The 72,089-nt window shown below is 43.8% G+C and overlaps 1 protein-coding gene across 1 annotated transcript; it reads right to left on the bottom strand.

The window, feature by feature from the left end:
* Positions 1 to 17,464: 17,464 nt before the first annotated feature.
* mgrn1b (mahogunin, ring finger 1b) lies at positions 17,465 to 59,280 on the bottom strand. The gene is made up of 16 exons (XM_056287494.1): positions 58,939 to 59,280; positions 56,429 to 56,547; positions 56,144 to 56,232; positions 55,908 to 56,054; positions 38,006 to 38,123; positions 37,681 to 37,747; positions 37,369 to 37,412; positions 37,226 to 37,273; positions 36,115 to 36,183; positions 35,830 to 35,989; positions 35,587 to 35,696; positions 34,696 to 34,910; positions 20,688 to 20,799; positions 20,550 to 20,595; positions 20,200 to 20,304; positions 17,465 to 19,347 (listed from the first exon to the last, which is right to left on the bottom strand). The coding sequence occupies exons 1-16, from the start codon at positions 59,024 to 59,026 to the stop codon at positions 19,235 to 19,237; spliced, it is 1,650 nt and encodes a 549-aa protein (XP_056143469.1). The 5' UTR covers positions 59,027 to 59,280; the 3' UTR covers positions 17,465 to 19,234.
* Between the last annotated feature and the right edge of the window lie 12,809 nt (positions 59,281 to 72,089).

The raw sequence follows: 72,089 nt of genomic DNA on the forward strand, positions 1-72,089 counted from the left end.
ATGTCCTCGATGCACATGTGTTTTGGCACATGCACTGAACAAATAAGGATGTGCGCTACATGCCTGGGTGTGAGGATGAGTGATGGGGTCATGGGCTGAGACGTGTCGACGCACGTGTTTTTCAGGAGACCAAGGGCATGTGAGCTCAAGGTAACTTCACCCGCTGATGGAGATTTGGGTGGCATGTTGTCAGGCGGATTGCATGCCTCAAAGAGGTTTAGCAAAGACTAATTAAATGAGAAAGGACTCACTTTGGATGACCTGATGTAAACTTGCTAATGCTGTCTTGTTCCACAAACAACCCAATATTGGTTAGCTGATTCCACTTTAATCAGCTAGTTTATTCATGGAAGGATGTTTCTAGAAGGGTATTTTCCTCATGTTTTGCCATATAGCATAGGGTGAATTTTATTTAGTGTAGTAAGGCATCACAACCATAATAATGTCGACCCTCTTTGGGTCAGTTGTGAAAATCAAAGCATTAAAAAACAGCATCAATAATAATAATAATAATAACAACAACAACAACAACAATAATGATAATAATAATAATAATAATAATAATAAAATAAACTTTATTATAATATCACACCTTTCTGAACAGCGTTACAATGTGCCTTACACAACAGGATAAAATAATGCACATAGTCAAGATAAAACAATATATTAAAAATATAAGACATAATGCCAAATCCGCTCCACAAAACAAGATAAAACATGGTCAGGATAAAGTCACAAGAGCATAATTAAAATGAAGCGAATTAGAGCTGATAAAACAAGAATTATGATAAAAACAATTAAAATAAGATTATGAAAGAAAAATACAAAATATAAAGGATTAAAAATGTAAAATTACAAAAAGTATAAGCTATAAACAATATGAAAAATAAACAAAAAATGGGCAACAATTGATTTACTATAAAAAAGCCTTCCTGTAAAATTAAGTTTTATGAAGTGATTCAAAAGAAGGCAGTGTGTTTGCTAGTCTAATGTCCTCAGGTAGGGAGTTCCACAGCTGTGGGGCTCATACAGAAAAGTAACGAGGCTGGCTGAGGGAACAGTTAAAAAGAACCTGCCTGAGGCCCATGGGGTGTGAGTAAATCAGTGAGTGAGGCCATGTAGGGCTTTAAAAGTAATCAGTAAAAGTTTAAAATCAATGCTATACCTAACAGGTAGCCAGTGAAGCATTGCAAGAATGGGAGCGATGTGTTCATGGCTCTTGAAATTTGTTAACAGTCTGGCAGCTGAGTTTTGGATGAGCTGGAGGCAGGAGATAGACTTTTGACTGAGCCCTGAATACTGTGAGTTACAATAATCCAGATGTGATGAAATTAATATGGATGACTTTTTCAAGGTCTGTTTGAGATAGAAAATGTTTAACTTTCGCGATGTTCCTAATTTGGAGAAACCAAGACTGTACTACCTTGGTGATTTAAGGGTCAAAACAGAGCTTGGAGTAAAAAAAAAAAAGACACCCGAATTGCAGGCAGAGTGCTTAACATTGGAGGACAGCTTCCCTAAACTCTTTTCCAGGTCGCCAGTTAGGGGGCCAAATAAAAGGAGCTCAGATTTGGACTCACTGAGCTAGAGGAAGTTTTGTGACATCCAGAGGTGGACACCCTGGCTTCAGAAAGTAAAAGCCTATGTGTTCTAGCCATTTATGTAAAAAGTTGATTTCATGGTGATTACCTGGCTGAAGATTTGTGCTAATTAAATTCAGCTGGTGTAGTGTATGGGTGGAACAAGTACGTGGCAGGGCTTTTACTTTCTGAAGCAGGGTTTTTCACCTCTGGTGACATCCAGCACTTAATATCAGAGAGACAAGCCATAACACGAGAACGATCGTGTGTGACATTACCAGTAAGTGGGACATAAAGCTGGGTGTTGTCTGCATAACAGTGAACATTATTATGATGATGGATGATCTGGCCCAGGGAGAGCATGTAAATGGAAAATAATAATGGACCAAGAATTGACTCCTGGGGGACACCACCTGCGAGGGGGGCTGGGGATGAGGAGAATTCTCCCATTATAAGCAGAGGAGGCTCTGCCAGACAGGTAGGCTTGGAACCAGGCAATAGCAGTATCCTTAATGCCAACATAGTTTTCCAGGCGATTTAAAAGGATGTCGTGGTTGGCCTTATCAAAAGCGGAACTCAGGTCAATTAGAATTAAAATTGAGCAAACACCAGGGTCAGCGGTGAGCAATAACTCGTTGGTAACTTTAATAAGAGCTGTTTCTGTGCTGTGGTGGGTACGGAATCCTGATTGAAATTACTCAAAAATACTACAACTATTTATGTTTGTGATTAGTTGAAGAGCAATAGACTTTTCTAAGATTTTAGATAAAAAAGGTAGATTTGAAATTGGTCAAAAATTGCTTAAAAATAAGCAGGTCAATTAGTAGGCTTCTTCGGGAGAGGTTGGACTATTGTGACTAATACTCAAGAGCAAGATGTAAGTCCTAAGAGTCAACAAAGACCACGTCATTTAATGTTTTGGGCACCCGGGTGGCGTGGCAATCTATTCCGTTGCCTACCAACACGGGGATCGTCGGGCCGTGTCTGCGGGTGGGGTAATTAACTAAGTACAATGGGGGGACGTTTTAAAAAAAAAGTCATTTAATCTTTTTTTACATCAAAATTATCCTTTTTCAAAAGAACCCTTGACCTGTTTTTCAGTTGTAATTTTCTCTCTATTACCATCAACAGAAAAAACGTCCAAATATTCATATTTAAAAGCTTCGACCACTTCAAATATGCCCTTGAGCTCAAACGGCTCTGAATTACAGTTTTTTAGGATTATTGTTCTATCTCATTCTGTTTCCATGGACGATGCGCACTTTACGAGCCTTTATGGCTGTCCAGTCATGACGTCACCAGGACAGCTTACCAATCACAAGTAGGAGAACGTCCCCACCCCTGCTCATGAGCACGTCGGATAACGAAGAAGTGAGAACATAAATTAGTGCTATGAGTTGAAGTGACCCTCTGACCCGCGACTCCCTCGCTACTTTCCAGCTGGCGGTGGAAATGCCCGGAAGATGTGGCGGCTTTCGTTGCCGGTAATCACTCCCGAGTGCTCTCGATGAAAGCCATCCTAAATGGGCAGGCAACTGCAGAGTTTTTGTGAACTTATTCAATTTAGTTCTAGCAAGGGCGGGCGTTGCTAAACATCGGAACACAAAGAGACATCAATAGCTCTGATAACGACTCCAAAGAGGCTAAATATCTGAGTTTCATCACCAGCCAGTCAGACTAGCTTGGTCTAGCCAGAAAGGCACGAACTGAGGAAGCCTCTTGGATGAGAGGCGAAACGTCTTCACGGATATATAACCAAGACCAGTTGCACTTGATTCAACTCCTTTGGATAACCATGACCTGGATGAATGAGAACATTCACAGACTTCTAGCAAGGTGCGTAAACAGTCAGCAAATGGAAAGTGGATTTCACCCCGGCTGCCTGTGAACAGAGAATCCACTGGCAGCAGATTAAAGCGTCTGGTTTGATGCATAAGCTTACCCACTGACCTCACTAGAAAAAAGTGTCATAGACGCTAATCTAATTTACTTTATACGTGTCGGTCACAAGCACTTTAAAAAAAACACACATGCACGCGCGCACACACACACACACACACACACACTTTCTCATTGCTCTAGAATCTTAAAAGCAAGCTGGAAGCTGTCAAACTAATCGTACTAGCGTTAGATTTTAGACTGAATTGTACCTGCAGGCTCCTCTAACAGGTGGTCAGTGAGAAAGTCCCCATCCCACGTCTTTACTTCTCATGCAGGCTGAAGTCATTTCAGATGGAGGAGAGCTGTCCAGGAAGAATTAAAGTGGGGATAATGTGATTCATCGAAATTTTGTCAATTTGTGAAAGAATATGATCTGAAATGCAAGTCACGGTTGCTACGTAAGTGTTTGGCACACACCTCTCATGTGCAAAAGTGAACAAAATATGTTTGATTCCGGCATCCGGGTAGCATTGCGGTCTATTCAACGAGATTATAGCGTATAGATTATGACTAGTTGATGACCTAATTGATGATGACTAATGACTATTGCAAACTGTTCTCTTCTCTCACATGTCTTTTCTCTCTCTCTGAGCGACGTCTTCTCCTTTCTCTTTTTCTGTGTGTGAATGGTGTCACGTGAGTCTCCCTTGTGTGCACATGCAGTCGGTTCTCCTCCCAGGTCTCCGTGGTGATGGTGGTCGCCACTTGGACGCTGCCTGCCGGTCCCCTTCATCACATTTTCTTTTCATAAAGCCATATATATATATTACATGGTGATGCTGGTCGCGTGGCTTGGGTCCTGGACTGTTCCGATGGCGTCTGGACACTGCTTGGCATCCTGCTCATCATATTCTTCATATATTTTTTATAAGTCCATTATAATTGTGTTATCCTCTTTCAGTGTTGTATTGTGTAAATTGTGTAAACACATCTATTGCACGCTGTCCGTCTTGGGAGAGAGATCCCTCCTCTGTTGCTCTCCCTGAGGTTTCCTCCTATTTTTTTCTCCCTGTTAAAGGGTGTTTTTTTAGGGAGTTGTTCCTTATCTGATGAGAGGGTCTAAGGACGTGATGTTGTGTTGCTGTTAAGCCCACTGAGGCAAATTTGTAATTTGTAATATTGGGCTTGTGGAGTTAGAAAACAACGAGACAGGAGACGTGAGAGTAGACGTAGTCGAGGTAGTTTACTAGCTCCAACTTTGCATGTCATACGTTCGACAACGACACTGAACTGACTGTGAACCGGAAGCGGAAGTGCATTATCTGACCCCCTCGCCTCTTCCCTTAAAGGTACACCATCCTCTTAGGTGAATGTCTCGATATATAGATGTGGGTCACCACACAGGCCCCCCCAGAATTCACCTAAACAAAACAATGCAAAACAGCAAAAGTGCAAGTCATGAACATAAAAATAGACTCTACAACAGAACAGTCAATGACATAGTGCAAAGTCACGGGGAAAACAGGTGACGAGTCGGAGGGCGGACCCTGCGGCCATAACGGCTGCGCTTCACAGGAGGGGAAACAGATGGGGCCGAAACCCGGGCCATAGGCGGGGCCGAAGCAGGAACAGAGGCAGGTGCCGGGGCCGACCTAGGAGGGCGCCCCCGCCGCGGGGGTAGGGCCAATTGCATTGGCTCCCCAATGTCCAAGTGAGCGGGCTTGAGACGGTCTATAGCGACCCGCTCCGGCCTGCCCCCCATGTCCACCACAAAGTTCTTATCCCCCGCCTCCAGGACGCGGAAGGGCCCGTCGTATGGGGGCTGCAGCGGGGACCGATGGCTGTCGTGCCTAATGAAGACGTACCTCGCCGATGGCAGATCCTTGGGGACGTAGGACCGGGGGAGGCAGTGTTGAGACATCGGAACGGGAGCGAAGGTACCGGCAGCGCTCCGGGACGCACTGAGGTGAGAGGCGGCCGACCAGGGAGCCGTAGCATCCGGAAGAAACTCCCCCGGAACCCGCAGGGGCTGGCCATACACCAGCTCAGCGGAGGAGGTCTGGAGGTCTTCCTTCGGGGCCGAACGCAGGCCGAGCATGACCCACGGGAGCCGGTCCATCCAGTCGCAGCCAGTGATGCTTGCCCGCAGAGCGGCTTTCATGTCCCGATGGAACCGCTCACAAAGTCCGTTGCTCTGCGGGTTGTACGCCGTAGTGCGGTGGATCTTCATCCCCAGGTGCTCAGCGACCGCCGTCCAGAGCTCCGAGGTAAACTGGGAGCCCCGGTCGCTCGTGATGTCACCAGGCGTGCTGAAACGGGCCACCCAGCAGCCGATGAACGCCCGCGCTACCTCTGCTGCCGTCGTGGAGGACAAGGGAATAGCCTCTGGCCACCTGGTGGCCCTGTCCACAATAGTGAGGAGGAACGTATAACCACGGGAGGGGGGCAGGGGACCCACCAGGTCAACATTGACGTGGTCAAACCGCCTCTCTGGAACCACAAACGGCGCCAAAGGGGCCTTGGTATGGCGGTGCACCTTGGCGCATTGGCACGCCACACACGAGTCGGCCCAGGCTCTAACATCCTTACGGAGCCCAGGCCAAACGAACTTGACGCTCACCAGCTTGGTCGAGGCCTTCACTCCCGGGTGGGAAAGGCCATGGACGGTGTCGAAAACTCGGCGCCGCCAGGAAGTAGGCACCAGGGGGCGCGGTTGACCGGTGGAGATGTCACAGAGGAGGGTGGTGTTGGCCGAGTCGAACGTCACTTCCTCCAGCCGTAGCGCCGTAGGGGTCGACCGGTAGTCTTGAACGGTCGCGTCCTTGGCTTGGTCCGCTGCCATAGCGGCGTAGTCGAGTCCCAAGTGAACGGCGTTAACAACTGCCCGTGAAAGGCAGTCGGCGACGAAGTTATCCTTGCCCGACACGTGTTGTATGTCCGTGGTAAACTCGGAAACCGCCGCGAGATGGCGCTGCTGACGCCCAGACCACGGTTCTGAGGTTTTGGCCATACAGAACGTCAGCGGTTTGTGGTCCACGAAAGCGGTGAACTGTCGGCCCTCCAATAGGAACCTAAAGTGTCTGGTTGCGAGGAAGAGACCCAGTAGTTCCCTATCAAAGGTGCTGTATTTGCGCTCGCTCTCACGGAGTTGTTTACTGAAGAACGCCAACGGCTGCCAGCCCCCCTCCACCCACTGCTCACACACGGCCCCCACGGCGTAGTCGGAGGCATCCGTTGTAAGGGCTATGGGGGCGGCAGGCGACGGGTGAGCTAGCAGCGCAGCGTTGGCCAGCACGGTCTTGGCGGCCACAAAAGCCTCGTCCATCCCCGAAGACCAGTCCAGCTCGTCCTTAGACTTCTTACCCCGCAGGGCCTCATACAGGGGACGCATGATGTGGGCGGCACGGGGCAGGAAACGGTTATAAAAGTTCACCATGCCCAGGAATTCCTGCAGCGACTGTACAGTGCGGGGGCGGGGGAACATGGTGACAGCCTCAACCCTGGCAGGGAGGGGAACGGCCCCCTGTGGAGTGATGTGGTGCCCGAGGAAGGTGATGGACGACTCCCCGAACTGACACTTAGCTGGGTTGATGATGAGGCCGTGTTCGCTGAGCCTGTCGAACAGCTGTGTGAGGTGCGTCATGTGTTCCTCCGCCGACGCGCTGGCCACGAGGATGTCGTCTAAGTACACAAACAAAAATGGCATGTCGCGGAGCACAGAATCCATAAGGCGCTGAAACGTCTGCGCCGCCCCTTTAAGGCCGAAAGGCATACGTAAAAACTCAAAGAGCCCAAAGGGTGTGATGACAGCCGTTTTTGGGACATCCAGTGGGTGGACCGGCACTTGGTGATACCCCCGCACTAAGTCGATTTTGGAATAGATGGCAGCGCCCGCCAGGTGGGTAGAGAAATCTTGTATGTGCGGTATGGGGTACCGGTCGGGGGTCGTGGCATTGTTTAGGCGACGGTAGTCCCCGCACGGGCGCCAACCCCCGTCGGCCTTAGTAACCATGTGAAGAGGGGAAGCCCACGAGCTGTCAGAACGGCGGACAATGCCGAGGCGCTCCATAGTCGAAAACTCCTCCCTGGCTATTGCGAGCTTGGCCGAGTCGAGGCGTCGGGCCCGGGCGTAAACTGGGGGGCCCACTGTGGTGATATGATGTTCCACGCCGTGCTTGGCCACCGCCGAGGAGAAGGTGGGTGTGGTGAGCTCGGGGAAATTTGCGAGCAGGCGTTGGTATGGATCCCCGGTGGAGAGTGTGTTAGCGAGGCACAGCGCTCCAGCGCCCCCAAGCGTGCAGGGGTATGACGCAAAAGAGACGGCATCAATCACGCGACAGTTTTTAACATCCACCAGCAGGTTGAAAGCACAGAGGAAATCCGCACCTAGGAGCGGGGTGGATACAGCAGCCATCACAAAGTCCCAGCCGAAACGTCGGCCGCCAAAACACACGTCCACATGTCTGATACCGTACGTCCGAATGGACGTGCCGTTGGCGGCGTCCATCTGGGGGCCGTGACTGTCGGTCATCGTGTCCACAGCTTGTGCTGGTAGTATGCTGCGTTGAGCGCCAGAGTCAACCAGCAGCCGTCGGCCCGACAAGGAGTCTCTGATGAACAACAGCTTGCAGTCACGGCCGGCGCCCATAGCCGTTAACGAGCGCCGGCCTTGGCGTTTCCCTGAACCCTGTAATTGCAGGGTTTGCGACACTGTTTTGCTTTTGCCCCAAACCTGGCATGGTAATAACAGAGCCCGTCGTCAGGTTGGCGGCGGGCTGTCACCGCAGCCGCGGTGTCCATATAGTCGTACACAGGTGGTGGTGGGGTGGTCTGGTGGGGTAGCAGGGCATGCACAAACTGTTGCCGGTTGGCCAGGAAAACCCTGTCTGCTTCAGCAGCCAGAGAACGGTAGTCCTTGGAGGCGGCGAGAGGAGAACTGGCCAGTGCTGTGCGTACAGGTGCGGGGAGCTGCCTCAGAAAAATGTGTGTGAAAAGAAAGGCCGGATCAGCCGAACCCAGCACAGACAGCATTTTTTCCATTAACTCAGACGGTTTGCCGTCGCCGAGGCCATTCGGGGACAGTAAACGGTCTGCCTTCTCCAGCTCCGACAGTTCAAATAGTTTCAGGAGGAATGTCTTTATAGCATCGTACTTGCCAGCAGCTGGCGGAGCTTCCAACAGCGTCATTGCTCGCGCCGTTGTCGATGCGTCTAACGCCGCCACTACGTGGAAGTACTGCGTTGCATCCTGCGTTATCCCTCTCAGCTGGAACTGGGCTTCCACATGTTGAAACCACGGCCGTGGATTATGCTGCCAAAAGTCGGGTAGCTTCACAGTAGCGGTGTAAATGCTAGCGTTAGCAATAGCCATGTTGTTAGCACCGGCGTCGTCGTTGTCAGACTCGTATTAGTAGTTCGATCACGTCGGGGTCACCAATGTGGAGTTAGAAAACAACGAGACAGGAGACGTGAGAGTAGACGTAGTCGAGGTAGTTTACTAGCTCCAACTTTGCATGTCATACGTTCGACAACGACACTGAACTGACTGTGAACCGGAAGCGGAAGTGCATTATCTGACCCCCTCCCCTCTTCCCTTAAAGGTACACCGTCCTCTTAGGTGAATGTCTCGATATATAGATGTGGGTCACCACAGGCTATACAAATAAAATTGACTTGACTATTCTGTTGCCTACACGGGGATCGGCGGTTCGAATCCCCGTGTTACCTCCGGCTTGGTCGGGCGTCCCAACAGACACAATTGGCCGTGGGAAGCCAGATGTGGTTATGTGTCCTGGTAACTGCACTAGCGCCTCCTCTGATCGGTCGCGGCAACTGTTGGGGGGGGCTGGGGAGAATAGCGTGATCCTCCCACGCGCTACACCTACCTGGCGAAACACCTGTGTCAGGTAAAAAGAAGCGGCTGGCGACGCCACATGTATTGAAGGAGGCTTGTGGTACTCTGTAGCCCTCCCCGGATTGGCAGAGGGGGTGGACGGTGTTAAAGTGTGTTGTTTCCTTCTACTAATGATACTTTACAACTCGTTTCAACCCCACTGGACTATAAACTTTAATAATAACTTCGGCACGTAAGGTTATGCATCATGCTCAGTCCGTTATTCCAGGTGCAACAACATAAACGACCCCTGTATAAACAAGGAACTAAACAAAGGTTCCTAACAATAGTTCCTATTGTTACAGACGCCAACTGGGATGACTCCCAGAAGTGGGGTAATTGGCCAAGTACGATTGGGAAGAAGGAAAAAAAAGGGGGGGTATATAGAGCTCATCTCAACTCATCTTTAGCCGCTTTTTCCGGGGTCGGGTCGCGGTGGCAGCAAGCTAAGTAGGGCACTCCAGACGTCCCTCTCCCCAGCAACGCCCTCCGGCTCCTCCTGGGGGATCCCAAGGCGTTCCCAGGCCAGAATGGACATGTAGTCCCTCCAGTGAGTTCTGGGTCTACTCCGGGGTCTCCTCCCAGTTGGCCGTGTCCGGTAAACCTCCAAAGGAAGGGGACCAGGAGGCATCGTGATCAGATGCCCGAACCATCTCCACTGGCTCCTTTCGATGCGAAGGATCAGCGGCTCTACTCCAAGCTCCCTCCGGATGTCTGACCTCCTCACCCTATCTCTAAGGCTGAGCCCAGACACCCTACGGAGGAAACTCATTCAGCCGCTTGTATCCACGATCTCACCCTTTCGGTCACTACCCAAAGCTCATGGCCATAGGTGAGGGTTGGAACGAAGATTGACTGGTAAATTGAGAGCTTTGCCTTCTGGCTCAGCTCCCGGGCCTCTTTACCATAACGGTCCAGTACAACGACCGCATTACTGCTGATGCTGCATCAATCTGCCTGTGAATCTCCCGCTCCATCCTACCCTCACTCGTGAACAAGACCCCGAGATACTTGAACTCCTTCACTTGAGGCAACAACTCATCCCCAACACGGAGGGAGCAATCCGCCATTTCCGGTAGAGAACCATGGCCTCAGTCTTGGAGGTGCTGACTCTCATCCTGGCCATTTCACACTCAGCTGCAAACCGCCCCAGTGCGCGCCGGAGGTCACGTTCTGATGAGCCAACAAAACCATGTATAACAACAAAACTTTGTATAACCAAAGTGAGAGCTGTGTCCGCATTCTTGGCATGAAGTCAAACACGTTTTCGGTGGGTGTCGGACTCCACCAAGGTTGTCCCTTGTCTCCGATTCTGTTTGTGATATTCATGGACAGGATCTCAAGGCGCAGCCAAGGTGAGGAGTGTGTCCATTTTGGGAACCTCAGAATTGCATCTCTGCTCTTCGCAGATGATGTGGAATATATATAGCGGGTTTTTTTTCAGAAACCGTCAATGGTGTAGTGCTCAACTAATGAGGAGCAGAATATCAACACGGATACAGGAAAGAAAAAAAAGTTTTAATACACAGCAGTACAGGCCTGTTTCGTGCATCTCTCACTCATCAGCTGCTAATGTGGTTAAACAAAGAATCATACAGTTTACGTTGCCCAGCGTCACGCCACTTATTTCGGTTGGACAGCAACCAATCAGATGAGGAAACATTTAAACTATATCAACCAATGGGGTAGGTACTTATGATGCACAGCAACCAATGGAGGGGTAGAAAACATTACAACCAATGGGTTAAGGGACGGGCTTGTTTTGAAAAGCATTTAGGGGCCAGGGCACTGTTGAAATGGCGCACATTAAACATATAACAAGGTAATTTATGTGAATTATATAGAGGGATTGTGTTGGGGCACAATTGGAAGGACTGGCAGTTGAAATATATATATATACACTACCGTTCAAAAGTTTGGGATCACATTGAAATGTCCATATTTTTGAAGGAAAAGCACTGTACTTTTCAATGAAGATAACTTTAAACTAGTCTTAACTTAAAGAAATACACTCTATACATTGCTAATGTGGTAAATGACTATTCTAGCTGCAAATGTCTGGTTTTTGGTGCAATATCTACATAGGTGTATAGAGGCCCATTTCAAGCAACTATCACTCCAGTGTTCTAATGGTACAATGTGTTTGCTCATTGGCTCAGAAGGCTAATTGATGATTAGAAAACCCTTGTGCAATCATGTTCACACATCTGAAAACAGTTTAGCTCGTTACAGAAGCTACAAAACTGACCTTCCTTTGAGCAGAGATTGAGTTTCTGGAGCATCACATTTGTGGGGTCAATTAAACGCTCAAAATGGCCAGAAAAAGAGAACTTTCATCTGAAACTCGACAGTCTATTCTTGTTCTTAGAAATGAAGGCTATTCCATGCGAGAAATTGCTAAGAAATTGAAGATTTCCTACACCGGTGTGTACTACTCCCTTCAGAGGACAGCACAAACAGGCTCTAACCAGAGTAGAAAAAGAAGTGGGAGGCCGCGTTGCACAACTGAGCAAGAAGATAAGTACATTAGAGTCTCTAGTTTGAGAAACAGACGCCTCACAGGTCCCCAACTGGCATCTTCATTAAATAGCACCCGCAAAACACCAGTGTCAACATCTACAGTGAAGAGACGGCTGCGGGATTCTGGGCTTCAGGGCAGAGTGGCAAAGAAAAAGCCATATCTGAGACTGACCAATAAAAGAAAAAGATTAAGATGGGCAAAAGAACACAGACATTGGACAGAGGAAGACTGGAAAAAAGTGTTGTGGACGGATGAATCCAAGTTTGAGGTGTTTGGATCACAAAGAAGAACGTTTGTGAGATGCAGAACAAATGAAAAGATGCTGGAAGAATGCCTGACGCCATCTGTTAAGCATGGTGGAGGTAATGTGATGGTCTGGGGTTGCTTTGGTGCTGGTAAGGTGGGAGATTTGTACAGGGTAAAAGGGATTCTGAATAAGGAAGGCTATCACTCCATTTTGCAACGCCATGCCATACCCAGTGGACAGCGCTTGATTGGAGCCAATTTCATCCTACAACAGGACAATGACCCTAAACACACCTCCAAATTGTGCAAGAACTATTTAGAGCAGAAGCAGGCAGCTGGTATTCTATCGGTAATGGAGTGGCCAGCGCAGTCACCAGATCTGAACCCCATTGAGCTGTTGTGGGAGCAGCTTGACCGTATGGTACGCAAGAAGTGCCCATCCAACCAATCCAACTTGTGGGAGCTGCTTCTGGAAGCGTGGGGTGCAATTTCTCCAGATTACCTCAACAAATTAACAGCTAGAATGCCAAAGGTCTGCAATGCTGTAATTGCTGCAAATGGAGGATTCTTTGACGAAAGCAAAGTTTGATGTAAAAAAAATCTTATTTCAAATACAAATCATTATTTCTAACCTTGTCAATGTCTTGACTCTATTTTCTATTCATTTCACAACATATGGTGGTGAATAAGTGTGACTTTTCATGGAAAACACAAAATTGTTTGGGTGATCCCAAACTTTTGAACGGTAGTGTATATATATATATATATATATATATATATATATATATATATATATATATATATATATATATATGTATATATATATATACAGGGACTTTTGAACGGTAGTGTATATATATATATATATATATATATATATATATATATATATATATATATATACACTACCGTTCAAAAGTTTGGGATCACCCAAACAATTTTGTGTTTTCCATGAAAAGTCACACTTATTCACCACCATATGTTGTGAAATGAATAGAAAATAGAGTCAAGACATTGACAAGGTTAGAAATAATGATTTGTATTTGAAATAAGATTTTTTTTTACATCAAACTTTGCTTTCGTCAAAGAATCCTCCATTTGCAGCAATTACAGCATTGCAGACCTTTGGCATTCTAGCTGTTAATTTGTTGAGGTAATCTGGAGAAATTGCACCCCACGCTTCCAGAAGCAGCTCCCACAAGTTGGATTGGTTGGATGGGCACTTCTTTGAGCAGATTGAGTTTCTGGAGCATCACATTTGTGGGGTCAATTAAACGCTCAAAATGGCCAGAAAAAGAGAACTTTCATCTGAAACTCGACAGTCTATTCTTGTTCTTAGAAATGAAGGCTATTCCATGCGAGAAATTGCTAAGAAATTTAAGATTTCCTACACCGGTGTGTACTACTCCCTTCAGAGGACAGCACAAACAGGCTCTAACCAGAGTAGAAAAAGAAGTGGGAGGCCGCGTTGCACAACTGAGCAAGAAGATAAGTACATTAGAGTCTCTAGTTTGAGAAACAGACGCCTCACAGGTCCCCAACTGGCATCTTCATTAAATAGTACCTGTTAGAGCCTGTTTGTGCTGTCCTCTGAAGGGAGTAGTACACACCGGTGTAGGAAATCTTCAATTTCTTAGCAATTTCTCGCATGGAATAGCCTTCATTTCTAAGAACAAGAATAGACTGTCGAGTTTCAGATGAAAGTTCTGTTTTTCTGGCCATTTTGAGCGTTTAATTGACCCCACAAATGTGATGCTCCAGAAACTCAATCTGCTCAAAGAAGTGCCCATCCAACCAATCCAACTTGTGGGAGCTGCTTCTGAAAGCGTGGGGTGCAATTTCTCCAGATTACCTCAACAAATTAACAGCTAGAATGCCAAAGGTCTGCAATGCTGTAATTGCTGCAAATGGAGGATTCTTTGACGAAAGCAAAGTTTGATGTAAAAAAAATCTTATTTCAAATACAAATCATTATTTCTAACCTTGTCAATGTCTTGACTCTATTTTCTATTCATTTCACAACATATGGTGGTGAATAAGTGTGACTTTTCATGGAAAACACGAAATTGTTTGGGTGATCCCAAACTTTTGAACGGTAGTGTATATATAAAACTCTAATAAATGTCATATGTATATCATCTAATGGGGGGGAATAATAAAGATGTTTTACTTATAGTTACAATGGAGATATTTTTTATGTGTCTACAGCTGGTGGCCAATTCGTTTCTATTATTCAAGGTGGACATATCAGGTCTGCAAACAATAAAATACTTTTCTGCCAAGCACAGGTTACATCTTTAACCTCTAACTGAATATGCATTACTCTTTGCAAGGATTTTCCATGAGACAGAATAACTGATATTCTTGTCTACCAGTGACCAAATGTGGCGGTTTAAGGCCGTTGCATTTTCTGAATCTACTCATATGGGTGTTAAACCTAATTTTAAAAGGGCCCTCTGTTAATCCCACGTAAGTGTCCATATTGCAGTTGTCTTTTCTTGTCACCGATGCCTGGTAGATGGCTCCCTCTATCTGGCATTTTCCTTCAAGAGGACATGATGTCTTAACACAGCATTTGCAGTTGGAGGTGTTTGGTTGTGGTGAGGGGGTCTGTGCCTTGGCCATGATGCTTGTGTTGTGGGATGAAATAACCTCCTGAACATTTGGCATGCAGCTGTAGCTCATCTTGACTGTGTCCCTGTTGAATATTTTTCTCAATTGATGGTCTGGGGTAAAGCACTCGCCCAAAAGCTTGAAAAGTGTTTTCCAATATTTCCCTATATAAAGAGAAAATCTGGTGTCTGGGTCAGACTGGGACAATGGAGACCAATTTGGATATTCATTCATTCATTCATTCATCCAAACCGCTTATCCTTACTCAGGGATGCGGGAATGCTGGAGCCTATCCCAGCAGTCATTGGGCAGCAGGTGGAGAGACACCCTGGTCAGGCCATCACAGGGCTCACACACACACACACACACACACACACACACACACACACACACAGGGACAATTTATTACAGCCGATTCACCTGACCTACATGTCTTTAGACTGTGGGAGGAAACCGGAGCACCCGGAGGAAACCCACGCAGACATGGGGAGAAGATGCAAACTCCACAAAGAGGATGACCTGGGATGACCCCAAGGTTGGACTAACATGGGGCTCGAACCCAGGACCTTCTTGCTGTGAGGTGACCGCTAACCACTGCACCACCATGCCACCCATTTTGAATATGCAACAGGAAAACAAATGACACAGTCAAGGATGATTGCTTATGGCATGAAACAGGCTTGTACCGTCTCATAAAGAATTTACTTGACTCACTGGATTATATATATATATACACATACACACACACACACACACACACACACACACACACACACACACACACACACACACACACACACACACACACACACACACACACACGATCCTGTATGAAGGAACTTTGACATTAAACCGTTACTTTTGAAGAGGGTGCCAGTGCTTTATGAAATCTAATCTATGGTAATGTACACCTACATGTAACTGTTACACTGTTCCCTCCTGGCTAGAGACAGTAGGTATCCCCTTGCCTTCTGTTGCCATTTTTTAGACGTACACTATATGTACAAAAGTATTGGGACACACATCTTAATCATTGAATTCAGGTGTTTCATTCCGACCCATTGCCACAGGTGTATAAATCAAGCAGCTAGCCATGCAGTCTACATTTACAAACATTTGTGAAAGAATGGGTCGTTCTGAAGAGCTCAGCGAATCCCAGCATGGTACTGTCATAGGATGCCACCTTTGCAATTAGTCAGTTCATGAAATTTTCTTCCCTGCTAGATATTCCATGGTCAACTGAAAGTGGTATTATTGAAAAGTGGAAGCATTTAGAACAACAGCAACTCAGCCACGAAGTGGCAGACCATGTAAAGTCATACAGCGGGGTCAGCGAGTGCTGAGGCGCACAGGGCGTAAAAGTCACCAATGCTCTGTTGACTCAATAACTGCAGAGTTCCACACTTCCTCTGGCATTAACATCAGCACAAAAACTGTGCGCTGGGAGCTTCATGGAATGGGTTTCCATGGCTGAGCAGCTGCATGCAAGCCTTACATCACCATGCACAACGCCAAGCGTCGGATTGAGTGGTGTAGAGCACGATGTCACTGGACTCTGGAGCAGTGGAAACGTTTCTGTGGAGTGACGAATCACACTTCTCTGACTGCCAGTCTGATGGACGAGTCTGGGTTGGGCAGATGCCAGGAGAATGTTACCTGCCTGACTGCATTGTGCCAACTGTAAAGTTTGGTGGAGGAGGGATAATGGTATGGGGTTGTTTTTCAGGGGTTGGGCTAGGCCCCTTAGTTCCAGTGAAGGGAAATCTTAATGCTTCAGCATACAAAGACATTTTGGACAATTCTATGCTTCCAACTTTGTGGGAACAGTTTGGGGAGGGCCCTTTTCTGTTCCAGCATGACTGTGCCCCAGTGCACAAAGCAAGGTCCATTAAGACATGGTTGGGCGAGTTTGGTGTGGAAGAACTTGACTGGCCCGCACAGAGTCCTAACCTCAACCCCATCGAACACCTTTGGGATGAACTAGAACGGAGATTGCGAGCCAGGTCTTCTCGTCCAACGTCAGTGCCTGACCTCACAAATGCTCTTCTGGATGAATGGGCAAAAATTCCCACAGACACACTCAAAACTCCAAAATCTTGTGGAAAGCCTTCCCAGAAGAGTGGAAGCTATTATAGCGGCAAAGGGGGGACCAACTCCATATTAATGCCTATGGGTTTAGAATGAGATGTCATAAAAGCTCCTATAGGTGTACTGGCCAGGTGTCCCAATACTTTTGTACATATAGTGTACTTTCTATCTGTGAAATCACTCGTTCATTATCCATTCCGTGTGGGGATATGCTGGGGACGGCAGCATATCCTCACAGGCATTTGGTGGAAGGTAGGGAGACAACCTGGACAGGTTGCCAGCCCCTCACAGGTCCCTCCACACACACCATTCATACCAAGAGGCAATTACATTAACACCTATGGTAATTCAGTCTTGAGTTCACTGAACATACGTTTATGTCTTTAGGCTGTTGGAGGAAACTGGCGTACTCAAGAGAAAACCCGTGCAAGTGAGAGGAGAGTAACACTACACAGAAGGGCAGGGATCACACCCAGGAAGAGCTTGCCGTGAGGCAACAATATTAACCACCAACCATGCTGCTGCTCCATCCATATATAATTATTTATGTTCACAAAAAAAAAAGTTCAAACCTGAATCCTCCGTTGGAAAAAAAATGACTCACCTTAATTCAAACAGGACAAATCTCAAAAAAGTGTGAAGATCAAACAAAGTACTGAATCTTTATTCTATTTTGTTATACACATGCTGCTATACACACAAGGAAACATGGGTATTGATTTTCTTCACAGAGCAACAAACCCCTGCTGATGCATAACCCTGGATACCAGGTCAGCAGTGGTCAGGAGCAGGAACAGGAAGGCACAGTATTGAGTCGAAATGGCACATTAAGAGGAAGGGAAAAGACAAAGTATAACCATACTTTACTTATAAAAGCAGCGAGAGGTTTTAGCCTCTCTACAAATTCACATGCAAGAGCTAACCCAATGGTTAAAATGCAACGCTTGTGTATATTGCATCGGATATGTGTTCTTTCCAATCAAACATACATCAACAGATTTCACTTTGGATTCTGAGATTCTCGGATAAAATGCATAATTGATAAGTGAACATAAAAAAAATTAAATGAACAGTTGAATTTAACATCAGTTTATAACAATAACAAGGTATATCTCATGGCAGCATCAACTTTGCATTAGAAAAAAAAAAGTCTCTGTGTGCACCAGAATCCAATCCCTGTCTACAGACTCAAAATAATGCTGTGTAGCCTAGCATTTACTCAAAACACTAACACCCGACGCAACAAGCAGCCATAGCACTACAAGGCACATAGATCTATATGCATGGTGCTAAACTTACAGGACCAAGGTAAGTAAGGCATTGACTGCCGAGACAAAGGCTTGACCCGATGCTGCAGCTACAACACGTAAGCAGATTGCTGGCATTGCCCCACAAGAAAAGAAAAAAAAAATCTGTACAGAGATCTGCCACATCTATGACAAACATTCTTACTGTGTAATTTACAGTCAGCACATGTGTAGCTGTACCATATATATGCTTGTTGCCGGCTTTAGCTATCTGAGTTTAGCTATTGGGACGTGAAACAGTAGCTCGTAACTGCCCGAGTCTCAGACAATGTGCATGTAGTTAAATCTACTTGAATATCAGGATTCTTTCTATATAATATGCAAGTATACAACTTTGTAAGTAACTACACAGGATTGTAGTACAGTTATAATTTTGAGATAAATATCACATAGTTCAAAATTGACAAGTAGATGTTTATGACTGTAGATAAGTTTGACTAATCTCATCATATACTCTTACTACAAGGAATGGATTAAAAAAGATCTTGCATGAGAATGAAATCACCTCAAACGGACACACAAATACACAATTAGTAAGTTTCTGTTCTCCCGCTCAGTTCATATCAGGCAGATTTTTAAAAAATCACCTAGTTATTATTCAATTGTACTGGTTAATACACTATTCAAACACAACAATATTTAAAAAGTCTTTTCAATTTAGTGTCAAGTAATGGGTATAGAGTTCAATTTTAGTAAGTGTGCTTAAGCACCACCAAGTTAGGCGGCGAAATAAATCCAATTTCCACGTTACAAGACTACCACTCCAGCCACGATGCACAATTTAACAAGATTTGAACGTCAATGAAATGTGTGCTAAAGCAAGAATATCACTCATTTTTACACATCAGGCTTGGAGAAAGCCAAAAAAAGGCATTTTAGCAAGTCAGAATTCCTTTCACGTGAAAGAGGTGTCAATAGAAACAAAAATGAACAAATAAACAAAAATGAAAATCAACAAAGTCTTCCCTTGTCTTCCCGAGTTCTTCTCAATGCCGTCAAGGGCACTGTTGACAAAGTTGAAGTCTGGGCTTTAAAGGGAAACGCACACAGAGGAGCTGGATGGCGGCAGAGCATAAACCTGTGCTTTATGGATGGTCTGGGCAAAGTCAAGGGCTGAGGTGCTCATCTTCCATGTGAAGGCTGCTCGTGGGACACAGGAGAGGCTGGCTGGAACAGTTGGTGCTCTGACTCTTGAGACTTTCCGTTGATTCAGAAGATCCTGGGGGGGAAAAATAGGCCGCAGATAAGCAGAAATACTCAAACTGAGAATTTTCATCCACACCTCCAAATAAAAGACCTTCAAACAGGAAGGTGCTCATACTTGATCTACTTAAATGAAGGGATAAAATTGCCCCAATGATACAAAGAACAGGGTACAGTAACAGCAGAGGAGCACATGAGGAGAAGCAGGACAGACAGGAAAGCCTACATACCACAGTTATTCCTCCATACCAATAGAGCAGGAGTCAGGACCTAGGGCTGCCCAAAGTGGGCCGATATGCAGGGACAGGATGACAGAGAATAGAGGAACCATGTTAGGAACCAGAGAAGCACAAGAGCACTCAGGTTAGATGCAAAGCGTGGCCAAAAACAGCCTCTAAGAATACAAACAGAAAGAGTCATTATGCATTTCTGATAACAAACTGGACATATTTACTGTGGTAATGCGCAACCACAAATGCAACCAAAAGCTGATGACAGCAGAGACTTTGGGGTTGTATTTGGCACAAAGCTAGGCTGAATCAACAACTGCCATGACTCTTCTCAAGTGGAGCAGATGTTTACTAGCCCAGCCAAGAGATTCAGTGTGCATTTATTTGCCGTCAAGTTTAGCGACTTCAGCGAGTGCATGGTTGACTGCATACAGCAACATACCCCCCGCCCCCCAAAGAAAGAAAGAAAGAAAGAAAGAAAGAAAGAAAGAAAGAAAGAAAGAAAGAAAGAAAGAAAGAGACTGACATCTAATCTATCTTGTATAGAGGCAACAAAGCAGACCTTTCTAGGATGAGTTAGTTATGAGGGGTTTTTTTTTGTGTGATTTATTCTTTGTTCCTGGCAGAGAACTTCTCACCAGGCAGAGAAAGGTCACCGGGGGGGTCGCTCTCTGTTTTAGTCAGGCTGCTGTGCTCACTGCTGCAATCCTGTAGGATCTCCCCTCCTGAATGGAGTCTGTCCTCTGCATAACATGAAAGTGGTAGAGAAAGGTAGACAGAAAACGAGAGAGATAAAGAGCAAGAGACAGACAGATATAGAGTGAGAAAGAGAAAAAGGGGGGGGGCAAAAATGTAAACCATCAAATCAAACTCTTTCACATTAGGTCAAGTTAAATATTGTCATGACTTCCTGAGTGGAGTGGGAGGTTTCCAACCTTTACATATTTATCTACCTTAAGCTGAATGAATCACTAACAAGAGAACTCACCATCATCTGGAGACAGGGACTCCACTACATCCTCAGTAGCAGTGGCCTGGGAATGGAGGAGGCGGGTAAAAATTGTTAATACTTTTGCATACAGTTTAAGCAGAAGTCAAAGGTCGAATGATGAGGTGGTAGCATTACCTCAGTGGGGGCAGGACTACTGGACAGCAGGGTGTGCGGCTGGCTGTCGGACATCTCAGACAGCTTCTCCTCATCTTCCTCCTGGATGGGAGAGGATGGAGACCTCAGGGTGCTACAAGGGCAAAATAAGAGAAAAAAGAAAAAACTAAACAATTTAAAAGAAAAAGCTTTTTCATAGAAGAACTGTGTCAAGTTACCGCAGCCAGCAACAGAGACAGATGTTTTACTCCACCCAACATATATGATGACTCTACAGTTGAGTCCCACTATATGCAGTTTTTACCCATTAGTGATTGTTAGTTCCTTTTTTTCTTGAACAGAGTATATGCTCTTATTTTGTCTACTTCAAATTGGGTTTTTTTTATGTCGTTGCGTCTATGTCCTGAGAATCTCACCAAGACAGATTCCTAGTATGTGCAAACTTATTTGGCTGTCTGTAAGCTTCAGCTAGAACCAGCCTAATTACGCAGTTGTTTTCCCTCATGGGTCAGCAAGGCATAGCCATAAGGTGGATGGCAAAAGATGGGCCGATTAATTCTGAAGTATTTTATTTCTCGACAAAGTGGTGATCTCTAGAGGCCACAGCTTTGAGAGTTACTTGGGCCAGCAGCCTGCAGTCTGGTTCTGGGCCAGGTAACTGTGGGAGTCATAGCAGTCACCGTGAAATCATAGAACATTTCTTGGAAAAACTGTTGATGCAATGTCAGCACAGAATTATTGCAACCAATATGGGTGCAATGGACTAAAATTTGATATGATGATGCCGCCATAAAAATTTTTTGCAGTGCCATCCCAAGTTCCATTTCCCCTCCACTATTAACCGCCATCACACACACATACATACATATATATATACACTCACTGGCCGCTTTATTAGGTACACCTTGCTAATACCGGGTTGGACCCCCTTTTGCCTTCAGAACTGCCTTAATCCTTCGTGGCATAGATTCAACAAGGTACTGGAAACATTCCTCAGAGACTTTGGTCCATATTGACATGATAGCATCATGCAGTTGCTGCAGATTTGTTGGCTGCACATCCATGATGCGAATCTCCCGGTCCACCACGTCCCAATGGTGCTCTATTGGATTGAGATCTGGTGACTGTGGAGGCCATTTGAGTACAGTGAACTCATTGTCATGTTCAAGAAACCAGTCTGAGATGATTCGAGCTTTATGACATGGCGCGTTATCCTGCTGGAAGTAGCCATCAGAAGATGGGAACACTGTGGTCATAAAGGGATGGACATGGTCAGCAACAATACTCAGGTAGGCTGTGGCGTTGACACGATGCTCAATTGGTACTAAGGGGCCCAAAGTGTGCCAAGAAAAGATCCCCCACACCATTACACCACCACCACCAGCCTGAACCGTTGATACAAGGGAGGATGGATCCATGCTTTCATGTTGTTGACGCCAAATTCTGACCCTACCATCCGAATGTCGCAGCAGAAATCGATACTCATCAGACCAGGCAACATTTTTCCAATCTTCTATTGTCCAATTTTGGTGAGCCTGTGCGAATTGTAGCCTCAGTTTCCTGTTCTTAGCTGACAGGAGTGGCACCCGGTGTGGTCTTCTGCTGCTGTAGCCCATCTGCCTCAAGGTTCGACGTGTTGTGCGTTCAGAGATGCTCTTCTGCATACCTCGGTTGTAATGAGTGGTTATTTGAGTTACTGTTGCCTTTCTATCAGCTCGAACCAGTCTGGCCATTCTCCTCTGACCTCTGGCATCAACAAGGCATTTTCGCCCACAGAACTGCCGCTCACTGGATATTTTCTCTTTTTCGGACCATTCTCTGTAAACCCTAGAGATGGTTGTGCGTGAAAATCCCAGTAGATCAGCAGTTTCTGAAATACTCAGACCAGCCCGTCTGGCACCAACAACCATGCCACGTTCAAAGTCACTTAAATCACCTTTCTTCACCATTCTGATGCTTGGTTTGAACTGCAGCAGATCGTCTTGACCATGTCTACATGCCTAAATGCATTGAGTTGCTGCCATGTGATTGGCTGATTAGAAATTTGCGTTAATGAGCAGTTGGACATGTGTGCCTAATAAAGTGGCCGGTGAGTGTATATATATATATAACGAGAGAGAGAGAGAGAGAGAGAGAGAGAGAGAGAGAGAGAGAGAGAGAGAGAGAGAGAGAGAGAGAGAGAGAGTGTGCTCCAATTATCAGGGCATCACATTGCTCAGCCGCCCTGGGAAAGTCTACTCTAGAGTGCTGGAAAGAAGGCTCCGACCAATTGTCAAACCTCGGATTCAGGAGGAACAATGCGGATTCCATCCTGACCATGGAACAACAGAGCAACTCTTTGCCCTTGTGGAAGTGCTGAGGGGGGCATGGGAGTTTGTCCAGCCAGTCTACATGTGTTTTCTGGACTTGGAGAAGGCTTACGGGGTACTGCGGGAGTATGGGGTACTGGGGCAGTGGCTACAAGCCATCCGGTCCTTGTATAACCAAAGTGAGAGCTGTGTCCGCATTCCCCGCGTGAAGCCAAACACATTTTCGGTGGGTGTTGGATTCCGCCAAGGTCGTTCCTTGTATCCGATTCTGTTTGTGATATTCATGGACAGGATCTCAAGGCACAGCCAAGGTGAGGAGTGTGTCCGTTTTTGAAACCTCAGAATTGCATCTCTGCTCTTCGCAGATGATGTGGTTTTGTTGGCTCATCAGAATGCGACCTCCAGCACGTACTGGGGTGGTTTGCAGCTGAGTGTGAAATGGCTGGGATGAGAGTCAGCAGCTCCAAGTCTGAGGCCATGGTTCTCTACCGGAAAATGGTGGATTGCTCCCTCCGGGTTGGGGATGAGTTGTTGTCTCAAGTGAAGGAGTTAAAGTATCTCAGGGTCTTGTTCATGAGTGAGGGTAGGATGGAGCGGGAGATTGACAGGTGGATTGGTGCAGCATCAGCAGTAATGCAGACGTTGTACCGGACCATTGTGGTGAAGAAGGAACTGAGCCGGAAGGCAAAGCTCTCAATTTACCAATCAATCTTCGTTCCAACCCTCACCTATGGCCATGAGCTTTGGGTAGTGACCGAAAGGGGGAGATCGCGGATACAAGCAGCTGAAATGAGTTTCCTCTGTAGGGTATCTGGGCTCAGACTTAGAGATAGGGTGAGGAGCTCGGAGATCCGGAGGGAGCTTGGATTAGGGCCACTGCTCCTTTGAGTCGAAAGGAGCCAGTTGAGGTGGTTCATCCTGAGCACCTTCCTTTGGAGGTTTACCGGGCATGACCAACTGGGAGGAGACCCCGGGGTAGACCCAGAACTCGCTGGAGGGACTACATGTCCAATCTGGCCTGGGAATGCCTTGGGATCCCCCAGGAGGAGCCGGAGGGCGTTGTCGGGAGAGGGACATCTGGAGTGCCCTACTTAGCTTGCTGCCATCGTGACCCTACCCCGGAGAAGTGGCTGAAGATAAATGAATGAATGAAAAAAAAATATATATACTTAGCACAAAAAGTAAGGAAATTTGTGTTTGGTAATTATTTCTTTGTTGTAACAATGATTCTTGGCAATAAATCTTATACCGTTGGAAAGCCTGTTTATGTCCCTTTTAAATGGTGCCACATTTGTAAGGAACATGCATTTGTGGGATGAGCAGCACAGTTGAGTATGTGGGTTGCGTCCATGAAAAATTTGCCAAATCTTCTCTGCCAATGCCAAACAGCTTATTTTGCTGTTGCTATTGACTCTTGTTTTGAGCTTCTGGTACCCCAGGTGCTGACAATCAGGTGCCTGATATAAGATTTATTGCCAAGAAGCATTGTTACAACAAAGAAATAATCTATCAAGCACAAATTTCCTTACTTTTTGTGCTAAGTTTATACATACACACACACACACACACATATATATATATACACACAAATAAATATATATTAAATAAATAAATAAATATACGTATGTGTGTGTGTGTGTGTGTGTGTGGATATATATACATATGTGTGTAGATAGATAGATAGATAGATAGATATCTTAATATATATATACATGAAGATAGATGTAGGAAAAAAAAACTTGAATACATTTTAGTACAAGCTTGTTTCGTGCGTCACGCACCCGTCAGCTGCCAATGTGATTAAACAACAAAGAAAAAGCAGAGTCAATAAATACTGCGTTGCCCCGCATCACACCCCTAGTTATGGTGGACAGCAACCAATGAGAGGATAGAAGACGTTTGAAAAATTACAACCAGTGGGGTAGGTAGTTACGATGCACAGCAAACAATGGGGGGGGGGGGTAGAAAACATTACAACCAATGGGGTAGGGGTTGGGGCTTGTTTTGAAAAAGCAAGGATTTCAAGCGCCAAGGCACTGTTGAAAAAGCATACATTTAAAATATACCAAGATAACATCAAATGGGGCACTTTATGTATGTCATATTGTGGAGTGGTGCTGGGGCACCAGTTGGAAGGGCAGACAGTAAAAATATAAAAATATAACATCTAATAAATGTCACGTGTATCATCTAATGGGGGGGGGTAATAAAGACATTGGTTTATTCGTAACTGCAAAACAAATATTTTTTCTGTCTACAGCTGGTGGCCAATTAATTTCTACTGTTCAAGTGGACATACAAGGCTTGCATATAATAAAATATTTCTCCACCAAGCATAGGTTAGTTGAATATGCATTATTCTTCATGAGGATTTTCCATGAAATAGAGTGAGTAATATTCTTGTCTACCAATGACCAAATGTGGCAGCGTAAGGATGTTGCATTTCTTGAATGCTCATTCTTGAAGCTACTCATATGGGTGTTAAACCTAATTTTAAAAGGGCCCTCTGTTAGTCCAATTTAAGTGTCCACTTTGCAGTTGTCTTTTCTTATCACTGATGCCTGGCAGATGACTCTCTGTTTGGCATTTTCCTTCAAGAGGGGACAATGCCTTAGCACGGCAGTTGCAGCTGGTGGTGCTTGTCTGCATTGAGGGGGTCTGTACCTTGGTCATCATGCTTGTGTTGTGGGTTGAAATAACCCGCTGAACATTTGGCATGCAGCTGTAGCTAATTTTGTCCGTGTTCATGTTGAATATGTTTCTTAATTGATGGTCTGGGGTAAAGCACTCAGCCAAAAGTTTGAAAAATACTTTTCCAATATTACACACACACACACACACACACACACACCCTCTGACATTCCATTTTCCCAACCCCAACCTGTGTTAGTAGACTGCCACAAAACTGCTCAACCCCATCCTTTACAAGCACACATACATGCCCCAGGCCTTTACCCTAACCAGGTTTGTATGCTTTCTGATTATCTACAAAATAACACTATCTACAACAAATGACAAGATTTTCACACTATTGGGGTGCCAGAGAAAAAACAATTTCAGTCTCTGACTGGCCTCTTGCAGTTGAAATGAAAAACGCAAATGTTTCACAAATATGTACTTGCCTCGAAAGGTTAACTTCTGAAGTGAATCTGAGACTAGGGTTGGGCCGATGTGAATTTTTTCAAACCGGTTCGATATTAAGGCTAACACCGAACCGAACCGGTATATCGAGTTTTACCACTAGGTGTCGCACTTGACTCAGCAGCTGCTCCCGAGTGGAAAGCAATGAGAATGAGCGTAGCGACTCCAATCCACCTGGTGGCAGTAATGCACCTCTATGCTGGTTTGCCAATCGTCAATAAACAGTAAATAAGAAGTGTAGCGGGTTTCAACTTTTCTTTTTTTCCGACACATTCAAAAAGACACAATGACTCGTAGAGGAAACACAAGTCACATAACAACACAATATTTCCACCATCAAAACAAATGCAGACAGAATACACAAACAAAACAAAATAGGGGGGCTCTACAAAAGGTACATATACAAGTATATAAACAAAAATAATTTATAAATCACTGGCTTAAACCATGGGGACACAAATCAAAACAACAATAAACGAGATATACCCCCATAAATCTTGCCACTTTGTCAGAATACACTCTTTTAAGAGATGAGGGAAATAATTTGAAATCATTTATGAACCAAACAAAAGAGGGCTTACTATTTCTCCATGTACGACAATGAATATGACATTTACCCATAAGAATAATGATACCAAGCATATCAGAAATAAACGAGTTTAGGTTATCCATGTGGGAAAAAAAATATGAGAAATGTCAAAGAAAGGAATGTCATTTACCTTAAGTGATATCCAATTTTTTAAATCGACCCAAAATCTTTTAGACACAGGGCAATAGAAGAACATGTGCTCTAAAGTTTCGTCTGTTGCTTTTCAAAATGTACAAGGATCCACTTCAAATTTAAACCTTTTCTTAAGAAAATCTGCAACTGGGTAGACCTTCTGAATTATTTTTAAGTGAGCTTCTTTTACCTTTGGGGAAATGGGCAATTTAATAAATTTAGAATGTGCTTTTTACCATAATAGACAAGGTCTCCACATTAGGACCATGTGCATACGACTCTCTGTTATAATCATGAAACACTTCAGATTTCAGAATAGAACTGATCACCTTATTATTACATTTGTTATCACATAAAGCACAATCGTTAATCACTAAATTTGGCAATACCGATTTAACATTTGCGTACATTAAGGTGTTTGGATTAACTGAATCAGTGGTAAAGGGGTCGCTTTGCAAATCATACTGTGCTCCTTGTGAGTACAATTTAAATTGTATTCATCTAAAAAGGCCATATAGTCCAAAAGGTTACCGTTGCAATCCAATATTCACTTACAAACAAAATCCCTTCATCATACCACTTACTCTTAAATATTGATTTCCTATTTATTGTAATCACTCTATTGTTCCATAAATTTGAACCATGAAGACAGACATTATGACTAAATACCATTTTCCAAAACTGAAGAATTTGTCTATGGAAATTTGACAACTGATAGGAATCTTGCCTCCCTCAAAATCACATTTCAAAACAAAATCAAACCCATCAATTTTTTCAAACAAGGACCTTGGTATGTGAAACCACAAAAGTTGGCTGTTTCAAGTATGCCTTTATCCATTTAATCTTAAGAGTTCCAACCACTGATTCAAATTCTAAAGCTTTAATGTCACCCTTATCATACTCTTTAACTAGCTGTGATTTTTTATATAATGGGTTTAATTTTTCCATATGAAATGGAATATAACTGAGTTGGCTTTTTTACTATTACTGGAAGAAACATATAGGGAGTGACATGGATAAATTAATTTGGAGACACCTTCTGCTTTAAATAAGATGACTCTACCAAAAATAGTAAGATCTCTGGTTAGCCACTGACAAGAGATTTCTTCATATCAGTTATGCGATTAGAAATAGTAATTATTTCTATTTAATATTTATTAATTATTAAATATTATTCGAAATAGTAACTCTTCTAATGACCTTTTTAGACATTGTTATTCCAAGATATTTAACTTCACTCAACTCTAATTGAAGCAATTTGAGAATCTGTGCATGAATGAATGGGAAGTAATGCACATTTATTAATATTAAGGGATAATCCTGATGCCTTAGAGAATAATGAAACTGTATTATGGAATTCTTTTGCAATAGAATAATTTGTTAAGAAAATGGATGTGTCATCTGCGAATTGACTAATTCTAAATTCCTTGTCAAAAATAGTAATACCTTGCATTTCGGGATTGTTATTAATAAGGATTGTAGTAATTGAGTGGTCAAAATAAATAATTTTGGCGATATTGGGCACCCTTGACGAATACCACGTTGTCCCTTGAATCTAGGGGTCATTCCAAGGTTCAAAGATACAGAACTACACTCACTGGCCACTTTATTAGGTACACCTTGCTAGTACCGGGTTGGACCCCCTTTTGCCTTCAGAACTGCCTTAATCCTTCGTGGCATAGATTCAACAAGGTACTGGAAACATTCCTCAGAGAGTTTGGTCCATATTGACATGATAGCATCACAAAGTTGCCGCAGATTTGTCGGCTGCACATCCATGATGCGAATCTCCCGGTCCACCACATCCCAAAGGTGCTCTATTGGATTGAGATCTGGTGACTGTGGAGGCCATTTGAGTACAGTGAACTCATTGTCATGTTCAAGAAACCAGTCTGAGATGATTCGAGCTTTATGACATGGCGCGTTATCCTGCTGGAAGTAGCCATCAGAAGATGGGAACACTGTGGTCATAAAGGGATGGACATGGTCAGCAACAATACTCAGGTAGGCTGTGGCGTTGACACGATGCTCAATTGGTACTAAGGGGCCCAAAGTGTGCCAAGACAATATCCCCCACACCATTACACCACCACCACCAGCCTGAACCGTTGATACAAGGCAGGATGGATCCATGCTTTCATGTTGTTGATGCCAAATTCTGACCCTACCATCCGAATGTCGCAGCAGAAATCGAGACTCATCAGACCAGGCAACGTTTTTCCAATCTTCTATTGTCCAATTTTGGTGAGCCTGTGCGAATTGTAGCCTCAGTTTCCTGTTCTTAGCTGACAGGAGTGGCACCCGGTGTGGTCTTCTGCTGCTGTAGCCCATCTGCGTCAAGGTTCGACGTGTTGTGCGTTCAGAGATGCTCTTCTGCATACCTCGGTTGTAATGAGTGGTTATTTGAGTTACTGTTGCCTTTCTATCAGCTCGAACCAGTCTGGCCATTCTCCTCTGACCTCTGGCATCAACAAGGCATTTTCGCGCACAGAACTGCCGCTCACTGGATATTTTCTCTTTTTCGGACCATTCTCTGTAATTCCTAGAGATGGTTGTGCGTGAAAATCCCAGTAGATCAGCAGTTTCTGAAATACTCAGACCAGCCCGTCTGGCCCCAACAACCATGCCACGTTCAAAGTCACTTAAATCACCTTTCTTCCCCATTCTGTTGCTCGGTTTGAACTGCAGCAGATCGTCTTGACCATGTCTACATGCCTAAATGCATTGAGTTGCTGCCAAGTGATTGGCTGATTAGAAATTTGCGTTAACGAGCAGTTGGACAGGTGTGCCTAATAAAGTGGCCGGTGAGTGTATATATGTAAGTGTAAAACATCTCGATTACATTGCAAAAGTTTTCTCCAAAACACAGAAAGTGCAGCACTTCCAGTAAAAATGAATGTTCAATGGTATCAAACACCTTATAAAAATCAAAAAATAACACAAAAGTATCTGTATCAATTAAGTCTCGATAATCAAGTATATTAAGTAAGAGCCTGGTATGGTTATGTATACTTCTACCTTTTATAAAGGCTGATTGACATTCATCGACTATTTGTGTTAAGCCCTCATTTAATTGATCAGCATAAACATGTGCCAAAAGCTTTAACTTTTGGTCTCCAATTGTCTAATGAAAGTTTATCTTTGTTGGGTTTTGGGATTAGGGTGATAATACCTTGCTCCATAGTGAGAGAAAGTTTTTTTTTTTTTTTTTGCTGAAATACATTCTAAAAAGGCATTATCGAACAGTTCTCTTATATCCCTCCAAAAAAAAAGTGTAGAACTCCATGGTTAAACCGTTAAGTCCTGGTGACTTCCCAGTAGACAGCTGTAGAATTGCTCTATACAACTCTTCAATCTTAAACTTATCCTCCATATGTTGTTTAAATTCATCATCCATCATTTTATTAAATTCTCTTTTTTTTTCAAAAAACAACAGACAATTTTCCTCGGATAAGTTGGATTTATACAGGTCTATAGAAAGCTCTTACATCCTCATTTAATTGGTCTTGATTTTCAATAGTAACACCATTTATAAGCAACTTTTGAATTTTCTTTATGGTTTGTCTTTGTTTTTCAAGATTAAAGGAATAGACAAAAAAATTTCCCCTCCTTCAATCCATCGAGCACTTGAAAGAATAAATGCCCTCTTTGCTTTTTCCAAATACATATTATCCAATTGGGATTGGAGATTGTTTAATTTAGCTTGTTCCTCCAATGATAATTCGGTTTTATAATATCTGTTAATATCACTTACAATGTCTTGCTGTTTCTGCTTTTTAAGTTTAGAAGATCATTTACTTTTTTTAATTGCAAGCTGTTTAACTTTAAATTTGAATCACTCCCATTTACTCAAGGAGGACATTTCCAGTTCAGCAATTTCTTTAAACGGTTGTTTGGCTTCTGTGCAAAAACCTAATTTTCCAAAAGGTTATTATTGAATTTCCAGAGAGAGCTAAGGTTAGACTCATTCCTATACAACAAAAAAGACGAGAATACATATTGATCAGTTAGAGGTGAAGCAGAGATTTCACACTTAGAGACCTCATTGACTTAAGTATTTGAGATCAACCAGTAATCTATCCTTGAACGCTGGCCATTAATAGATGCATTAAACCAGGTATATTGTGTAGTGGTGGGATTTTTCATTCTCCAACAATCAGTCAAACTTGCTTTTGTGACCAATTCAACTATGATTTCCTCATAAATAAGACACTGTCCCCTTGATGGAAGACGGTCAAACCAGAGATCAGGAACCACATTAAAGTCTCCTCCCATTATGATTTTATCAGTTGTGTAAGACACTTTCCATTCCTCCAACAATTTACTCAGGGATGCAAATACATTTTTGTTCTGGGTTTTTGTGTTGTACCCATATAGACATAACAAAATATAGTTTACCTCATTAATTTCCAACACAAGCATTAGCCAGTGACCATAAATATCACTTCTGTAATTAATTACACTTCCAGGGAACCTGTTTAACAAGATCATTACGCCAGCCGAATGCGATGCCCCATGACTAAAGAAAACAGACTCCCCATTGTTGTTTCCATAATTTTGTCTGTTTCAACTGAATGAGTTTCTTGTAAGAACACACAACTTGTCCCTTGCTCTTAACAAAAAAGAAAAGTTGCCTTACGCTTCACATTATGTTTCAACCCCCTAGTATTTAATGATATAAAAGAAAACATTTAACTGGTCAATAACATTTAAGAAATGCGCAAAAGATTTACTTATGCGCAGGAATGAGTAATTTAGTCCTTATCAGATATGTTTAGTGCAGTAAACTTAAATTATGAACAAAATGAACAATCTAATAATATCAGCATACCTGTTTAGAACAAAGGAACCCTAAAAACATTTATTCAGGGTCTACTCGTTGGTTGTCAATCACTGCATAACCTTTCTTCAGGAAAGCTCTCTTTCCCTTTCTCCTAGCATCCTGAACCAACGGCTACAGTTTGGTACGAGCCTCCTGATCTTCTTTGGGAAATCTTCTTTGAAGCGTATGTGCATCTCACTGCAAACTCTCACATCTCTTCATCTCTTCCAGATGTCATCCCGCACAGTTCTCATCCCGAATTGGACTATAATTGGCCTCGGTGTGTTGTTAGAGGAAGCAGTGCTGCCCTTTTCTCCCAGACGGTGAACAGTATCCATCGTCTCGCGCAGCCGGTCTGCAGACAGTGGTACAACTCTTGTGAGAATCCCAATGACAATTTCTCTTGTGTCTTCTCCATCTTTCTCTGGTAAACCAATCAGCATAAATTCCTTCATTTTATGTATCAAGCTTGTTCCACACATGAATTCTTTAGCGTCTTGTTTTCTTTCTGCAGCTCACTGATTTCCTTTCGAAAAACAAGGATTCCCTCCTTGTTCTCTTTAGTTGCCACTGTGTTGGCTTCAATGCGTTTTTCAAAAGTTCAGTCTGTTCATCCATCTTTCGGGTCAGAGCTTGCACTGCATGGAGAATCGCTGCGGCTGTACCATCATCCTCCTTCATGTTATCACCTTGCACTTTCAATTTCTTGGGTTTCAGACTTTTAATTGGTGTGTGAGTCCAATTTATTCTTTCTTCCTTAGAAGTCTCCTCATCCACATAAATTTCTTTGATGTCGGAGTCATCACGCACCTTGCGAAGAGCTGTTAGGTTGTACTTGTGGTCAGTCTTACTAACAAACACATTGTTTCCTTTGTTCCAAAAGTCTTGAGTACTTCAATATAAATTATTCTTTCAAGGTATTTTGATACTAAGTTATCTGGTTAAACAATATTAGGTTATTCAATTAAATTCAAAACTTTATTGCAGACTCAGGGTCCATAACAGACAAAGACAGACAGGTAAAAGACAAACCCCAGATAATACACAGAGTAAATACAATAAAATAACATAAATGGAACACATCAGTGTCTTATAAGAAGGCAGCTATACCAGTGGTCCCACTGCCGGGATTGGTAGCATGTGGCACTGAATCTTATATTAGTTAAACTCATGATGATTACATTATCAGAGTCATTGAGCCGGCAAATAAATTTATACATGAGATTTCTTAGAAGAGCCTGAAAGGTATTGACTCCTACAGCCACAACCATTTCACTTGCACTACACCATCTAGGTCTTTTTAGTAGTATTCTCATTGCATCATTATAAGCTACTCAAAGCCTCTGTAAGTTTGCTTTTTTGTAGTTTGACCACAGGTGTGCAGTATAAAGTGGTTTTAATATGTTCTGAACAGAGACATCTTCCCACTAACTGAACACATGCCAAACTTGCGTGAGAGAGTGTTTGCTTGTGCATACATCATGTGGCATTGCCTATAAATATCATCGTCTGTCATTTGTTCAGTAATGTAATGCCCAAGATATTTCACCTTATTACATACCCCCAGGATTATTATCAAACAATTTAAAATCAGAACATTTTAGATGATTGACCTTTTTGGTTCTGCAGATCATGACAACACTCTTACTAGCATTGTATTTGATATCATGCATCACACCATACACAAAACATATATCAAGGAGCTGCTGGAGACCAGCGCTACAGGGACTAAGGATGACAAGGTCATCTGCATAGATCATATGGTTCACCAAGGTATTACCAATCATGCACCCAGTGTTATTGCTTGAAAAGGTTTACATTTCATGAACTCTATGACAAAATTTTAACCGGAGCCTGCAAGGATACTGCTACTCACTCCGCCATCTTGAAACCTCTCCAGAAGTGTAGTGTTTACACATTGCCTCGTCTATGTTTTTCGGTTCACCTCTTTTATCGGCTACGTATCCAAAATGTTGCAATATTGGCGCTGTTCTCATTTACTTTGACACTAACTGCGCCATGTCTTGTGTCTCTCGTCACCCCCAAACAAAGAAAACAAACACACCATGTGCATCTTTCCCACCACCCACCTCTACTGAAATTTGATCTCCTTGCTGTCTCTCTTGTCACTTATAGCACTTTTCCACTGCATGGTACGGGTTTGACTCGACTTGACAAATTGCATACAGCCTGTCAGACACTAATGGTTCTGTTAGTCCATTTATAAACAAACAAAATAGTAAGTTATTCACATTGTCATATTGCTTATGCAATATTAATGCAAGTTGGATTTAGTGCTGTGACGCCGTCGGCAAAGGTTGCTGATATAGGCTACTTTTTTTTTGGAAGTTTCCCCCCTTTTCTCCCCAGTTGTAGCCGGCCAATTACAGCACTCTTCTAAGCCATCCTGGTCGCTACTCCACCCCCTTTGCTGATCTGGGAAAAGCTGCCGACTACCACATGCCTCCTCCGATACATGTTGAGTCACCAGCCGCTTCTTTTCACCTGACAGTGAGGAGTTTCGCCAGGGGGATGTAGCATAGGAGGATCACGCTATTCCCCCCAGTTCCCCCTCCCCCTGAACAGGCACCCCAACTGACTAGAGGAGAATGTAGTACAGCGATCAAGACACATACCTACATCCGGCTTCCAACCTGCAGACATGGCAAATTGTGTCTGTAGGGACGCCCGACCAAGCCGGAGGTAACACGGGGATTCAAACTAGCAATCCCCGTGTTGGTAGGCAACTGAATAGACCACTACGCTACCCGGGCTTACTTTTTAATTTGCCAGAACTCCTCATAATGACAAATGCCCGTTCAGTCAGTTTGCATAAAATCAAACCGGTTTAAGTTCGTACACTGGACTGACAAACCGGAAACTGACCCAATTCTATCTGTGACCTCTCATTTAACAGATGTTTTTGCTAGCTACCAGGCAATGCTGTTGGCCCACATTTTAAACTAGCTAGCCAGCAGCAAAGTGGGTTGCTGGGACAGTGGGCTACATTTTGTGGCAGTATTGTTTTGGGATTACCTGTCAGGAGACTTGCTGACTTTGCCTTTCTGCAAGCTGCCATCACTTAAATGCTCTGGGGAGCCCAGCTGTCTGTTCTCTCCTCCCAGACCCCCTGAGTAATTGATTTCATCATAGAGCGGGGCAGAAGGGATGGCGGGAGACACAGACCGCAGGCCGTTCAGTGCCTCCAACAGCGAGATGGGTTCAAAGCCAGGAGGAACGGAGTCTGAGCTCTGCAAAGCAACATACAGAAGTACAAAGGATACATTAAAATCCTTGTACCATTCTCCAGAGCAAGCATTCACATTGAAAACCATTTCAGACAACAAGCTAACCTATTAATCCATATCCTGACCAAATGTACTAACCCCTCCCACGGTTACCACCGAGAACATCAGGCTATGCCATCACATATCTACTGGCCAATATCACAGGCAGCATCATTTACTAAACTACATAAACAAGATATTAGAGGGTTGAGCCTGTGTGTGCTGGTTGGCATGTCAATTGGTCACCTTCCCTCACTCGTGTTTTGTTGAGTTAGGCCACAACTCCAAAAGAAAGCTGAACAGTGCATTCCACAGTTCTGGAATCATCCCCATCTACACCCATTTTCAGCAGGCTCATCAAAGCAACAGAGAATAATGATGTGGTTCAGTCTCAACAAATGGCTACATTTTTTTCGCAATTGGGATCCCAGAGAAAAACAATTTCAGTCTCCGACCAGCTTCTGGCAGTTAAAAAAAAGAAAGAAAGAAAAAGAAACCCTCAACATTTCACAAATAAGTACTCAATATCCACTTAAGTATCAATAAAGTAAACTTGTCTGTTACCTATACGCACAGTAATACTGCACAAAAGCCTTAATGAATTTTAAATCATAAAAAAAGGCAGCTTTGCAAAATCTACCGAATGCTCGTCATGATCCATAGTCTGAGCCAGAACGGGGCTGAAGGACACAGGAGAGAGTGCTCCAGGCTTCTTCCTCACAGCTCTGATCTGCAGCAGGGCCCGGAAGGCTGTGCAGAGGAAAACCAGGTCACGTTACATTGGAGTCAAAACCTTAAATTTTCATTCACCAATTCAAAATCAGCATTATCAAAATGGAACAGCCAAAAATGTTTCTGGTGAGATATCGTGATGACTTCTTACGCAGTCTACATATAGGACAGTTGTTGGCCTGGTAGCGTAAAGTGTCTGCGCAGGAGTTGCAGAGACACAGGTGTCTGCAGGGGAGAATGAGCGTGTCTCGCAGGTCGGAAAGACAGACAACACACTCGTTGCTGTTGTCGCTGTTCTCGTCATCAGATGGCTGAAGGCACAAGAGGAAATCGGGTAAACCATAAATGGATTAAAAATGTGCCTGGAAACTGAACAGTGCAAATAAAACAGGAATGAGATCATATTTTCACTGACTAAATAAATAAATAAACCAACCTTGGTTTCTTGGTTGTTTTTATTCTCAATCCCATAGATCTCCTGGAGCAAATAGCTCACGCGGTCCACCTTTGACAACACAGAACATAGGGTAGAAAGGTAAAGGGTGAAATGTACAGCATGTATATTAGAAATCTTAGAAACCACTCTAAATTTACACAATAAGATCCTGATGGACACGGATGATAAAGATGTTACAACATGTTACATTTATAGAGATGCAAGTACAGAACCAAAACATCAAAAAGAGTCTGTACAAATACTTAAAGAGTCCACTGAAGTGGGCTGCATGTTAACATTCTACATCTACTGCAGAGATCTGAATTAAAACAAATTCCCACGGCACTTGACACAGATTTCCGTGTTAGAGATTACTTTTAATAGCTACAGGCTGGTGCATGGATCATTGTGGAATGCTGGAGGAATAAAGAAAATAGTCATATTTAATGTAAACACAGTCATGAAATTGGTCTGTGTTGCTCCCAAAATGCCTCTACCAGAAAATAAAGATGTTACACTATTCTGCCTAAATGATTCAAACCCTAGCTCACATGCCATGTACATAAAGGATATTGTAAAATCACACACCTAGCAAAGTAATGTACACTATTAACATTAGGTGCTGAATTATGGAAAATATTGATTTCTGAAGAAATCCAAGACAACTAGCATGGCAGATAGTGTGCTACTGTTACTCTAAGCTAGTTAAAACAAAACAGAGGAGCTAGGTGCTGGGTGTGATGCTAGCATCAAAGCTGTAAAAGAATGACTTGCAGTGAATTTGGAGAGATAATAAAAAGTGGGTCATATTTCTTCTAATTATTACTAAGTTGCCTTTTTAGACAAAACTAACAAAGTATCCTGTCCATTTTCGTTTTTCTATGTTGGCAGATGTAATAATTGCAAATGAATGGTGAATAGGATTTTGATGAAGATGCAGGCTCTAAGGAAGGCTTGGGACAAGATGATACAGAAAGTGATGGGGAAAAATAACAGCAACAGGAGTTGTAGGAGGAAAAAATTGGACCTAAGCAGACCTCCAATTTACTGAAATACATTTTAATGACACCTTCTAACATTTGAAATTCAAAATGAATTGACGTATACATACAATTTGCTTCTGCTTCAGTGGCTTGACGGAGAAACTGCCATCAACATGCTGGAAATAAAACATGTTGGTTTTAGTTCACACTGTACAAAAGGCTGATCATAAATATATTTTGAAACATAAAACAAATTCTGAAATTGGCTTACTCTCTCAAAGGCTGCCAGAAGTACATGAGCGTGCCCCAGGCAATCTTGAAAAGAATCCATAGTATCATTAATCAAGTATAAAAGGCCATTTGGGTTGTGTCGTTTTCCTCAAAAATGCTTTTCAATATCATGAGAGAGTAAATTTTAAGGATGGGTGGCAAACTAACTGGCAGCATCAGTGCAATGCTTTACTAATCAAGCTACAATTTCACTGATCAAAAGATATTAGCCTTTTACATTTCTGATTCAGATTGCATCAAGGTGTTGAACATAGTAGACATTTGTAATTGCTGTGTGACCCTAGAAACTTACCATCCCCTTCATCCACCACAGCTTGGATAACCATAGGAAAAACACCTCGGTCTAGGTCAAAATTCAGCTGTGAGAGAATGAGACACAGCCATTTTAGTGTTCATATAGCAAATTTATAGACAAAACATAAATCCAGACTCCTCAGTCTATATATTATGAAATCTTAATTCGGTGTATTGATATTAGCATTTGTGCAAGTGTGTGGGGACAATTCTATTAGCCATATACTGTATGACTTTGCACGATGACAACAAATGCAAAAATCTGTTCACTTTCTATGCATCTGCCAGTGATGTGTCACAACTAGAGCTCTACAGACACTTACATCTTCCTCTTTCCATTCGCTGAAATTGATTTTGAAAGATGGCATGGAGAACTGCTGGCTCACACCTCGCTTGTAGTGTACAGTTTCGGAAACCAACGATGGACTCTTTGGGTTGTACCTATATAGGTCAGATAAGAAAATGGTTAACTACCGGTCAACATGTATGAAGATGGCAAATTCCAGGACTGACAGAAGTTTGTCTCGTTTTTTTTTTACAAGTTTGAAAGGGGAAAAAGATAAAAGGTGACATTCAGACACCGGACACAAGCCAGACAAAAACCTGTCTGTCACTACCTTCCCATCCAGACTTGCATTTACGAACACCCCCTTGTGGCCATGAGCTCGCAACACCCTGCAGACTTCCTTAGCAAATTAACAGCAATAAAAGAAAAACTGCAATTTTACATACTGTGTGCAAATCCCCAAATTGCGAACTCAGATTGAGCCCATCTCTCTATGATGCGGTTCCTAGTATTGTTAATATTCCTGTAATTGTTACTCGAGAGCTGTTCATTTTTATTAATATTCCTGTAATTATTACTCATAGATAAGTTAATTTTTGTTAATATTCCTGTAATTATTACTCATAGAGCTGTTAAATGGAACTCGGATGTGCACAGAAACAGGAATAATCTGGTTAAGATTCAGACACTCTCATCAACTCAGACTAGGATTAGTGGACGTGGAGGTAGCCTAGTGAGTGTGTATCTAAAAAAATTCAAATGAAACCAAACAGCTGGCCATGAGTTTTCCTCCTTTGAGGTGCTAACATTTAAGCTCAATAGTTCACAACCCGTCCATGTGGTTTTAATGTACCGTTCTCCGAAATCAAATTGTGGATTTTAATCAAAGTTATCCAATTTGTTATCTATATCTAGTATTGTGATAAAATAGGACAAGTTTGTTCTCTGTGGGGATTTTAACATTCACATCAATGACCCATCTGATACTCTTGCTTGTGATTTTTTTTTTTTTAATTATGGACTTTTTTAACCCTGTACATGTGTTTGGCCCAACACAGAACCGTGGCCATACCCTGCATTTAACTTTCACCCTTGGCGTGATTGTGTCAATCTTGGAGTGTCTGCACATACCAATATTCTGCCACAAATGCATAATTTTTACCTGTGAATTACACTCCACTATTTATGCCCCAGCCCATACTATGTGCACACACACTCTCAATGACCAAAGCGTTCCTAAGTTTTGTGCACTTTTTAGCCAGCCACTACACAACTGAATTTCATATATCATTCATTCATTATCCAAACCGCTTATCCTTATTCAGGGTTGCGGGGATGCTGGAGCCTATCCCAGCAGTCATTGGGCAGCAGACAGGGGGACACCCTGGGCAAGCTGCCAGACTATCACAGGGCCCACACACACACACACACACACACACACACACACACACACACACACACACACACACACACACACACACACACACACACACACACACACACACACACACACACACACACACACACACACACACACACACACACCTAGGGACAATTTAGAATGGCCGATTCAACGAGAACATGCAAACTCCCCACAGAGGACGACCCCCAAGGTTGGACATCCCCAGGGCTCGAACCCAGGACGTTCTGGCTGTGAGGCGACCGTGCAAACCACTGCACCACTGTGCCACCACATTTGTACATGACTTACCGAATTCAGATGGACTCTTATCCTTTAATGAGTACAGAATTACTATTTCAAGAAATGGTTATGAAAAAATCTGCAAAGCAATTCCCATTCCTTTACTTTGAGTATTACAAAGCAGTATACAATATTCTTCGATTGTACCTTCTTTGCCTTCTCTAAAGGTTGATGATAAAGTCATAGTCGACAACTTTAATTATCTATGCTCTTTAACGTTAGATAGAGTTGTTCCCCTCAAAAATACAATTAAAGCAAAGTGTAAATTGCAACCTTGGATAAATGAAAGCACTCGTAGTTGTAAGAGTGTAGAAAGGCTGAGTGGAGGTGGAAGTAAACTGATTTTCAGGTCCACTTCATGGCTATGAAGAAGCTTCTACTTCATTACAATATAATAGTGAAAGATGCATGAACATGCTACTTCTCAAAGCTCATATCAGGGAATCAGCATAATCCTAGGTTTTTATTCAAGACTATTGATCAACTAGTAAACCCAGACCCTTTAAATGTTCCTGTTGAATGTGATACTGACAGTGAAATTGCTTACTGAAGTGAACTTACTTTACAGATAAAGTTCAGTCTATCAGGGTCAATATAATCCCTTGTGCGACTTTTGCTGATGTTGATTCTCCAGAACATGACACCTTGCCTCCAGAACATGACACACTGAGCCATTTCATCCCGGTTTCCTTTATATATATATAATAAATACATTATCTATATATATCCATCCATTATCCGAACCGCTTATCCTGCTCTCAGGATCGTGGGGACGCTGGAGCCTATCCCAGCAGACATTGGGTGGCAGGCGGGGAGACACCCTGGACACGCTGCCAGGCCATCACACAGGGCCCACACAGGGGTCCTCCCTATAGTCCCCGGGTCCTATAGTCCCCGGGTCCTATGTTCCCCGCTTTGTATGAGACCGGGGAATATCGGACCTTTTTGTATACAGAGGGCCCTATATTCCCCACTTTTCCCCAAAAGGGTCCTATGTTCCCCGTTTTGTATGTGCAGGGGAACATAGGACCTTTCTGTATAAAAAGGGTCCTATGTTCCCCTAGGGCACCCGGGGAACATAGGAGCCTATTTATAAAGAAAGGTCCTATGTTCCCCGGTCAGCAGGTTTGATGCTGTTTGGCGCAAAAAGTGCATTTTCAATAATGCATTATTTAGGGCAGATTATTAAGAAGACAATGAATCATACGATTTCTATTTTTATATCATAAAAACGAATTCACAAAGTCCAGGTTGGCTAAAGTATGTGGTAACTTTCGACACTAAACCAATTTCAACTTATTAGGCTATAGCCTATATTTGGGCGCATAACCCACCCCGGTAGTTCTCTGATATTTATGCGTGAAATGTGTCACTTATCGAGGAAAATGCGCCTCGCCGAGGAGGTGAGCTGGCTCGTCTGTGTCTGAATCTAATATAGTAAGCCTATGTTCCTTGGGCAATTGTAGCCGGGCATAGCTCAGTCGGTAGAGCTCTTGCCTATGGATCGCAAGGTCGTGAGTTCGATCCCGGGTGCCGCCAACTCAGCGTATGAGTAGCACATTGTGCGAGAAGTGCTGGAAGCTGAGGATAGGTGTTGTGTTCCGTCCTCAGCAGTCCATCTCCCAGAGGTCTAGCGCATTGTACCAGGGATAGACTCCTGCGAAAGCTGGCTGATACCGACAATAGGCCAATTCCGACCCACTTCTTCTATGTTCCCTAGAAAGCCGTCGTTCCCATCATAACCACACCAGCTTATTGGGAAAAGCATCTGACAGATATTAGATAGAAACCATCTGCTCAGTAAGGCCCTTTAAGCATCATAATTGTAATGATAATAATAATAATAATAACATAATAATAATAATAATGATAATAGCCTAATAATAATAATAATGATGATGATAATAATAATAATAATAATAATAATAATAATAATAATAATAACAATATAGCCTTATATTAGAAATGCTAAAAATTGGATAATCGAAATATTTATAATTATAAAGTAGGCTAATATAGCATGGTAATAACAATAAAATAATAACAATATCTGCCTGGTCTCTTAAGATTCTAAGATGCTGTATGCTACAAAAATAACGGGACATAGGCCTAGGCTAATGAATACGCCTTTTTGACAAAATATGAATGAAAGGCTAATCAACAACGCTAAAGCTGAATCACAAAACACATATTGCTCGAAAAATAATTTATAAATAGCCAAATGCACACATGATTTCGAGTTTGGAAATATTTAAAACTTGTCGTGGATGTGTGGTCATCTGCACGCAAGTTTCCTGGCGTTCTAAACCACATGATCAAAATTCACCAATGTCTAAACCGCCCATCAACTTGCAACAGTTTGCAACAATCGGTTGTTATCGGCGATAACTCGTGGACTCACTGTCATGTGCTTACTAGCCTACAAGAAGACAAACAATGGCGATAGTTATGGATGGTGATCGAGGGGGCAAAGTGTTGGTACATGAGAACTTCAGATATCAGAAGCACCGCACCAATCAAGACACCATTAGATGGAGGTGCTGGAGGTGGAACTGTAGAGTGCCACTGATCACAAATAGATTTGAAGTGGAGGACGTGGATGCTAACATTATTGTGCACGATGTTGGGGAACACGTGCATCCCCCTGATGGAGAAATGGTGCACCGTGCAGAATTCCGACAGGGGGTGATTGCAGAAGTTGCGAGGGCGCCAACAGTCCCAATCAGAAGGATCTATAATGCACAAAGGGTCCTGCAGCGTCGGCAACGTCAAATCCAGGGTTTTAGCCCGTCTTTGTTGAGTAGCCTAATGGACTAGGACTACTCATTTTGCTTTTTTGAAGAAGAAAAAAGCCTTAACGTTAGGCTAGTTAGGCCTTGGAGATTTTTGTTTTAGACCATGCGTTTTCTGGGGGGCTTCTGCCATAGACCAACCCTTTTTCAGCCAAGCTTTTACTACAAGCATTTTGTTATTAATAGCCTATTATCAGTGTTACTATTGATAGTATTATGCCTGTAATTGTTATTTGTTATCAGGCCTCTTTTATAATTAGGCTATCATTATCATTATTATTATTGATATTATTACTATTATTATTATTATTATTAAAGAAGAACATCAAAGGATGTAAGGTAGCACTCATCAAATGAAAAAAAAGACACAATTCTCTATTTTACCATTTCATTGTTTGGCATCAGTCATTAACTTGGCCGGGTGGTCTTCTTTAGAAACCTTAATGACTGATGCCAAACAATAAAATGGCGAAATAGAGGACTGCCTCTGTTATTTTTTTACCATTTGGTGAGTGTTACCTTACATCCTTCGATGTTCGTCTTTGATTCATGTTTTTGGTTTAGCACCTCCACAAGCCTTTAGTTTTTTGAGAAGCACATATTATTATTATTAGGCAATTAGCCTATTGTGTAAGGTAGGCGGCCCCCGTTGATGGATACTTTGTGCTGGTCCTAAATTCCAAGTCCTGGTCTAAGTTCTCTGCCTAAAAAGTTCATCATTAAAGTCTTTTTGAAAGAAAGTCTGCCAAGTGATTTAATATGGAAAACGAACTGCAAAGTAACAAGAAAGTGGCTGAAGTGTCCAGTGCTGTGCCAATTGAACTTTGAGCAAAGGTGGAAATGGCTACTGGTAGGCGGGCCTACTGCAAGACAAACTTGCGTTGATTGCCGACTGTCCATGCTGAGCCGGACAGCCAACTAACTAGGCCTACTGCAGTAAATATTGGTAAGAACTAACAATAAAGCAGATTACAGCCTCCTCTAGGCCGAATTTGGATACGCACTCAAGGTGGCCTGCGATATACAACAGCCAACAATGGTAATACGGCCTAATTTAATCAGTGGAGGAATAGATTGTCGTAGCCTACAACTCAGCCATGACCCCAGTTTTTATTATTTTGGACCCGCTAAGGAAATAATTTGCAAAAAGGGTTCTAAGTTCCCCGGTTTGTTCCTCGATTGGCAATAGCGGGGAATATAGGACCCTTTATTTGGAAAAAGGTCCTATGTTCCCCTGGAAACAGCGGGGAATATAGGACCCTTTTTCCAAAAGAGGGTTCTATGTTCCCCGGTGTCTGTTGCAACCGGGATTATAGGACCTTTTTAGGGGAAAACGGGGAATATGGGACCCTTTTTTTTCTCGAAAGGGTCTGATGTTCCCCGATTGGGGAACATAGGACCTGGGGAATATAGGACCCGGGGACTATAGGCACGCCCCCCCCCCACACACACACACACACACACACACACACACACACGGGCAATTTAGTATGGCCGATTCACCTGACCAACACTGTCTTTGGACTGTGGGAGGAAACCGGAGCACCCAGAAGAAACCCACGCAGACACGGGGAGAACATGCAAACTCCACAAAGAGGACGACCCGGGATGACCCCCAAGGTTGGAATACCCCAAGGCTTGAACCCAGAACCTTCTTGCTGTGAGGCGACCACACCAACCACTGCGCCACTGTGCCGCACATGGTGTCCTCTTGTCCACTGGATACAATCACAAGAAAGATTTAGATTGATCTAATTAAAACAATTGCACCATGATTACTTTCTATTTTTAACAGCTCCCTATCTCTGGACTGCATCCCAGACTACTTCAAAACTGCTAGTGTACAGCTTCTTTTAAAAAAGCCCGGGCTTGACCACATGGTTCTTGAAAATTTCCGATCAATTTCAAAACAAACCTTTTATCTCCAAAATACTTGAGGGGAAAAAAATCGGGGCTAAGCAACTCCTTGCTGCTGTGGAAGAAAACAGCATTTCTGAAACCTTCTAACCTGGTTTCCTTCCGCATCATAGCACAGAGACTGCCCTTCTTAAAGTCACAAATGACCTTTAGATGACCAATGATGCTGGCATGTGTTCCATTCTTGTACTACCTGATTTGAGAGTCGCTTTTAAAATAATTAATCATAGCATTTTATTAGAAAGACTGAGGAAATGGGTGGGCATATCAGGCTCTGCACTGAGTTGGATCAAAGTCTAGCTTTCAGACAGAAAATTCTGTGTCCATTAGCAACAGTAAGCCTTCGTTTGCTACAGTCAAGTATGGGGTACCTCAAGGGTCAATTTTGGGACCTATTTCATATGCTCCCATTAGGCAATATTATTCATAGACATGGTGTTTCAGCAGAACAGTGAAAGGAATGTCCCCAAAACGGTATGTCCCCGTTAAGCAGACTGGCCTCAGTAGGCTGAGTTCATTACAGTAGTGCCTAGATGTAAGAAACTGGATGTCTTCTTCAATTGTCTCCAATCTTCTTCAATCGAACTCATTCAAAACAGAAATACTTGTTATTGGCACCAGCAAAATAAATAAATAAAAATTTCAAATACTGCCATCTACTAGGTACCTGTCTGAATACATTATGCCTGTTGATAGAAATCTTGGTGTCTTGTTAGACTGTAATTTAAGCTATGAGCAGCACGTTAGAAAACTTGTACAAGCATGCTTTTATCAATTAAGGAACATTACCAAAGTTCGACATATGTTAAGTGCCATTGCACACATTCTTTAGCGCCCCTTGTGGTTGTCTGATGTAAAAAACGGTGATAAACGTAAAGCATTTCTCAGTGGTCAGTTCAGATCATGTGACTCATAAATTAGAGGTCAACCAGGAAAAGACAGCAGGTTGCAAGAATTTCTCCATGCGTCAGACAGAAAGCTCCTCTCTGTTTTTCTTTACGTTTGTGCCTTGGAGAGCCTTTACTTGTAAGTTTGTTGCTTTTTTCTGTGTTTTGTGTAAATGTGCATATTAATAATTTGGAATTCAAACGTTTGGATTAACAATGCTATTTTGCAATAATTTCATTTGCTAAGGTTACAAATGGTAAGCTAAGCTAAATGTAGCTTTTTGTCGCAGCATGTGCGTTTAGGCCATATGTAAGCAATGAGAATTCATTTCTGAGAACAGTCTGTAACCAAAGCATTGCAACTTTGCATGTATTTCAGTTTTACAAAAAAAGAAAAAAGGAAAAGAAGAGAAATGAGGACTCAGTAAAACACCTTAACTTCACTCCCGTGTTCGACTTTTCTCTGAATCCTGTTTGTTAGCTATCTGTCAGTTTTTGCGTAGATGAAACATGCATCAGGGACAGAATATTAAATTTTAAAGATACAGAAACTATTTTGCATGTTTTTATCTCATCATGCCTGGATTACTGTAACAGCAATTTTACATGCCTAAATAGGAAAACTGTAGACCCCTGAACCCCAATAAGCAGCCTGCAGGCCAGGTCTGGCCCATGAAAGCCAAATGTCTGGCCCATACCAACCCATTGGTACTAACGCATCTGTCATAGCATGTGAAATAAAGCGCATGCTGCTCTACTTTATTATTATTATTATTATTATTATTATTTTGTAACTATATTTTATTGATTTTCAAACGTTTTATCCCACAAGAATTACAAAACATGTAGAACATCAAATCAGCTACTCATCCCCAGATACAAAGTATTATTCATCACATGTAACAAATTGAAAACCCCATTCCCATCACTACCAACCCACCCACCCATCCACCCACTCATAGGATCACAGGCTACAGAATACATTTAGGTAAAGAAGGGAAAACATAAGATAATCAAATAACTGTATTAATTATTCAAACAAAAGGAAGAAAAGATGAAGTGGGGGAAGGAAAAAAACAAAAACAAACATAAAAAACAAAACAAACAACAACAAAAAATAAACGGGGGGGGAATGCTCATTACTGTAATAGGACATTTATGGCTTCTACCCTATTCTTTCAAAGGGTTCCTGTAGAGTCACAGAAATACAGAAAGTGCCTCCATATCTTAGCAAAGGTTCCAGATGACCCTTTTAGTGTGTATTTAATTTTCTCTAAATTTAAGAAACGCATAACATCTTTGACCCAATGAGAAAAGGATGGAGTGTGTTGTTTCCATTTTAAGAGGATCAAATGTCTCGCAAGCAATGTGGTGAAAGCTATGATCACATGGGCTTTATTTGGTAAGAGAGCATGAGACTGCTGTGATATTAAACCAAAGAGAGCACAGATTGGGTCAGGGTCAAACTGGATCTCAAACATCTCACTAAAGGCTTTGAAAATTCTTATCCAAAAGGTGGAGAGATTCGGACACAGCCAAAACATGTGCATTAAATCTGCTGGCTGGCCTCTACATCGAGGGCATAAAGGCTCAATGTTTGGACAAACCTTTGCCAATCTAGCGTTAGTAAAATGTACTGTGTACAACTTTCAATTGTATTAAACGCCATGTTTAGTAGACGTAGACGATGTGTGTATCAAATCTAAAATGGAGTCCCATTGGTCATCTGTTAAAGCTATTCCAAGATCAGAGTTCCACGCCAGTTTTAAATTTTCCATGGAATGTGGATTGACGGTGTTAATGAACTCATAAATCTGGGATGTCAATCCTCTATGGTCTGAATTCAAGTCCAGGTTCTTAGGTAAGTCATAGACTTTGGATAATTGAGGAAATGATGCAAATATGTCTTCTATGTTATAGATTATGGATTGATCTAATCCCTTTGTTAAACCATAAAGTAAATGCAAGGTCTGTACAGGGGGGAATGAACATGTGATTTGACTTATAGGGCAGAGGATAGAAGTTCCTTGCAGCCCACAATGCCTTCTAAACTGAGCCCATATTCTTATTGAGTGATTGACTACTATATTTGAACTCGGGGCAAGTCTGCACCGACCACTGAACCCAAATGGTGTTGGCATGATGAGAACTTTGTTCGTACCCAGTCTGCCTTTCCTGCAATTGGTTTGTCTTCAAACGAGTCAATTATTTTCTAAATATTGCATGCCCAATAATAAAAAAGGAAATTGGGCAGAGCCAGGCCTCCTGAGCGCTTTGGTCTCTGGAGATGGTTTTTTGTTTATTCGGCTAGACTTATTCCCCCATATGAACGAGATTATGTTTTTATCAAGGGTTTTAAAAAAAAGATTTTTTAATTAGGGTTGAGATGTTTGGAAGAGATATAAAAACTTTGGTAATACTATCATTTTAATTAGGTTGATGCGCCCTATTAATGATAATGGTAAAGAGGGCCAGCGAGTCATATCCTGTTTACACATATTAAAAAGAGCAGTGAAGTTTTTTTGTAAAAGTAGCTGGAAAGGAGCGAGTGACCTCAATTTCCAAGTGTTTAAAATCATCTTGGACCCTTTTACAGTGAAAAGCCTAGGAGGAAGTGCATCTGCTTCAGCGTTTAAAGGGAAGAGTTCACTTTTTTTGCAAATGTATCTTATACCCTGACATTTTTCCAAATTGATTCAGAATGCAAGGGAGTGACAAAGCTAGATCAGAGACATATAGAAGCAGATCATCAGCATAGAGAGAAACTTTAAACTGCAGTCCACCTTGATGTATGCCTTTAAAGTCCTTATAGTGTCGCAGTGCATTAGCCCAATGGCTAATGCAAACAATAGGGGGAGAGTGGGCAACCTTTGCTTGTCCCCCTTCCAAAGGGAAAGTAATCAGATTGAGTGTTATTAGAGATCACGGCTGCACAGGGAGAGGAATAAAGCAATTTGATTCAGGCAACGTATTCGTCTTTAAAGCCAAACTTTTGGAGGGTGAAAAATAGATATTTCCACTCGACCCGGTCAAAGGTCTTCTCAGCATCAAGTGAAATCATGACTTCTGGGCATTTTGACTGATCCGAGTGGACAACATTGAATAGTTTTCTTGGATTTGAGTAAGAGTGCCGGCCTTGAATAAATCCTCTTTGATCAGGTGAAACGATATTTGGAATCACACTCTAGAGGTGCTTAGCTAAGACCTTGGACAGTACCTTAAAATCTACATTTAGCAAAGAAACAGGACAATATGATGCACATAATGATGGATCTTTCTCTTTCTTTGCCAACAGAGATATAGAGGCCTGTCTCAAAGTCATAGGAAGAATGCCTGAGGAGAGTGCCTCTATAAACATAGCTTGAAGAACTGGTGCCAACTGGAGGGGAAACTTTTTATAAAATTCAGCCTTAAACCCATCAGGACCAGGCAACTTGTTATTTTGCATAGATTTAATGGCCATAATTATTTCAGAGATCGAAATGTCCATACTCATATTGATATTTTTCTGATACAGTGGGAATAGTCAAGTTTTCAAAGAAGGCATGTAGGTTAGCAAGGTCATCACTACATTCTGATGCATAAAGGCTAGAGTAAAATTGCAAAAAAGCTTTGTTTATGTCATCATGATCTGTCAGCATCTCCCCTGTATGTGACTGAATCTTTGTGATTGAGCAGGTAGCAGCTGCTTGACGGGCTTGCAAAGCCAATAATCTACTCGCTTTATCTCCAAATTCATAGACGTTGTGTCTGGATTTCAAAATGAGACATGTTGCCTCATCCGTGGATAAAAGATTAAATTCAGTTTGCAGTTTCAAACGTTCCTTATATAGATCTAGGGTCGGGGGTTGAGCATATTTTGAGTCAATATTCAGTATTTGTTGAGAAATCTCATTTAATTTTGAGTTTGTTTTTTTTTTAATTGTTGAAGAATAAGCTATGATTTGCCCTTGGAGGTACACTTTAAGAGTTTCCCATAGTGTGGCTTGTGAGATCTCTGGGGAAGTGTTTGTCTCTAGGAAAAATTGTATTTGGGCTGAAATGAAGTCCACAAATTTGTCATCCGATAATAGAAGAGGGTTAAGTCTCCAGATTCTATTTGGAAGATCCAAAACAAATATGATGGCACTATGATCAGATATAATAATACCATTATATGAGCAAGTTTTAACCTTAGGCAGCAGTCTGTTATCGAGTAGGAAATCGTCTATGTGGGTATAGGTATGGTGCACATTAGAAAAAAACGAATACGCTCTGGTGTGGGGAAACTTAAACCTCCAAATATTTGAAAGACCACATTGATTCATGAAGTCACTCACAACTCCAGCTGACCTAGAGAGATTCTGGGGAGTGTTTGATGACCTATCTAAGGTTACATCTGGTACAAGGTTGAAATCACTTCCCACTATGAGAAATCCACTGTCAAGCTTAGGTATTGTCAAAAAAAATTATTTTAAATTACTGTCATCACAGCTAGGGGCATATAAGTTCACTAAAATAACAGGACTGGCAAAGAGTTGCCAACAACAATATATCACCCGTTTGGATCACTAATTACCTCTTTGGAATGAAAATAAATGTTTTTGTTTATTAATATGGCAGCCCCTCTGGCTTTTGCATTAAATTTGGAGTGGTATACTTGACCAACCCAATTTCGATTAAGACCAGAAACATTGGCATTACAGAGATGAGTTTATTGTAAAAATGCTACGTCTACCTTCAATTGCTGCAAATGAGACATAACTCTGTCTTTTCACTGGGTTATTGACCCCTTTTACATTCCAGGATATGAACTTAGTAGGGTTATCAGTCGCCTTACTGGAGTAACCTACCATGACAGTCTAAGAAAAGAAATAAAAAGGGAGAAGCAAACCACATTTGGTAGCCCAAAGGTGATGTTCTGTTTGAAAGAGCACCATGAACGGGGAAAAGAAGGTAATAAGAAAGCAAAGAGAAGGGGGGAGGGGAAAAAAAGAAAAAGGAGAGGATACTCAAATCCCATGTACCTGTAAACCTGTCGACCCTTTTCATTTTAGTGCTATTCACTTTGTGCTTAAATCCTGCACTTCAAGCTCTGTCTTTATGGAAAATTGAGACGAACAAAGAGAAATGAATTTAAACTTGGTATCTCGCTACTTATGTATCTAAGCAATGATATAGTGAAAACAAACTTCCAACCAATGTCTATGTCAACAGTTCTGTATCTCAACAAGATAAAGAGAATAAATAAATAAAATAAAAATTAGACATTTAAACACTAGCAAAGAAGGTATTCTAAAAAGTGTTTGACGCAACCTCCGAATAGCTGCAACAAACAAAAAAGAAGAAAAGAAGAGGCAACATAATGTCCGTTTCTGTTCTACCTGGTCAGATTCACGTCAATGACATAACAAGGTATTAGAAAAATACAAAAAATAAATAAAAAACCTTGTGCTCCATGGCTATGCACAACAGTCGAGGCACACACATAACATGACTTAATAGTCAGACCGAGTTCATCAACTGAACGTTAAACCAAATAAAAGGCTATTATGTATTCGGCTAGTATTGATAGCATGTGGTAAACAATTAGGGCTAATGGCTTAGCATTAGAGGCGTAGAGTTAGCAATCATTGAACAACTGAACAGCGTTATGCAAACACACACCGCAAACCTCCCTATAAACACACACATAGACTAACAGCATATGGGAGATGTTCTTCAGTTTTCAAGTGTTGGTCAACTTAGTTAGCCGGCAATTTTATTCACTCACCGAACAGTCCAATCAACTCAATCTCAAAAAATGTGACAACCCCGGAATATTTTCCCTAGTTATGGTTATTGAGGGGTATTATGTTGTTGATCGTCAGCTCTCCAAAAAAGCAGCCGCTTCAGCCAGAGTGTTGAACTCATGCCTGGCACCATCTGCTATCACACGGAGCTTAGCAGGAAAAAATAGGCTAAAGCGGAGCCCCGCTTTTCTCAGTTCGGTCTTGACTGGAGTGAAGACAGCTCTCTTTCTGGCTACCTCAGCACTATAATCTGGATAGATGTGGATCTCCGCGCCCCTGTAAAACAGAGGACCTTTCTCCCGTGCAAGCTGTATTATTTTTTGCTTCATCTGGAAGTGGTGTATACAGGCTATGAAGGGACGAGGTGCGTCGTCCTGTCTCCTCTGGATGGCTACCCTATGCGCTCTGTCTACAGTTATAGGGTGGGAGAAAGCATTGGCACCAAATATTTCTCTGAGACAGGATTCAATGAAACAAGTTGGTTGGGTGCCTTCAGCTCTCTCTGGTATGCCTGTTATACGAATATTGCACCTCCTGGACCTGTTCTCGAGGTCATCAATCTTCAGTTTCAGTTGTTCATTCTCCTTCGCAAGACGACCAGTTGTAGATTCTAGTGCAATTATTCTCCCCTGGAAGTCATTCATTGACGTTCCAATGGCCTGAATTGTCTGTTCATGTCTGGCAATAGTAGCATGGATGGATGAAATTTGTGCTGCCATGTTTGTGATAATTCGCTCCTCCATGCCGGAGAGTAGTTTCTGTATATCAGCCAAAGTTGCCGCTGTGTTGCTGCTGTCGTCATACCTGCATTCATTGTTAGTTAGCTCAGAAGCTAACCCGCCATGTTGACTACCATTCCCCTCACGTTCTGCTTTTTTGTCTTTGGCTCTGGTTGTTTTGCCCATGTTGAACTTGATATTAAGGACGTCAAAAACCAGTCTTAGAAGCGGGTTCACCAATGTTTATATGAGTAAATAATACAGCAGATATCAAATAAATGTCGAATGGTGACAGCACTTTTCCGACTTGCTGCCTACTCCGCCATTCATCAAACCGGAAGTCCTCTGCTCTATTTTATTTTGACCTCACCACACACAGTACACTTGACCGATGCCATAGAGCGCACGTAGACGTAAGATGTACTCCACACTCCACGGTCTTTGACTAAACGGAGCCATCCACCAGCTAAGCGACAGATAATCAATAAATGTCCTAAACCAAGAAAATGGCCTGTGTGAAAAAGCGCAAAGTCAACCAGGAAAACCGTCAGTTCAAATCTGACTGGAATGATCAGTTTTGTTTTATTTTACCAGACCACACCAGTGCCAAACAGACATGCTTGATATGCATGCAAAACATAGCTGTCTGCAAGTGGCACTTCAACGCTATGTATGCTGCCAGTTTTAGTGCCAACTACCCTACAAAATTAGATCACCGCAAACAAAAAATAGCAAATATGATAACATCATACAAGCACTCCATTTCTACTATCTGTAAATCAACATAGGCACAAGAGAGTGCAACAGCTGCATCATTGCATGTTTCATGGAATCTTGTTAAAGCTAAGAAGCCATTCACTGATGCAGAGTTGATTAAAACATGTGCAATTGATATGGTTGGCGAAGTTTTAAGTCATGATGAGAAAAACAAGAAAACGGTTGTGAAGCTATTAAAACAGGTGCCATTGTTGGCTAACACGGCAACAAGAAGAGTAGACCTTTCAGCGGAGGAGTTTTTTCCAATCTACTCACCGATTTGAAGAAAGCAGAGGCCATATCCCTAGCCATAGACTCGTCCTGTGACCAACCCGATAAGTGTATGTGTTCGCAAGATTTTCTGATGGGAAGACCTTTTGGGAAAAGCTGCTTTGTTTGCCTCCTCTGTCTGGGTGCACAACTGGGGAAATCGTCTTTAATGAATTAACACAGTTCTTTGAGAAGAATGGCTTGGATGTGAGCAAAATTGTGTCCATTGTCACCAATGGGGCTCTGTCAATGGTGGGAAAACACAAGGGCTTGATATGCAGGCTTGCCCCCACTAACCGAGCACTCTTAGCATTTCATTGCATTATTCACAAGTCAGTGCTGTGCACTAAACTGTGAGGGGAAATGAAAGAGGCAATGGATACTGTGACGAAACTGGTAAATTTCAAGCATTGCTGGAGGAAATGTCAGCGGAACACAAGGATCTTTTGATGCATAATGATGTTCACTGGCTGAGCAAAGGCCATGTGTTGGAGAGGGTGTGTGACCTGCACGATGAGCTTGTGTCATTTTTAGCCGGACTGCGAAGCCAAGAAGCCCAAGAATATCAGAGGTTTTTAAGTGACAATAAGGTGATCGCATGTGTTTTTTTTGTTTTTTGTTTTGTGATATCATGTCTCATCGAAATCACCTTAAACTGCAATTACAAGGCAAAAACTACACTGTTGCAGACATGTACGAGATGGTTGAAGCTTTCCGGTCAAAGTTGAACCTTTTGGAGAGAGACATTCATGGGAGAAAGTTGCACTTTCCACATCTGCGGGAGCACTGTGAGAAGAATGAAATATGGCAGGATCCAGCAATGAAGGATTTCATGACGAGCCTGGCAGAAAACTTCAAGGAATGATTTGAAAGCTACCCAAGTCTCAGGTGACATCTTCCTCTTCCTGAGACAGTGGTTCTCCGTTTTGGCTGATGGCCACTGGACTGCAGAGGCCAAAAGGCTGGTACCTTCCATAGATGAGGCAACTCTTCAGATGGAGGTCTTGGAGATGGGAACAATTGATTTGCTCAAAGCACAACACAGGGAGGTTGGGGTGAGTGACTTTTGGATCAACATGGTTCCCCAAGCTCAATTCAAAAACATGAGAGCTATTGCAATGCTCCTACTCCAAATTTTCCCCTCCACATACATATGAGTCATCGTTTTCTTCAATGAACTTGATCAAGAACCAGGAAAGAAATCAGAATCATAATACTTGGCCAGTGCCTCAGGCTTGCTACAACAGAATGCAGGCCCACACATCAGAAAGATTGCCTCATCCTATCACTCTCACTTCTCACTGATTGGTGAATGAACATCCATTTATTTTTGTCCATGTGTCCATAGTTAAATGGTTGGTTTTGGACTTATTTTGTTTCAAGAGCGCATTGTTTTTCTTGTGTGACCCTCAACACAGGCTTTAAGAATCCCAGGCCTAAATTATTACTACCACCACCACTACCACTACTACTACTAATAATAATAATAATAATCATAATAATCATAATAGCAGCGGCAACAACATCTGCACATAAAACAACTTTTGTTGGTGCAACAGAAAGAAAACCCTGGACGTTTTGGACCTTGGCTTGGTATGCATGACATAATTTGGCCCTTGGGGAAAACTAATTGGGGAACCCTGCTGTAGACCGTCTATAGACAGCACAGAACAGAGCTGCTAGGCTTTTAATCTAAGTAAACAGGTTTGAACACATGACCCCGGTTTTAGCCTCTTAACTTTGGCTTCCAGTACATTCTACAGTTGATTTTAAGGTTCTTTTAATTACTTATAAGGCACCAAATGGTCTGACTCCTCAGTATATCTAAGGCATTTTATCCCCCGTATGTCCCTGCTTGCACTTTGAGATCCTTGGGCAGGGGCCTTCTATCAGTTCCAGACTCTCAACTGATGACGAAGGAGGACAGAGCTTTTGAAATAAGAGCCCAAGGCTTTGAAACACCCTGCCCAAGGAAATAAGGCAAGCTGTGTTAAAACATAAATTTATTGCACCACCTTCCCTGATTTCATCCGATTCTAGTTTTCATAATTTCTTTTTTTTTGACACTTTTCATTTTAATGTGGTTCGTTTAGTACTTTTATTACTGTTTTTATATGTTTCTATGTTATGTTTTATGTGTTCTTTAGTTGCTATGTAAAGTACTCTGTAAAGATATTATTATTATTATTATTACTATTATTATTATTATTATTATTATTATTATTATTATTATTCTTTACCAGAGAAAAATGGCCACAACTCTTAAACCTGGGGAAGGGGGGGCTCTCATCTTTATGCACCTGGTCATTTAGCAACAAATTTCCTTAGAAACAGAAAAGCATTAAATATACAGGGCATGGACAACTCAAATTATAAATAAACATTTCTGCTCTTTTTGGAACTGAGCATTCCTGATAATTAATCTCTCAATATGAAAAAAACACTGTTCATAACACTATAGCTTCAACATATAGCTACCATTTTCATGGAGACAGGTCGCTGCGAAGGACCTACTGCATTCAGTCCAATCTTTGAGCTTAGGATTCAATACCATTAAAGTGATTTTTTTCTAGTAGTTTTGACCCAGTGTTCTCTAGTAAATCAAACTATGTTCCATCAGTAAAACTGACCTAAAGGCGTAAAGATTATTATTTAAAGGTGATCCTCTCATGAGAAAAATAAAACATTTGAGGACCTTGTTCACTATATTCAGATGAGCCAATAAAATAGATTCAGTAACTTTAAGATTAGGCAATCATATAAACAAGAAGATAGACTCAATATGTTTCATTTCATATTACACTGTAACAGGATTTTACCACCAATAACACCTTTACAAATAAGTATAAGGAAAAATATACTCCACTGTATTGGTAGGCCACTTTGCCAGTCAGTGTCCTCATGAATGTTTATCAATAATTGGGGTTGCAGACAATAGGGAGGACCATTAAAAAGTACTTGGACTTTCAGTCCATAAAACGATTTTAGCCTTCTTGCCTTCATCATTTGTTAAAGATGTGGTTGTCTTCAACATATAAACTTCCAAGTAAAATATTGTGGAAAATATTGTGTAATATCTATTACAAACCCTGTACAGATAGAGAACTTGTAAATCATATTCTTACACTGCCATCCCATTGGAGAATTCCTCAAAAGCTTGGCAATACAGGGTGATGGCCACCCGGGCATCAGCATCAAAAGTAAACTCCACACCGTACAGAACCTTGGGTTTTCCTCCCTCCTCCGTGGGAGTGTCAGAGTCATCTTTGTACCTAACGAGCAAAGGTTTGACAATCAACTGGGTAATTTCTCCACAGTCATAACAGTTAATAATTTCAAACCATAAAAGCCACGACGTTACCTGACCAGACGCAGAGAGTCCTTCCTGATGTTGACCAGACTCCTCAGGGTTTTAACAGGCTCATGGGGAGCAGGGGTCACATATGGGAACTGACAAATAAGACACAATACAATTAAAATAATTTGATTGGTCAATTAGCATTGACTTCTATTTCCAGATAAATTAAAATTACAGGCAAAAACATATACTATTACACAGCGATGAAATCTATTTTAAGTGCTTGAAAAACAGACTAGCTGATATGCAGAGGTTTATTGGCTAAAGTGAAGCAACTTAAGTTTTTACCTGCACAGGCCTATTCCCAAGAAAATTGAGGTCCATGTTTTCCCCAAAAAGGTATCCCTCTGGATGTGGTGTGTCAAATTTCTCTCCTCCCATGAAAAAGTGGCTAGCAAAATAATTTCCTATGGACAACAAAGCAATGATGAATGAAACAGATACTGAAGGCAACACGTAACAAAACCAAACTGACACTAATATCGTTGGAATGAAATCTGATCTGTGACATTAACTGTCAGCTCATTTCTTATGAAATGTAGTAAGTTGTATTAATAATAGTTGGGGGAACACTTGAGAAATGCATATTCTGTGGAATTCATGAGTTGTAGACTTTGTCATTACATAATACAGACACTAAAGATCCATTCCAGTGCATTAATTCAAAACCAAACGTGAAGTAACAATGAGTCAAACATGCTTTTTCAAGGGTTTCCTCTGAATAAGTACATTTTATGCAGTGACAATTTTACCATACTCTTGGTCACACTCTTGAGAAGTTTGAGCCTGTATTTTTTCACAAAAGTTCTTTGATTGACAAGTTAAAGGTGGTCAAACACGACACAACATTTGAAAATTGTAAACACAATGCATCCTACATTTAGTATATGGCAATAGTATATTATTTATAAAAAATAGAACTTAATGCACAACCCTATAATCTGGGGCAAATATCAACATGGGAATGTAGACTATTGGAGGGGTTCTACAATGGCAATTTACGTAAGAATGTCAACAGCAAATACATCCCCTATAGGCTGTTGGACCAAGTCATACAGAATATTATCTACAGGGCAATGTTAATAACAGTGGCTCTATCCTTATGCTTGATCCATATGTGAACATAGTATTGTTTGAGCTTCAAAGCTAGTTCCCTGCAAATAAAATATTGCTGGATCGTAGGTCATTATCATAACAGTTTGGATGTCAATTTAACATACTTGGTGAATCCTGCATGGTATGGAGGAGGGAAAAAAAGGAATTAAATCTTCTGGACATGGGCTAAGGGGATCGTTTTCAAATGGATTAGTCACTTCCTCTTTGGGAGTTTAATGTATGTAAATCAAATTTTGGGGTCATCCAGGTATCACACAGTGATGGACACAAGCCATGTCTGAGCTAGCTGCACCTTTAAAGAACTAGTTAACTTTGACTGATTGAATCTTGTAAACAACTTGCCACTTGTACACCACAGACTAGCAAGTGATGGTGTCATATACAATTTGTATCCATTGAGTTTATAGGCTGGACAGAACTATGACAGCTGGGACAAACTATATAAACCCATGATTTAAACAAAAAAAAATTGTGGTGTAAAACTTGTCAAAATTTGTACACATCAACAACAGTGATCTGCTTCTGTTTGACAGAGATTTTGAATAAACAACATCAAAAGAAAACCCTGAAAGCTCAAGTTTTGACTTTCAATCAAACTTTAAATTTTAGGTCTTTACAGATAAATGGAGGGAGAGATACTCAGATGAGAGTGATTGATTTTTGCACTCAGAAACATTTCAATATAATTTTTCTTCAGGAAAGAACCACATCTACAATCTTCCAACCATCCAGGTCACTGTCACAATTTGATTTAATTGATTCTTGGAGAATAAAAAATTCAAACAATAGACAGTACACATGGGTAAAGGTTTCAGGGAATAGGCTCAGTGCTGCCAGGCTACACAGGGTGTATATCACCAGACACCTTAACACCAGGATAGTCAAGAGCAGCATATTTCCATTTGGTTTTACAGATCACCACTTAGTCAATGTTATTTTATGTCTTTCACCAACAAAAAAATATACATATTTCTGGCATTTTAATGTGGATAGGTAGGTCTTTTTGTAAAAAAAAATAAAAAATTATTATTTTGGATAATTTGGAGAGGAAAAAAGCAAGAGTTTGACTCCAAGTAATATAATACATTAAAGGAGTTGCCATAGCAATTTGCACTCTTACACATGTTTATATGTGAAACCTACTTAAACTAAAGTTCAAATAAATTGCTTTGGAATAAATTTAAATTGAATGCATTCTTATATAATTTTTGCTCTTTTAATAAGAAGTGGTGTGTCGTTTACTACAGCCTCGTGTAACCTTACACCACAACAACACCAACAACAACATTTAAGAAAAATAGCTCTGGTATTGGTATCAGAATTGGATTGGAACTGAAAAAAGTGGATCGGTGCATCTCTAGTTTTAGTCACATTTAGCATCAATCATCGCAATACAGCCTACGCAACATCAACCATGATAAGACCACGTAACGAATAAGGTAATTGATAATGCTTGCAGAGCATCAACAGCAGGGAAAAATCATGAAATTCACGGGAAAAGCTAAATGGGGTGTTAAATAATGTTGTCGACTAGAGTAATGTGTGTTGTAGAGCTCAACATAGTTTTGGAAGAAAATTCTATATTGGCTACTGTGAAACAACACAACCGTGGCTGTTGGCAGCGCTATTCCCAAACCATTTTTTTTTTAAATTTAAAGCACGATATATTACCGTTTTCTTACCAGATTTAGGCGGAAATCGGTAGGCCGAATTAGCCTGGATGTCAATGTCCTCAACACCAGCAATTCTGCGACTTAGGATGGAGCCCATCTTTATCTGACAGTCTGTATATCCGCTAACGTTACCAACAGTAAGCGTTAGCTAGCTTGGCAGCTAACGACTGTGAAGCGTCAGCTCAAGAGTTGACGGATAACGCGTCTTTTGTTTGCACGTCTACAGTACACACAAATTGCCAGCTAACGATAACAATCGTTTTAGATAAATAGTTTCGCTAATCGCACATTTTAGACGATCATCAGGTACCAGTTAGCTTGCCAGTGCAACCAGGAAACGGAGACGGACTGTTGTTTTGCTGAGGCAGTGCTAACGTAACGAGACGGGGTCCTGATTGGCTGTCTCTGGACCTCGCTTGAGCTTTGCAGCGTTCGTTCTGCTACAGCGCACCGCCCGACGGAGAGTACGGAGGGGCAGGTGGAGCGCTCTCTGTCTCGTCATATTTTATGACGACATGTCTCTGGCACGGAACGCTTCAAACGATCAGCAGCCATGTAATAGATAGATAGATAGATAGATAGATAGATAGATAGATAGATAGATAGATAGATAGATAGATAGATAGATAGATAGATAGATAGATAGATAGATAGACAGATAGATAGATAGATAGATAGATAGATAGATAGATAGATAGATAGATAGATAGATAGATAGATAGATAGATAGATAGATAGATAGATAGATAGATAGATAGACATTTTTACAAAGATACATATAACCACCAGAGGGCAACGCTTTACTTACTGATATGAGGAGTGGTAAAGGGACCCAGGGACCAGCCCTTGCTGCAAGTTAGTGTACACACACCAAACGCATTATGATAGCACATATGCTCAGTTGAATGGGAAAGAATCAGTTGTTTTTTTCTCAGAATCAACAAAGTGAGCACAATTTCTTACATCAGAGATCAGTATAGCCTTTTGGGGGGAAGTCATTGTCAATGTTAACAACTAATGTAAATTTCGAACGAAAAACTGTAATATTCAGTCATGCATGTGTATTCATTATGCCTAATTGTCCAATGTACAACAAAGAACTGTCAGCTCAACTGCATTATAATGCTAGTATCCAAAAAGGATGTGTGTGGAATATAAACCCCCTGGTTTGTAGCTTTTAAGGATAGGTTCCCTTATTTCGAACCCAGACCTCGTTAAAAAGATGAAAACTTCACTGAATGTTTCAGTATTTAGAAACTTGCCAATTTAACTGAAACCTTTTGAGGACTTTAACATATTGTAACGTGTACGGATAAATAGACTCGGTATCTCTTGGCTAACGAGTCGGACCCTTTAGTCGATTGGTTAACGTTATCGCCTGCGGTGCGGGATATCTGAGTTCGCGTCCCGGCTGTGACGCTCCGGCCGGGCTGCCCCCCGAATTCACTACATTGGTGTCAGGAGCGGGATGATGAGACCGCGAGGCCATCGGAAGCACGTGCGCCCAGAGGCGTGAGGGAGCTGATATGCTGAAGCGCGGGTATGCACTTCCCGTAACGTGCACGGATAAACAGACTCGCTAGCCCTTGGCTAACGGGTCGGACTGGTTAGCGTAGTGACCCGCGTTCGCGTCCCGGCTGCGGCGATTCCCGACTGCCCCCCCGAATTCGCTACATTGGTGTCAGAAGTGGGATGGTGAGACCGTGCAGGACCGCGAGGCCATCGGAAGCGTTTCCCGAAGGAGGGAGTAGTGTAACGTGCTTGGATTAATAGACTTGGTAGCCCCTGGCTAGCGAGTCTGACCCTTTAGTCGACTGGTTAACGTTGTCGCCCGCTGTGCGAGATATACGAGTTCGCTTCCCGGCTGTGACGGTCCAGCCGAATTCGCTACAACATTACAACGGGGCAATATCATTTCAGCCTTCAGAAACTATGACGTGTCACCTTTTCAAAAATGGAACGCCCACAATCCAGTCATTCATTTCTTGTTTTGATTATGAGCAAATTCCAATTTGATTTGGAACAACTTTTTACAACTGAGGCAATACATCCTAACCATCTGTAAACTTCCACACTCCTGTTTACACCTAGGATAAACAAACATGTAATATGACAACAACTGTTACGGGTCTAGATAGATCGATGCCATCGGCTATCCACTAGTTTACCTTAGATACACATGACCCGCGCTCAGGAACATGTTACAACACTTTGATTATACTTGGCTGCACTGAGCAACTCGTGTGTGTGTGTCATTCTTTATAAGATAGCCTACTGAAACATGGTGCCAGAAGTCGGAGAACTTATTTCTTATTTTACTAGCTCGCATGTTAAACTTTGTAGGCCTGAGTAGGTCACATGTCGGAGGATTCCGATTCAGAGCAAAGTACTTCTGCTGAAGACGTTGTCACAGAGGAGCTAACGCTAGCATTACCGGCGCCGATAGCATCACATACAATGGCAGCTAACGTGAATATTCCACCACCGTCCCCGATGAGCTTCACAGGCGATTGAAGTGTCAATTCGGACATTTTTCGGGCCGAATATGAAGACTACGTCCTCGTCACGGGCATACTTGGCAAGGACAAGAAAATACAAGCAGCTACTCTAAGGAGTGTGATGGGAAGTGAATGCAGGCATATTTACCGCCACAATCTGAACCTCTCAGAAGATGATCAAGGGGATCCTGACGCCATACTGAGAGAGTTGGGGAAATACTTCAAGCCAGCAAAAAACACAATATACGAGAGGTACATTTTCGGGAGTTGCAAGCAGGAGGAAGGAGAATCGTTTGATACCTTTGTGACGAGACAGAGAGAGGGCAGCAACCTGTGAGTATGGACAGTTGAAAGATGAAATGATCCGTGATAAGATAGTCCTGGGAGTTGCAAGCGAGGCCGTTAGGCGCAGGCTGTTGAGAGAGAAGGATTTGAACATGGTCACAGCTATTGACATGTGTCGCGCAGCAGAGCAAACTGACATCCGTATGAGAGCAATGGAGTTTGCAACAACACCGCAGCCGGAGGCAGTGCATGCCGTTGCTAGGCAACCCAGACAAAACCAATGGAAACAGAGCAATCCACCCAGAACAGCAGGAGATGCAGGCAATTGCAAATATTGTGGCAGCTCGCATTCAAGGGGCAGAGAGCATTGCCCGGCCTTCGGGAAACAATGTAGGTCATGTGGGACACTTAATCACTTTTCTAAAGTGTGCTTAAAGAGCAAAAAGGGGCATGCTGAGGGCAAGGTAAACTGTGTGGAATACACAGAAGAACCCCCAGAGCATAGTAATGATGCAGATGATCTGTACATGTTTGAGTCAATCGGCGCAGTGCACACCACAGGAAAGAAGTGGTTTGTGACTCTGAAACTCCACGACAAGCCACAACAATGTCAGCTGGACTCTGGAGCCACCTGCAATGTAATGGGCTTTCAAGACGAGAAAAGGCTGGCCCCAAACACACCTCTCCGCCCGAATGACACCAGACTGAAGCTGTATTCGGGGGAAACACTGAGCTCTATGGGCACCTTTGAGACTGACTGTACTGTGAGAGGCCAAACACACAAGCTCTCATTCGAAATAGTGAGGACCAGCCAACATCCTCTTCTGTCAGGCTCCACCTGTGAACGCTTAGGGCTCATGCATTTCACAATTCCAGAGGATGTGCTCAAAATGGAACACACACAACCAGGAGCCCTAACTAAAGAACAGCTTATCAACAGATACAGTGACGTGTTCAACTCCCCTGTGGAATCCGTCCCTGGGGAGGTCCATTTTGACCTTGATCCTAGTGTTGCTGCAGTACAGAGTGCCCCTCGCAATGTCCCAATCGCAATGAAAGCAGCAGTCAAAGCCCAGCTGGACAAGTACGAGGCTGACGGCCACCTTGCGCCTGTCACAGATCCTACAGATTGGATCAGCAACATGGTGATTGTTAAAAACCGGAGAAGCTGAGAATATGCATTGACCCTAAACCATTGAACAAAGCCCTAAAGCGCTCTCACTACATCATGCCTACCTTGGAGGACATTTTGTATAAATTGCCCAAGGCCAGAGTCTTCACGTTAGTGGACGCTCGGGATGCATTCCTGCAATGCAAACTGGACTATGAGAGTAGCCTCATGACCACGTTCTGGATCCCCTTGGGGAGGAAGCGGTGGCTCAAGTTACCATTTGGAGTATCGGTGGCGCCCGAGGTATATCAGCGCAAGCAGCACGAGCTCCTCGCCGGTCTGAAGGGCGTTGAGCCCATTGCAGACGATATCCTGGTCGTCGGCTGCGGGGACACAGACAAGGAGGCTGGGGACGACCACGACGTCAAGCTTGCGGCGTTGATGGAACGCTGCCGCGAGGTCAAGCTTCGCCTCGGCCTGAAGTAGTTGCAGTTCAAGGTGGCTGAGGTGCAGTTTCATGGCCACATTCTCTCATCTGCTGGACTGAAGCCCGATCCAGAGAAGGTGAGAGCCATTATTGACATGCCGAACCCAACAGATGCCAAGGGCGTGCAGCGTCTCATTGGCTTCGCTAACTATTTAGCCAAGTTCATGCCTCATCTATCTACTGTCTGCGAGCCGTTGCGACGCCTGTTGGACAAGGACACACCCTGGCACTGACTGCCTAAGCACGAGGCGGCGGTTCATGAGCTTAAGGCGCTGGCGACAGCCATGCCCTTCCTGCGCTACTATGATGTAACTAAGCCAATCGCAATCCAGAGCGACGCCAGCCAGAGCGGTCTCGGATGTTGTCTCATGCAGGAAGGTCAGCCCATCGCATTTGCCACGAGGGCTCTTACCCCCACCGAAAAAAACTATGCACAAATTGAGAAGGAGTGTCTCAGCATCGTCTTCGCCTGCCAGAGGTTTCACCATTACCTATATGGCCGCGACCCAATCACAGCAGAGACGGACCATAAGCCTCTGATCTCTATTTTCAGCAAGCCACTTCTCAATGCACCCAAGAGACTCCAGAGCATGCTCATGACTCTGCAGAACTACGACCTGAGGGTAATCTACAAACCAGGCCCAGAGATGTTCATAAGCGACACGCTCAGCAGAGCTACGGCTGGATGCTCCGGCAGAGGGACTGCATATCAGCGACACGCTATCTGCTCTCTGCAACAAGAGCAGGAAGACATACAGCACGTGAACCAGGCAGAGTACCTGAATGTGACTAACCAGCGGCTGGAACAGATCAGACGACACACCGACAGAGATGAATGCTTACAGGCACTGAAGAACACTGTTCTCGTGGGCTGGCCAGATGTAAAGGAGGAAGCGCCCTTCATCGCTAGGGAGTACTGGCCCTTCAGGGATGAAATCAGTGTGCAGAACGGAGTTCTGTTCCGGGGGCAAAAAGTCATCATCCCAAAGTCACTCCGCCCAGAAATGTTGACGCGCATACATTTAAGTCACATAGGGGGTGATGCATGCTACCGACACGCTCAAGAGACATTGTACTGGCCCAACATGCAGTCAGAGATAAAGGACTTTGTAAGCAGCTGCTCGACCTGCAATGTGTACGCCCACAATCAGCAATAGGAGACCATGCTCTCTCACGAAATACCAACCAGGCCATGGCAGGTCTTGAGCATGGACCTATTCAGCTTCAGACAGAAAGACTATCTCCTAATAGTCGACCACTATTCCGATTTTTGGGAGATTGAGCTTCTACCCGACATGTCTGCAGAGACAGTCATCAAGCGATGTAAGGCACAGTTCGCCCGACATGGTCAGCCAGAGAAGGTTATTACAGACAACGGCCCTCAGTTCACAGCTCAGTTCACACGGTTCGCTTCTGAGTGGGAATTTGAGCACGTGACCTCCTCTCCCAGACACCCGAAAGCGAATGGCAAGGCCGAGTCGGCCGTGAAGATTGTAAAAAATCTTCTGCGTAAGGCCGCGCATGATGGTGAAGACCCCTGGAAAGCCGTGCTTCACTGGAGGAATACACCTACGGAAAACATGGGCAGCAGCCCAGCACAACGCCTCATGTCCCGCCGGTTGAAGACGTCCATCCCGGCGGCAAGCAAGCTCCTGGAACCAGCTGTTGTCGTGGGCGTCACTGAAAAGCTGCGCCACAGGAAGCAACTCGCCAAATCCTTCTATGACAGATCTGCCCGTGAATTGCCGGTACTTGAAATTGGAGAAGTCGTACGGATGAAGCCCCTGCCAGGTGATAACACTGGCCGCTGGAGAGTCGGAACTTGTCTCCGCAGGGTTGCGCCGAGGTCTTATCTTGTGGACATTGATGGCTCCCTGTACCGTCGTAACTGGATCGATCTCAGAGTGGCTGAGCCAGCTGCACGAGCCGCGCACGATCCTGTTGAACCCGCTGCGGCACACACACCGGACGGGGATCCAGCTACAGAAACTGTCATTGAGACCCCTCAGGCTGTGTTCGAGCCGAGCCCCATCAGGTCCATGCCCAAGGCGCCATCTACTCCTGTTGGCGCTCCGCGTTCGGATGGACACACTTACACAAGGGTTGGACGGCTGTCTAAACCTCCACTGAAACTCACTATGTAATCTGAATAATGTTGATGGTTGCTATGTGGGAGAGAGGGGGAAAAGAGGAGAAATGTTATCATACGCTACTGTGGTTATTACACTGGTATGGGATATGAAGAGATTTACTGCTGTTGCACTGTTATTGGTTGTTCGTATATGAAAGTAATTTTATTTTGCACTAACTTCATGTGTATGTGTTTATACTTGGAAAAGGAGGATGTTACGGGTCTAGATAGATCGATGCCATCGGCTATCCACTAGTTTACCTTAGATACACATGACCCGCGCTCAGGAACATGTTACAACACTTTGATTATACTTGGCTGCACTGAGCAACTCGTGTGTGTGTCATTCTTTATAAGATAACTATTGTATTTTTAAATCACTTCAGGACACAGCGCTGTCGCTCGACACAACCTCTCCGTGGCATTCTTTATTTAGACTGACACAGCATCAAAGGCAGACCCGATCAAACAACCCATAGACCGCAGGCATCACCAATCGATCCCAGCACAATAGAACAGCACCAAATCAAATGCAGCACTGTCGATGTGTGCAGACATAAGATTCCCCCCCCCCCGGCAGGATTTCAAACATGAAAGGTTGACACAAAGTCCTCTAGGTGGCCAGGGCGTAAACGTGTGCGAACAGGTCGCAGGGCGGCCTGAGGCTGGGCAGGCCGAGGTGGGGAGGGAGATGGCAGGGGAAGCTGAGGCCCAGAAATGTCTGGGGCCCGTGTAGGAGCTGCATGAAGCCCCGGGGCATCTCGCCATGCTGAGGGAATGGCTATGGTTGTGTCACCAGCTGTGTGTGGCGGAGCTGACACCTTCCGTAGACGACTGGAGTGCCACCGAGTGCCATCGCTGAGGAGGTAAGTGGCTGGGCCCAGCTGACGGGTGACTTGGAGAGGAGAGGACCAGTATGAAGCCATTTTATTGTCCCTGTGGGGCCTGCGGACCCTGACCCAGTCTGACACATTGATGTCTGGCACCCTGGTTCGTTTTGACTGGTCAAACCGTTGCTTCATCCGCGTCTGCTGATGAGTGACTGAGGCTCTGACCCCAGAGGGAGGTGCCTGAGGTGTGGAGGGGCGGAGCCTGTCAAGGGGCATGCACAGTTCCCGGCCTAGCATGAGAGAGGCTGGGGAGACGCCTGTGGTCGAGTGCTGTGTGGCCCGATAGTGCAGCAGAGTGTGACGGATGGCCTGCGTGAAAGAGCACCCTTGGGCCATGTGTGCTCTGAGGCCGTTCTTCAGTGACTGGTGAAAACGTTCAACGCCGCCATTGGCCTGGGGGTGGTAGTACGCAGTGCGTATATGACGGATGCCCTTGCTTTCGAGATAAGCAGTGAACTCAGCAGAGACCAGCTGAGGGCCGTTGTCAGTGGTGATGGTCTTTGGGAGGCCCCAGCGAGAGAAAAGAGAGTCCAGGAAGTCGATGATGATCTGTGAGGTCACAGTGCCGGAAGTGGTGAGTTCAGGCCATTTTGAGTGTAGATCGTAGGCGACCACCACGAAGCGTTGGTGGTGGGGGAACTCCATGGATCTCACCACAAATGTCCAACTGCAGGTGTTCCCAGGGCTGAGAGGGCCAGGCGAGAGGTTGCAGGGGTGGGGGAGCCTGGTGGCCAGTCTTGCCACTCACAAGGCAGGCAGAACAGTCCTTCACCAGAGCCTCAATATCTCTGTCTATCCCCGGCCACCACACCAGGTCTCGGCAGCGCTGTTTCAGTTTCACAATGCCCAGGTGGCCTTCATGCGCCGTATTCAAAACACGTGCACGGAGAGCAGCTGGGACCACTGTGCAAAACCCACGTGCCACGCAGGTGTCGTTCCAGCAGGAGAGCTCCTGTCTGACTCGGGCGAACGCAGCCAGCTCCTCTGGGACCTTGTGAGGCCAGCCGTTCTGGATGTAGGTGCGGAGCTGGGAGAGGACAGGGTCCTGTTCGGAGGCTGCCCTCAGCTCCTGCAGAGAGACAGTGGCCTGGAGGGGTGTGTGTAGCATTTGGACAATGTCCTTTTCCACACAGTCAGTGTCCGTCTGTGGAGCTGGGGTGGAGACAGAGCGAGAGAGCAGGTCGGCGACAACATTGTCTCTGCCTGGGGTGAACTGCAGGCTGAAGTTGTACTGGCGGAGGCGGTTAGACCAGCGGTGCAGCCTCAGGGGTTTGTGGCCTGTCCCAGATGTGGACAGCAGCGCTGTCAGGGCCTGGTGATCTGTCCTGAGGGTGAAGGAGCGGCCATAGAGGTAGAGGTGCCACCTTTCACAAGCCCAGATACAGGCTAACGCCTCACGCTCACCCACGGAGTACCGCTGCTCGGTCAGGTTGAGGGCACGGGAGGCGAAGGCAATGGGCTTCTCCACACCATTCTGGGTTTGAGACAGCACAGCCCCTATCGCTGTGGCTGATGCGTCACAGGTCACAAAGGTGGAGCTGGAGATGTCGAAGTGAGCCAACACTGGTGGTGAAGTCAGTTGAGTCTTGAGATCACGCACAGCGTCACTGCATGCCTTTGACCACACCCATGGCTCGTCCTTACGCAGCAGCTGGCGCAGGGGGGCTGTGGTCGCAGAGTACTGGGGAAGAAACCTCAGGTAGTAACTTGTCATACCCAGGAAGGAGGCGACCTGGGCGGCCGAGCTGGGCTCAGGGATGGCCTGAATGGCGTCCACGTTGGATTGTAGTGGAGTTACACCGCTCGCTGACAGCCGGAACCCCACGAAGTCGATGGCTGGCACAGAGAGGACACATTTCTCAGCATTGAGAGTTAGCTTGTGCTTGGACAGGGCTGCGAAGACCATGTTGAGGCACTTGTCGTGGATTTCACTTTTGGGCCCGTGTACCACTATATCGTCCAGATAAATGGCCACGCCCAGTATGCCAGCCAGCACGGAGACCATGATTTTCTGGAAGCAGCTAGGGGCGGAGCTGAGACCGAAAGGCATCCTGGTGTAGCGAAACACTCCTGCATGTGTCACAAAGGCTGTGAGGTTTCGGCTGCTAGGGTGGAGGGGCACCTGTAAGTACCCCTGTCTGAGGTCGAGCTTGGAGAACACCTCAGAGCCATAGAACTGAGCAGTGAGTTCTTCTGAGGTGGGCAGTGGATACTTATCAGGGACCACTGCCTTATTTACTGCACGTAGATCGACGCAGACACGCAGGCCCCCCGACTTCTTCTTAGCCACCACGAGGTTTGAGACCCAAGGTGACGCGTCCACCGGTTCAATGATGCCAGCTTCCAGCAGTTGTTGCAGCTCGGCGGAGACCCCATCACGGAGAGCCAACGGGATGCGGCGCAGTGGTTGGATGACAGATTTCACAGCAGGGTTGAGGAGAGGTTGATGGGCGAAGGCGGAGAGGCAGCCCAGCCCCATAAACAGCGATGGCCACTTCTGCTGCCAAGGTGTGGCAACAGTCAGGATTGCTGCCCCCCTTGTGTCTAAGAGGGAGAACCCCAGAGCGGAGAACAGGTCCAGGCCCATCAGGTTGGCCCCACGGCGTGCCACATGAAAAACTGCATTGGGCACCAGCTTGGTTCCATAGCGGACAGTCACTTGGAGAGAGCCAACCAGATCGATTTTGGAGTCACCATACCCACAGAGGACAGCTGAGGGTGCGGACAGTGGCAGTGAACCGAAAAATTGACTGTAGGTATCAACATTCAGGAGAGACACACTTGCACCGGTGTCCAACAGCAGGGGGATGCACACATCATTAATGTTGACTGTGCATGATTTGAATGACACTGGCCCAGAGCTCACCTTGTGAATGACGGTGGTTGAAGACTGGGGGGTGTGGCCCTCTGACCCAGCCGGGGAAGATCGACAGACGTTGGCAAAGTGAGTGCTTACCGCAGCAACCGCATGTCTGGCCACGGGCAGGGCAGTTCTGAGCCCTTGAAACATGAGACCGAGACCCACAGTTACCACAGGACTGTTGAGGGCGGGGCCGAGAACGCCGTCGTTGCAGTTGCAAGACGTCCCCAGTGGAGTCGGCGCCCGCCTCGCTCTGGCTGGGTTGCGTCCCGAGGGGCAGTCGTGAGTAGAGGGAGGAGTCGTTGGCAGCTTGACTGGAGGTGGCCACTTGCTGTGTATTTAGCATAGCAGCACACTCAGCTGCTCCCTCAACCTGTAGTGCGATGGTAATTGCTCTGGACAGCAGATCGTCTTTTTCCAGCAGGAGAGTCTCACGCACCTTTGCGTTGTTGGTGTGTTCGATTAGCTGGTCGCGAACCATCTCGTCCTGAAGCGCGCCAAACTTGCATGAGCTAGCTAGCCCTCGCAAATTAGCTACGTACTGCCGCACAGACTCACCAGGCAGTTGGTGTCGCTGACGGAATATAAATCGCCTAAGGAGGGCACTCTGTGGAGCAGCGAAATGGGTGCTCATAAGTCCCACAGCTTCGGCAAAGTTTGTGACGTTTCCCAGAGTCCCGAGCACACGATGACCCTCTGCTCCCAAGCAGCGTAGCAACAGAGCCGTCTTCCTAGCCTGGCTCACGTCGTCGAGCCCTGAGGCGATGATGTAATTTTCAAAACTATGTAGCCAGCGAGTCCATGGTACCGGAGGCTCGCCAGGTAATGCCAGGAAGGGGGCAGGTGGTGGGAGAGAGATATCAGCCATCCTCGTCGCCAATATTGTATTTTTAAATCACGTCAGGACACAGCGCTGTCGCTCGACACAACCTCTCCGTGGCATTCTTTATTTAGACTGACACAGCATCAAAGGCAGACCCGATCAAACAACCCAGAGCCCGCAGGCATCACCAATCGATCCCAGCACAATAGAACAGCACCAAATCAAATGCAGCACTGTCGATGTGTGCAGACATAACAACAGCCTACTGAAACAACAACCAGCACAGATGTAGCGAGGAATTTGTGTTTGCAGAAGTCTTAAAATATAAAACAATTTTACCATAATAGAAAAAATGGTTTACAGCATTTTTTCTCCCCAATGGAACATCTTTAGACGTGTCCAACTGAATTTGAAATAATTGCAAACCATACTTTTGACAGTTAATGATGGATAGCAATGAGCCAGCATTGACAAAGCTATTGTGGCGAATTCGGGGGGGGGGGGGGTGGCAGTCCGGCAGACTATCGCCAAGGCCGAGACGCGAACCCGTGTCTCCCACTCCGCAAGCGACAACATTAACCAGTCGACTTAAGGGTCCGACCCGTTAGTCAAGGGTCAACGTGTCTACTAATCCATGCACGTTACATTACTCCCCTCCTTCAGCATATCAGCTCCCTCACACGTCTGGGCGCACGCGCTTCCGATGGCCTCACCATCCCATTTCTGACACCAATGTAGTGAATTCGAGGGGCAGTCGGGGAACCGCCACAACCGGGACGCGAATTCATATCTCCCACTCCGCAAGCGACAACGTTAATCAGTCGACTAAAGGGTCCGACCCGTTAGTCACGGAGCAACGTGTCTACTTATCCATCCACGTTACACTAATGATGGCTGCCAGTGTTTTCTCATTGGCACACCTAAATCAAAGGGACCCATAATTGATTGTATTATTTGCTAGCTGTGGTTAACCTGATATGCTTACATCACTTGGTACCAAGATTTACACGCATGTTTACGTGTGTGTGTGTTTCTATGCATGTTTGCGCTCGTGTGTGTGTGTGTGTGTGTGTGTGTGTGTGTGTGTGTGTGTGTGTGTGTGTGTGTGTGTGTGTGTGTGTGTTTTGGTTGGTGCTAGAGGAGATAAATTGCTGACACCACAACACTGGCCACTCTGTTTTGAGTGGATCTCAAAACAGGTGGGTTTTTTGAGGGTTCAAACACAGCTCCAGTTACTGTAGATCGTCATGAGGAGGTCATTTGGTTAAACAGGAACAATCGTCCTCAGGACTGTGACTTGAAGATCAAGTTCTATTTTATTGAACTTGATGTAAACAATACGGAGGTCTACGTGAGTACAGTTGTGTCAGTAACGAGGACATTATGATTGTACATTATGATACAACAACAGCAATAATAATAATAATAATAATAATAATAATAATAGGCAGAGATCTCGCTGGAGATCATGTCCAATCTGGCCTGGGAACAGCTCATCCCTCAGGAGGAGGTGGAGGGCGTTTCTGGGGAGAGGGACTTCTGGAGTGCCCTACTTAGAATATGAATATGAATATGAATATGAATGATTGAACGAATGAATGATAATAATTAATAACAATAATAATAATTATTATTATTATTATTATTATGACACAATGAGGGAGCTACATGGATCCAGCAACAACAGGATCAATACAAACACATAGAGAACCAAGAATGGTCAGACATCAACACCACCGAGACCACTGCTGCCATCAACAAGACCAACAACTGGAAGCCACCAGGGATAGACAGAATTGCCAACTTCTGGATCAAGAACCTGCCCAGCATCCATGAAGACCTCGCATGGGCCTACAATGACATCATCAAGAATCCAAAGAAATTCCCCAAATGGCTCACATGGGGAACCACGTACACCTGCTCCCGAAGACAGAGGAGACACTGAACCCAAAGAATTACAGACCCATCACCTGCCTACCATCAACGTACAAGATCATAACATCACAGAGAGGACCTATAGCTTCCTCGCCAAAAAAAATACAACTTGTTACCAGCAGCACAGAAGGGACGCAAGA

The sequence above is a fragment of the Lampris incognitus genome, chromosome 10 (genome assembly GCF_029633865.1).
Source record: "Lampris incognitus isolate fLamInc1 chromosome 10, fLamInc1.hap2, whole genome shotgun sequence".
NCBI classification, from domain to species: Eukaryota; Metazoa; Chordata; class Actinopteri; order Lampriformes; family Lampridae; genus Lampris; species Lampris incognitus.

Excerpts from the sequence above, each read along its gene's own strand:
- mgrn1b (XM_056287494.1), bottom strand. The coding sequence starts at position 59,026 with ATGGGCTCCATCCTAAGTCGCAGAATTGCTGGTGTTGAGGACATTGAC. Across the intron at positions 37,413-37,680 it reads TGTGGTGGATGAAGGGGATG|ATTGCCTGGGGCACGCTCAT; the intron begins GTAAGTTTCTAG and ends ATTCTTTTCAAG. Across the intron at positions 20,596-20,687 it reads GTAGTCCTGCCCCCACTGAG|GCCACTGCTACTGAGGATGT; the intron begins GTAATGCTACCA and ends CTCCATTCCCAG.